At 36.5% G+C, this 69,689-nt stretch overlaps 9 protein-coding genes, 1 non-coding gene and 2 pseudogenes across 34 annotated transcripts; 4 read left to right on the forward strand and 8 right to left on the reverse strand.

The window, feature by feature from the left end:
• The first annotated feature begins 7,948 nt into the window (after positions 1-7,948).
• LOC125222778 (transcription factor bHLH143-like) lies at positions 7,949-11,192 on the forward strand. 2 transcript variants are annotated; one of them, XM_048125580.2, is made up of 4 exons: positions 7,949-8,083; positions 8,713-9,315; positions 9,432-9,594; positions 9,680-11,192. In XM_048125580.2, exon 4 carries the CDS (start codon positions 9,701-9,703, stop codon positions 10,649-10,651), a length of 951 nt encoding a protein of 316 aa, XP_047981537.1. In that variant the 5' UTR covers positions 7,949-8,083; positions 8,713-9,315; positions 9,432-9,594; positions 9,680-9,700; the 3' UTR covers positions 10,652-11,192. The 2 variants fall into 2 exon arrangements, with proteins under 2 accessions (XP_047981537.1, XP_047981539.1); XM_048125582.2 differs by having other exon boundaries at positions 9,688-11,192.
• Positions 11,193-13,511: 2,319 nt separating this feature from the next.
• TRNAM-CAU (transfer RNA methionine (anticodon CAU)) lies at positions 13,512-13,595 on the forward strand. Its single transcript is given in 2 exon segments — positions 13,512-13,549; positions 13,560-13,595. It is a non-coding gene; the product is annotated as a tRNA-Met (tRNA).
• Positions 13,596-14,562: 967 nt separating this feature from the next.
• Positions 14,563-17,233, reverse strand: LOC125185644 (root phototropism protein 3-like). Its single transcript, XM_048082207.2, has 4 exons — positions 16,799-17,233; positions 16,659-16,728; positions 15,337-16,584; positions 14,563-15,271 (listed from the first exon to the last, which is right to left on the reverse strand). Exons 1-4 carry the CDS (start codon positions 16,882-16,884, stop codon positions 14,741-14,743), a joined length of 1,935 nt encoding a protein of 644 aa, XP_047938164.1. The 5' UTR covers positions 16,885-17,233; the 3' UTR covers positions 14,563-14,740.
• A 2,042-nt stretch (positions 17,234-19,275) lies between these two features.
• LOC125219134 (uncharacterized) lies at positions 19,276-21,572 on the reverse strand. Of its 2 annotated transcripts, none has more exons than XM_089063210.1 (3): positions 21,441-21,572; positions 19,867-20,896; positions 19,276-19,744 (listed from the first exon to the last, which is right to left on the reverse strand). In XM_089063210.1, the coding sequence occupies exons 2-3, from the start codon at positions 20,668-20,670 to the stop codon at positions 19,352-19,354; spliced, it is 1,197 nt and encodes a 398-aa protein (XP_088919336.1). In that variant the 5' UTR covers positions 20,671-20,896; positions 21,441-21,572; the 3' UTR covers positions 19,276-19,351. The 2 variants fall into 2 exon arrangements, with proteins under 2 accessions (XP_088919336.1, XP_088919335.1); XM_089063209.1 differs by having other exon boundaries at positions 19,867-20,954; positions 21,441-21,561.
• On the reverse strand, positions 21,231-25,227 carry LOC125221239 (serine/threonine-protein kinase PEPKR2-like; annotated as a pseudogene). Its single transcript, XR_016134687.1, has 4 exons — positions 25,012-25,227; positions 23,970-24,902; positions 23,048-23,344; positions 21,231-22,770 (listed from the first exon to the last, which is right to left on the reverse strand). The product of XR_016134687.1 is annotated as a serine/threonine-protein kinase PEPKR2-like (transcript).
• A 3,652-nt stretch (positions 25,228-28,879) lies between these two features.
• LOC125217714 (non-specific lipid-transfer protein 1-like) lies at positions 28,880-29,527 on the reverse strand. Its single transcript, XM_048119235.2, has 2 exons — positions 29,123-29,527; positions 28,880-29,046 (listed from the first exon to the last, which is right to left on the reverse strand). The coding sequence occupies exons 1-2, from the start codon at positions 29,473-29,475 to the stop codon at positions 29,037-29,039; spliced, it is 363 nt and encodes a 120-aa protein (XP_047975192.1). The 5' UTR covers positions 29,476-29,527; the 3' UTR covers positions 28,880-29,036.
• Positions 29,528-29,670: 143 nt separating this feature from the next.
• LOC148933256 (uncharacterized) lies at positions 29,671-30,667 on the forward strand (annotated as a pseudogene).
• A 4,070-nt stretch (positions 30,668-34,737) lies between these two features.
• On the reverse strand, positions 34,738-38,550 carry LOC125217712 (bifunctional riboflavin biosynthesis protein RIBA 1, chloroplastic-like). Of its 2 annotated transcripts, XM_089058544.1 has the most exons (8): positions 38,410-38,550; positions 37,528-37,668; positions 36,778-37,141; positions 36,479-36,700; positions 35,959-36,281; positions 35,614-35,743; positions 35,235-35,531; positions 34,738-35,079 (listed from the first exon to the last, which is right to left on the reverse strand). In XM_089058544.1, the coding sequence occupies exons 2-8, from the start codon at positions 37,584-37,586 to the stop codon at positions 34,903-34,905; spliced, it is 1,572 nt and encodes a 523-aa protein (XP_088914670.1). In that variant the 5' UTR covers positions 37,587-37,668; positions 38,410-38,550; the 3' UTR covers positions 34,738-34,902. The 2 variants fall into 2 exon arrangements, with proteins under 2 accessions (XP_088914670.1, XP_047975190.1); XM_048119233.2 differs by lacking the exon at positions 38,410-38,550 and having other exon boundaries at positions 37,528-37,876.
• Positions 38,312-38,841, reverse strand: LOC125217713 (histone H3.2). Its single transcript, XM_048119234.2, has one exon. The coding sequence runs from the start codon at positions 38,804-38,806 to the stop codon at positions 38,396-38,398; it is 411 nt and encodes a 136-aa protein (XP_047975191.1). The 5' UTR covers positions 38,807-38,841; the 3' UTR covers positions 38,312-38,395.
• Positions 38,842-42,376: 3,535 nt separating this feature from the next.
• Positions 42,377-45,005, forward strand: LOC125223243 (polyadenylate-binding protein 2-like). 3 transcript variants are annotated; one of them, XM_048126294.1, is made up of 6 exons: positions 42,377-42,506; positions 42,607-42,709; positions 43,196-43,269; positions 44,257-44,448; positions 44,544-44,674; positions 44,754-45,005. In XM_048126294.1, exons 1-6 carry the CDS (start codon positions 42,459-42,461, stop codon positions 44,800-44,802), a joined length of 597 nt encoding a protein of 198 aa, XP_047982251.1. In that variant the 5' UTR covers positions 42,377-42,458; the 3' UTR covers positions 44,803-45,005. The 3 variants fall into 3 exon arrangements, with proteins under 3 accessions (XP_047982251.1, XP_047982253.1, XP_047982252.1); XM_048126296.1 differs by having other exon boundaries at positions 44,544-44,653; XM_048126295.1 differs by having other exon boundaries at positions 43,199-43,269.
• Positions 45,006-47,955: 2,950 nt separating this feature from the next.
• On the reverse strand, positions 47,956-56,879 carry EMB3103 (Pentatricopeptide repeat (PPR) superfamily protein). Of its 19 annotated transcripts, XM_089062759.1 has the most exons (13): positions 56,659-56,877; positions 56,322-56,405; positions 55,986-56,076; positions 55,577-55,743; positions 54,957-55,041; positions 52,720-52,983; positions 51,905-52,207; positions 51,240-51,344; positions 50,493-50,592; positions 49,765-50,084; positions 48,774-48,950; positions 48,566-48,694; positions 47,956-48,378 (listed from the first exon to the last, which is right to left on the reverse strand). In XM_089062759.1, the coding sequence occupies exons 3-13, from the start codon at positions 55,989-55,991 to the stop codon at positions 48,136-48,138; spliced, it is 1,899 nt and encodes a 632-aa protein (XP_088918885.1). In that variant the 5' UTR covers positions 55,992-56,076; positions 56,322-56,405; positions 56,659-56,877; the 3' UTR covers positions 47,956-48,135. The 19 variants fall into 19 exon arrangements, with proteins under 19 accessions (XP_088918885.1, XP_088918884.1, XP_088918888.1 ...); XM_089062758.1 differs by lacking the exon at positions 56,322-56,405; XM_089062762.1 differs by lacking the exon at positions 56,322-56,405 and having other exon boundaries at positions 55,986-56,083.
• Positions 52,993-54,950, reverse strand: LOC148933257 (zinc finger protein CO3-like). The gene has a single exon (XM_089062764.1). It carries the CDS (start codon positions 54,676-54,678, stop codon positions 54,283-54,285), a length of 396 nt encoding a protein of 131 aa, XP_088918890.1. The 5' UTR covers positions 54,679-54,950; the 3' UTR covers positions 52,993-54,282.
• Positions 56,880-69,689: the final 12,810 nt, after the last annotated feature.

Raw genomic sequence — 69,689 nt, forward strand, 5'->3', positions numbered from 1 at the left:
TAGCTATACTATATATACTATGTATATTTGCAGGTTTATTTAGTGCTAATAAAAAGTGCATCATGTTTTGGCGCCGTTTCCGGGGAAGACAATTCACTTTGGAGTGATATCTTCTAACGGATGATTTTGCTACTTTGGACTTTAATTTCTTTCAGTTTTTAATTTCAGTTTTTAATTTCAGTTTTTAATTCGTTTTTGTTTTTGGTTCTTGCAGGTTTTGTATGCGAACGCGCTCTGCGAAGGACAGCCTTGAACCGCTCGATTTAGAACTTGAGAGAACTCGTAGGAAAATAAGAAGTGAAAAAGGATCAGGAACAATGGGTGACCGAACGGACATCGAGAAACTGCAGGAAATGGTGAAGCTACTGATGGATGAGAGAGATGCGGAAAGCGCGGCCCGAGAGGCTCTGGAAAAGAAGAATCGGGAGATACAACCCGTGATGAACATGTTCAATCATGGGAATATGATTACCTTTCCCGAAGGACCTCGTATAGACGCTAATAATTTTGAGTTACGCATGCCCCTTATTCAAGGGGTCGAGCAAACTCCTTTTGCAGGTAGGGCTACAGAGGACCGCCACACACTACGCGGCGGGCCACCACAGAGAAGGCAGCTCATGCGGCACAATGGGATTGTGCTACCTTTCCAGCCAAAGAGGAAGTTTAAGCTCGAAGAGCAGTTCAAACATTTTTAGGACATGTTTTGCAAAGTTCATACTAACATTCCTTTAGTTGAATCGTTGCAGGAAATACCCAGGTACGCAAAGCTACTAAGGGAGGCGGTGATGAGGAAGAGAAAGCCAACAAAAGCCGACCTTAAGCTACCACATCATTCCAGCGAGATCATCCGAAAGGATAAGGCAGTAAAGCAGAGAGATCCAGATCAATTCATTATCCGATGCCAGATTGGAGAGGGAAAGGTTGACAAGGCCCTATGCGATCTAGGATCTTCCATCAATCTCATGCCGCTGAAGTACTACGAAAATCTCAACATTGGGCCACTCAAAACTTCAGACGTAACACTCAGGTTGGCCAATAAATCGACCATAAAAACTTTTGGTATGATTGAGGATGTCTTAGTGAAAATAGATGATTTCATTTTCCCCGCCGATTTTATTGTGCTTGACATGAAAGTAGACAAGAACGTCCCTCTAATCTTAGGGAGAGATTTTCTTGCCACTTGCAAAGCTTTGACTGATGTAGGTCGTGGCGAGATCACAATTAACGACAACCATAGCCAATCCACCTATAAGATCGAAAGCGAGATGCTCAAGTTTGAGGAAGCAAAGCAGACAAAGATGGAACAGCAGTGTAGGGCAATCATGATCACGGATTTGACCAAACCACAAGACCCCTTTGAAGTGGAGGATCCTACTACCTCCACTATTTACATTGTCAACGAGGTAAGACGTTCTCCCAAAAAGGACAATACTAATCCCTCCACATCTATCCCGCAAAAAAAGAAGCAAAAGAGGAAGAAGGCAACCAAGGAGGACCCCGAGATTTATGTTATCAAAACAAATAAGGGGAAATACAAGTGGTGGAAGAAGCTAGGGACCAAGTTGCTCCCTATGCCAATTTTCAACACTCGGGTCGCTGATCCGCCCAATTAGTGGGCCACTTCAAGTCGAGCTAAAGACTAAAAACAAAAGCGCTTGTTGGGAGGCAACCCAATTTTTCGTTGATTTATTTTCTTTATTTTTGTTTTTTTTGTTGTTTTTGTTTAAAAAAAAATTAATTACACGTGGCGATCGCCGCACTTAACACGGCGGTCGCCACACGTGTTTTCACATATGCAGGATAGGTCGGGCTTAGGGCAGGCTTAGGGCGGGCCGGATAAACCGCTGAACGGGCTGCGGTGGCCCGCCACGAACCGCTATTTTAAACGCCCATGCAGCGGCCCGCCGCGCAGCATGCGGCAACCACCGCGCACAGTCCAGAGACGGGAATGCAGTTATAAAAGGTATGTTTTCCATTCCTTCTCCCATTCCTTCTCAAATTCCTTCCTTGCACACAACCCCCTTTATAACTCACCAATTTCACACACCCACACCATAATTCTCTCAATTGTCTTCAAGTTTAGAGTTCTTCATCTCCAATTCTCAATCAACACAAGGTATGCATCCTAACTAAATTTCTGAGTTTTGTTCTACTTCTTCCATGGATTTAAGCATGTTTTGGATGAATTGTTCGGTGAAAACTCTTATTTTATGATGGGGGATGATTGTGTATGCTTATTTGTGGATTTCCATGGTGATATTGTGTTTTGGTGATAGTTTTGAAGCTTTGTGAATAGTGATTCCTTCTTTTTTCTAGTTATTTTTTATGTTGCAATCATGTTCATAGCATTGTGAGGCTATTATTATCTCCATGAATTGCAATACTTGAGTATCCTATAGAGATTGTTGATATGTATTGATTTATTGTTGATACGTCTCTGCATATGGGGGATGAATTCACATTGGGGGATGGATTTGTTTTTTCCTAGTTTGGATGTTTATGTTCTACATGTTTCCATGCTACCATCTAGGAAGTTTTGTACACCTAAGCTTGCACTTACATGTTGATTCTTTGGTATTGCTTATAGGAGTGCAAGTTTGGGGTAACCTTTGATTTCCCATTATTGGTACACAGTCTAATTGTTGTATTTCTCGTTTGTAGGAACATGGGATCAAAAGGAAAGCCCGAGAATGCGAAGAACTACGGTGTTAGCAACACCTTGCCTCGGACGAGCATAAGGCTATGTGGAAGAAGTTGTCGGTGCGAGATACGGCACCCTCAAGGCTCTGACCTCTCTGCGGCGACCGCCGCATGTGCTGCGGCAGTCCACCACCTGCTCGCTAGAACATTCTGTTGTCGCGCGGCGACCGCCGGACATGCTGCGGCGGGCCGCCGCCTGGGCGTATTTTTCCAGCGCGATTTTTCCAAAGTTTCTAAACTTTCACCCGGTCAAGCCTCGACGCAAGAATTTTCAAGGTACGTTTTTTTCAGTAGTTCACTCACGTCCCTACCGACTCTGCAAACTTATTTTACACTTTGTTGTAAATAAGTTTGGGGGGATGAAGTGGTGGACCGTGAATTTAGCATTTTTCCTTTTGTTGTAAGTTTTTTGTTTTTGTTTTTCAAAACCTCGTAGGTGAATTTTGTGTTCTAAAAATGTTTTCTTGAATCCATGTCGTGAACTTAACATGAAGAACTTAGAAACACGCATGCATATGGACACACTTTAGATCGAGTTGCCAATGATATTACATTCCATCTATGTTTAAGTGTGGCTTAACGTTTTGATTTGATGGTTTGGTGAAAAGGTGCATAATTAGTGAATTGCTTGTTCGCCTTGAATCATGCTTTATACCTTGTGAGGATTTGAGCCTATATTTCATTCTTGTGTGATTTATCTGCATTCATGTATTTGTTTCTAGAACTTGCTCCTAGTCTTGCCTAAGTCTACATAGTGTTTAAGTTGATTTAGGAGGATGATTGGTCATCTTTTCTTAGCCTACTTTTGTCCAAAATATTGACCTTCTCAAAATTTCAAAATTTTTCCATTTGGAGCCAATTTTGAGCCTTTAAGCCTATCCTTTGGAAGCCAAAGTAATGGGGACAATTCCTTGGGTTAGTTAGTTTTTGCTATCTTATTTTGTAAAGGAATTGGAGAGATAAGGAGAAAGTATAAAAAGTGGTGTGCTTAATGTAAAGAAAAGTACAAGTTGTGAAATTGAGAAAAAATCCAAATATGTGCTTGATCTTAGAAAAAAAAAAGGATGTGTAAGAAAGAAAAAGAAAAAGAGAAAAAAAAAAGAGAAAGAAATGTGTGAAAGGTTGTGAAAAGAAAAGAAAATCAAAGGATTGGAAAGTGAGTTGAAGGAGAAATAAATAAAGTGTTAATAGTGTCTTGGGTTTAGAAAAGTTGAGTTATCTTTACTCTACTTGGGATATTTTTATTTTTAAGTCACTTTTTAGCCAAATATTCCTCACCTACCAAAGAGCCTACATTACAACCAAAGATAAAGACCTTTCGGACTTTTGAAGCTTAATCACATTTAGTAGAGGAGGGATTAGACTTTGAGCAAGCCTATGGTAAACTTTGCATGATGCATGATTTGAGTGCTTATATACACATTATCCTTATACACTTTAAGAGTGAGAGAACACTTCCCATCTTTGGAAGTTTGTCACATGCGAGGGCTTGAATTCAAGTTGTTCCACGAGTTAGTAATGAAAGTGCACAATAAGCCTTGCTTGATTTGATTGCGTTAATACATGTTTAAACTGTTCTTCCATCTTTTGAGGCAATTATGACATCTAGTCCTTGTGCATTCCGTGCGTCTATTCTTGTGTCTTTATTGTTTTGTTCGAGAACAAACAAAAATATAAGTTTGGGAAAGTTGATACACTCGGATTTTGCACAGTTTTAAGGCCATTATTTGGTTCGTTTTTAATGTCAAAGTCACTCTACACGTCCATTATTTGCATATTTTGTCTATTTTGGTACTTAGACGTGTTTTTTGAGAAATGTGCATAATTGATCCGAAAAAGGGAGTCAAAACGCCAAGTTTGGAAATCTGGAGTCAGACGGCGACCGGCGACCGCCGCGGATGTGTGCGGCGACCGCCGGCGCCCGGCGGGCAGATCAATGCAGCGGTCCACCTCGGAAAAATGTGCTTGGAAGAGAAGTCTCGTCCGGCGACCGCCGGAAGACGTGCGGCGGTCCGCCGCCGAGGGAACAGACTCTCTGGACTCCAACGCGGCGACCGTCGGCCAAGGTGCGGCGGCCCGCCGGAGAAAGGCGGCGAATCCGAGAAGCCCTAGATTTGCGCCCAGATTTACCATATTTTGGAGATTTTTTCCTTCTACAACAAGGAATGGCTTTCCCCTATAAATAAGACTTCAAGCTTCATCAAAAAGAGAGAACTTCTACTTGCAAAATACTTCATAGAGATCAAGACCTAGAGTATTTCATTGGTGCAAGGAGTTGGAAAAGGATTTCAAGAACATCAAGAACGACAAGGATTCAACCTACGGGTTTTATTTGTTTTAGTTTTATGTTCAAATTGTCTTCCCTTCAATCTATGTTTTTAGAGCCTTTGTCCTAGTGGCAAGGAGCTTAGACATCAATGTATGAGGTGCCGAGTTCGAGCTCTCTTGACATCAGTTGTAATTTTCTCCTTTTTTAGGAGTTTATTTGTAATTTCCTCCTTTATATAGGAGTTTTTTTTTTTTAAAATAAAAATTATGTGTAACTAAACTCATAGGATTCTAGGGATGTGTTAGTAACGACTTTGGTTATACAAATTCTTTTTTCTATTTAATATCCGTTTTGTTTTTACTTTGTTTCTTCCCTAAGTAGTTTTGATGCTGCATGATTGAGTGACACAATTGTGTATGATTTAATATAACTTGCTTCATAACTGTGACAGAGTTCTAGCGAGTTAGATTCACTTAGTAGACGCTACAGTTAGCTTCCCTTAAAACGGCACTGTTAATTGAGAGTGAGAACTTTTCAAGGGTCTTAGGAGCTTTTTGGAGTTACGTGTTAGGTTTGACAACCCTAATCTTGTAATCAACGTTTGTATCCCATGAGCATAAGCTAGGTGACTCGTTCTATCAAAGTAACAATTGTGCTAGGGTATTGTAGTTGGAATTTTGTATAACCATAACTGTGAACACACATCCCTGGGATTCCCTTATCTCTATCGTCTTTCTCCGTGTTTTATTCGCTTTTAGTTGGTCTATGCTTTCTATTGTTTTTAGTTTTCCAAAAGTTTTCAAAACCCACTTGTTTTCCCAGATAGTATTTGAGTCTTATTAGAGGATAGACACTTTGTGTTCGTCTTCCCCATGTTCGATATCCGGTACTAACCTTTAGCTATACTATATATACTATGTATACTTGCAGGTTTATTTAGTGTTAATAAAAAGTGCATCACATACATGTATAATGATATCAGTCATCATAGCTAAACAATACTCCCTGCGTCCCATGTTACTCGCACTTTTCATTTTAGGCCGTAAATTTGGGATTGATTTTTTAGTGCAATTAAATTAGAATTTTAAGTGTTATGAGACATCACTTAATAAAAGAGCTCTTAACTTAAACTAATATATTAATTAAATACATTAATTCTAACTTAAACTATAAATAGTGTAAGGAGTTTGTGACGAGCCGAAAAGTAAAAGTGAAAGTAACATGGGACGGAGGAGTATAAGATAATATATTGGTCCAATACTTATGCTAAACATATCAGCTTAGTCATAAACATTTACAGACAAGAAAAATGGTCCCCTGTCGCCTGGTTCCCCAACACCAAGTCCACATAACACCCTTTACCACTCACAGTTGAATGGTCCTTCGAAGAATCGTTCTTTTCAGAACTACCAGTAGCCGACGAACCATCTTCGGTGTTAGGCGGATGCCCATGTGCAGACTTCCTCTTCCTCGCATATATTTTTTCACATCGACAAGACCGTCGCTGGAGCGGGAGTTAGGGTAGGGCGACTTCTAACTCATGGCAACCAACAATAATCAGTCGGAATAGGCCTGTTCTTGTTGGAATCGGAACTAGGGTTCTTGTTCTTAGGAGAGTGACAAGAGAGAAGATAGACAAGAGAGACTGTGACGGTTCATTGTTCCTCAAATGAACACAGTGATATTTTAGGTGAATTTGGAAGATTTATTTTTCAAATTCAAAATATTAAAAATTGAATTATTTAGCAAAATATTTAGCATATATTAACTTACTAATAATCTCATATTAAGTCTAATCCAGTCAAAATTGGGATAATTAATGGTTGACCGTCAAGAATTGACGGAACCGTAAAAAAGGATGTAAACGATAGCGTTTTCGTACGTTTTGGATTCGATTTTCAAAAAGTGAATATTTTGGATCAAAATCGTAAATCAGCCATATGTTTAGGACCAAAATAGTACTATACCCTTTGAATTATTCCGTCCCTCACAAATAAAAATGGGACATTTAGTCCAAATTGGACGGCACTGTTTAAAATTAACAGTCAACAACTGTTAATTTGATTTTGATCGGATTAAGAGTTTATATTTGAATTTTATTCTTTTTTAAAAAAAATACTAATTTTATTCGATTTTTTTTTAAAAAAGAATTGCTTGTCTTTTATAAACGCGCCGCAACCCTAGTTCTAATTTTACATTCTTTTTCTCATTCATCTTCTTCCTTAGTTCATAGTGGAGAGGAGCCCTAGTTCTTGCAAGAACCAACCCAATGTCGCCAACCATGAACCGATCGAACTACAGTAGAGAGACCGGTGAGAGTGGCGGTGGACGTGATCTGCGATTCCGGTATGAATTTTGTCATTGCAAGAATCGGGCTTCACTTTGAATCGTCGAACACTCTTGGAAAACCAATAAGGAGAAAGCTATACTTTGTTTGTGAGAGAAAAGATTGTCGTTTTTCAAGTGGTGTGAGCCAATCAACGAAGACGACACCGTGACTTCTTCAATATCACTGCCTGAGACCGAATGTGAGAGTTTTAGTTTTCCAATTGTGAAGAGGGAGAGGGCCAGCGATTCAATTTAGGAATTGTGAAGAGAGAGGAAGGAGAGGCGACAATTCATTTTTTATTTTTATTTTTTTTTAAAATCATTCTTGGAAAAATGATTAACTTAAAAATTTAGTTTCGGGTTAATTAGACATTAGACATTAATAAAATATAATTATTAACTTAATCCGGTCAAAATCAAATTAACGGTTATTGAATGTAACTCATTTTTATCTGTGAGGAATGAAATAATTCAAAACCATTTTTATTTGTGAGAGCATGAATAATTTAAAAGATAATATTCTGGATCTAAAATCTGCATATGTTTAAGATTAAAAAAAAAAAATCGACTTTAGTCAAATTTTAACCAAATTAACAATCAGGTTATATTCCATCCCCCCCTATAAAAAGAGCCCTAAATGTTTAGTGGCTACTTTGAGCAGATATCCATCCAACTACTGTTTACCACATCCAATTCCTCACTACCCATCATTTGTCACAACCACCATTCCCTCTTCCTTCCTCACTTCATCTCTACAACTTTCTTACTTTTTTTGATACGCGATCTGTAAGTTTTCCCAATTCTCTCGCCCCCTTTTCAGCTCTGTCAACAGATTTTGTTCTGTTTTTTCCACTTGTTGATTTCTCCTTTCTCTGTTTTACCTAGTTTTGATTGCTTCAAATTATCGACACACAACTGAATTGTACGTAGATTTGGGCGCTGTATCAATCTTTAGCTCTCATATACACACTTTCGTTTGTGTGCAAATTGATTCTGAAGATTTAGCAATAAATATACGGGTATTTAAGTTAGAAAATAAATTTCATCGATTTTAGAAAATATTTTTTTTTCAGGTACCGTTCTTTGTTGCTAAACAATTGGTATTTCTCACGTTTGTTGTGACTATTTTTTTATTATAGGCTTGGAGTTAAAGAAATTTTCAAAATATATGTTTTAGTAGTTGCACGCTCGACAGCCGAATCTTTTGAAGATAATATAAAAGATAATGTGCTCGAAGCTTATGATTTGATCTGGATGAGAAAAGTGAAACAGGAATTGTTAGACTACGGATTTAATATTTGCCTCTGCTTTTCATGATTCATATAAACACTAATATGTGCATTGTAAATATGTAATAACAATCCGATTCTTATACTGTCAATTGTTTGTTCTGAAAAGTTTTGCTGGTGTTTCAGGCTTCCATCGTACTACCTGGGGATATAAGTGCACACCAGTATGCATTGGTGGATTCTGTCAATCGACGTTTTTCGATTTGTTATCTCCTTGAATTTGTATTGCAGGGTTATTCTATAACTTGTTATTCATTCACTTGAGCTAAAAAACAATCCCACACACTAATTGTTAGCTTATCTATCCATGATGGGATCAAATCACTTCCCTTTGTCTTCTTGTTTTTTCTACATTCTATAAGATTTGCTCTGGAAAACTACTTGTGGTTTATTTCAATCTTCATCCGTAGTGTTAGCTGTTTAAGTACTTCATCTTCCTGTTTCTGTTAGATTCTGTTTGAGTTTGGGTAGTTGATCAATTAGAATTTCTAGCCCACCTTCAACTTTGTTTCCATTTTAGTCGCCTCCTTTCGTGTTGTTAGCTGTTTGTTCGTTCATCTGCGTTTATAATCTCTTTGTGAAATACATCAAGAGTCGAAAGTAGTTATGGTGTGCCAAGCAGCGAGCCAGACGAGATTCAGGGCACTTAAACATGAGAGTGGAATTTCTGGGAGAACAACCATTATAGTTAGAGTAATAGCATGCTTTCAACCTTTGCAGAATTGCCAGGTTTGTTATCTGATTCTTTCTAAGTTTTGTTGTTGATTTTTCTCTGGTGTTGCAAATTCTACTTTCTTTGCATAAAAGAAGAGCTTCTGATTTTCCGCCCTTAATGTCTTCTCCAGGCTGAATATTTTCGTCACTTGCTGAAACCTGTCACGTAGACCTGTTCCCGTTTTCCATTTGTCAAAAATCGATCTAGCAAATACTCCATAGTTTTGTTTTTATTCTTTTGTTTTGCATATTGGATAGCCACTTGCCGGACTAGAGTACAAGTACGTTTTTCTGGTATGTTTTCTTTCTTGATTTGTATTCATGCTTAGTTTTCTTGATTTGTTTCATCTTTCTAATTACCGGTATCATGCACTGCTAGGGGAGTAGCTTATTTGGCCAGATGGCCACAGCCAAAGAGTCTCAGGCGCATCAAAAGTTCACTGCTCGGAATTCATCATATACGGATTATATGGGAATGTACTACTGCCAGAGAACTACTGCCAATGATGCCTTTATAGAACAGTATGCTTCTGATTCACCTAGCTTGAACGCAGGCCAACAAGGTGCAGTCGTCGGGTTCCGGCCACCTCACTGCAATATACGCTATGCTACTGGTGACCCTTATCGGAAAGGCTCACATTGTACCATGCCCTGTTGCCCTGGGGTCGTAGATAGGAAGCCAGTTGGTGCTCCTCAGAGGAGGTTCCTTATCTTTGATCAGTCTAAAAATCACACCAGACTGTTCTTCAGTCCTTCATTTTCTACCCTCAACCGGATGTTTTTGTCCAAGACTCCCGCCAGCGCTAATGGCTCGTTTGCAAAAGTAGACGCTCATGTCAACCACTGCATCTCAAAAAAACCCGTGGTCGAAGAAAAATGGGATGAAAACCATCCCTCCTACGGGAAGGGTGAGATGGATGAAGATACTGATGAGATCAACGCTCTGCTCTACTCTGACAGTGATGAGGACGATGAAGTGACTAGCACGGGGCACTCCCTGCCACTCAGCCTCGACGAACTAACAGAAGAAGTAGCGCGAGCTGATCACAAGTCTTCGAAAAGGAAAAGGCTGCTCGATATAAGGGACGAGAAATCATCATTTGAGACTAGCAGGAGGCGGCTGCCACACAGTTACGAGGGAGATGAAATGGGGTCGAGGTACTCCGGGGATGATGACCGCCGCAAGAAGGTTAAAATCCGCGAGGCGCTGAAGTTGCTCGAGAGCATCATCCCAGGATTGGACGAGAGCGATCCGCTGTCCATAATCGACGGGGCAGTGGCGTACCTGAAAGCTATGAAATCGGAGGCCGAGTCCCTCCGGAGACGGAAGGGGGCCACGTGGACCCCCTGAGTTGCATCATTAGGGGAGCGTGTTTGGTTAATGAGGTGGGTTTTGCTTTTGGATGTTGCTTTTAGGTGTAATAGTGCAGCCAGTATGAAGATTGTGGGGCAATAAAGAAGGGGTTAAGTCGATAAAAGCAACCATCTTTACTTGATTAGTCTTGAGGTGGAGGGAAGAATTGTTGACTTTGAAATGATTAAAATTTGATTATAAAGTAAAAAGCAGATAGAAGAAAGCATGGTGGTGTGAAGGAGGCCCCCCTTTTTAAGTCCGAAAAACGCCATGGATGGTGAGCATGCGTGTTTGGTGATAGAGGGACCCGCCCACCATTTCGCCTCTTTCTTGGTTTTTATTATGCTCATCTTGAAAATCTGTGCGGAGGGACCCTCGCAGGGCTTCATCGATTTCGATCCATCATCATCAAATCTCATTGTTTGTTTCCAGTTGTCTTTTTTTATTGGTTTTAAATATTTGTGTCTCTGTTCGTGAGGCTGTAATAAATATCTACTGTTGTAGTATAATATGGTCATGTGTCTGGGATTTGCTGTTATTTTGAGTTTGGTTCATTTATACTTTCAATTTCATAGTACATATTAGATCATCTTCAGTGGAGATGTAAATGGTTGAGTTTGGTTCATTTATACTTTCATAGTACATATTAGATCATCTCCCAATGGAGATGTAAATGGAAGGTAAATTCATCTGACTATCATATTTATTTATTTTTTTTATGAAAAATTATTTTTTATAAAGGAGATATTTGAGAAGGTATTATACATTTTTTCATTTTGAAGATATTTTTGTCTTTTCATCAATGGAGAGATAAAGACGATTTACTATTATTTTATTTTTAAAAAAATGATTTACTATTATTTCATTTTTTAAGAAGGTAAATAGACGATATACCTTACTCATTTATCTTTCCTTGTTGAAGATGCTCTTAGAGTGAATTAAAAATATAGTCCTTGTTTCATATTCCTGGTTTGTGAAAAACAAATATAGTAGAAATCGTATAGTTGTGGTTTACGGAGAAAATATTAATAGAAGTCTATAAATTTTGCGCTATTATTTACATTCGAAGTATTTTTTGTACTTTAAAAAAAATTTAGTTTAATGCCTTTAGTCCGTTGAGAATATTTTTGCTTATATCCACGTTCCTATTATGTCAAATATCATATAAAGTACATATAAAGAGACTTGATTAATTTTTAACTATTTGCTAATTGTCGAACTACTACCAATTCCTAGTCATTAGATCTAAAGGATCTAGTAGTATCCGGTGGTGTAATGCGGAAATTTGTTTTGGGGAAATTAACATTTTAATCATTTCTAAAATATTACAGTTTTTGTGATCATCGTGATTTCAACACGATGTTTGTAAAAATGTTAAATCAATGATTATACATGTATTAAGATGACATTATATGTAGCATGAGTTGATTTTAATCTTATTATCAAAAATATTGAAACATTATCAAATTTTATCATCCGAAACATGTGTCATTAGGATCTCGCTGGAATCCTTATAAAAATTATTTAAATCAAAATAGTCATTGAGTTCAAAGTTTTCAGGTATTTTTTAAAATTTAGTTATAACTAATAAAATTTAAATTTTATTAATATCTCTGATTAGCATTATTTAAAATTGAGTTGACATCACGATACCCTGATTGGCATCGTTACAACTTACAACATCTAGTTGAATGACAATTCATCTTTAAGTGTTTGTTTGGTAATACTAGTTATCACTTTAAGATGTAGTTGGCTGCATAGTAAGATCCTATATAGATTCGTAAATAATATTACATTTTCGTCATTTTGTGTAGTATATTTATGCATTTTTGGTAAATGTATTTTGCATTGATTTTATTTGTACATTTTGCTCTTTAATTTTTTGCTTTATCTTCTTGTTACAAAGCTATTTTTTCCATATAAACGACGATGAGTGATTAAATCAATAATACCCATTTAAAATTAATGAAAAAACATCTGATTGAGTTAATATCAATTAAATAAAGTTATTTATGAAATAAGGAATGTTATTTCATGTGTATGCTGCATTTTTCAATGTTTTGTGACATTGAGTTTAGCTAACATTTAATTCCCCAAAGTGCCCAAATTTGATCGACATTCTGGTTTTGTACATTTTGCTCTTTAATTTTTTCTGCTTCATCTCCCTTGGGATGGCTGGAGGATTTTATATATATCACCAATATTAACGTAACAAAACACTAATGGATAAATTTTTTAATGTATTCGAACTTAACTAAAATTTCATTCAATCTACACGAGTACTTAGTTTTTTTAAGTATTTTTTTACCATGATTTTGTCATATACTAACACAGGATTCACGCAAACACGCAACTACACACACATAGAGTCCAGAGGAAGATCCCTTATGATCCAAATTAAATATACTATGTGCAAGCAGTTAAATCTTCTTCTTTTTTTTTGGTTTTAACCACAGGTATACCGAACGAATCCGACTAATCCTGCTCGACCGGGCTTGCGGATTAAGGCCGAAAGTCTCCCAGCGGATCCGTGACCTCATGGTCACCACAGCTCCGCGCTGCCAACTGCGCTGCGACCCGTTGGTCAAGCAGTTAAATCTTTTATGACCATCATTTCTTACTAATGCAAACACAGTCACATAGGCCCAGACACAAACATATCTATATACTACAATTATAGAATAAACGATTTTAGTTATTTTGTCAAAAAGTGCCATATAGTCCAAATTACATGTGAAATCTTCTTCAGTTTAGTCCCTGTTTTCCAATACAAAACAATCTGATATGAAGTCCCCTACTTACAGCTGGATACACAATTACAACTCACAGAAATTATTTTAGAGGTTAACAAAATAAAGGGGTGGTGGCGCAGTTGGCTAGCGCGTAGGTCTCATAGCTAAGAGTGATCCTGAGGTCGAGAGTTCGAGCCTCTCTCACCCCATGTTTTTTGTGTGTGTATTTATTTTATTTTATTTCCATCCTTTATTTTTGTGCATCTTAAATCTATTTTTACCATCTTTTGTGTGTATGTACTTATTTTATTTCCACCCTTTATTTTTGTGCATCTTAAATCTACTTTTGTGTATGTTAAATCCAGTAGTAGCATATTTTTGTTTCTTAAATCTAGAGTTGTTGAATAAAAAGCGTCACAAACCCCAGTTGAAGCAAAAATGATGCTAGTGGATTGTATCATAAAAAGTTGGACGACATAAGCACATAAATTTCATGAATTTACACAGAATAAGTTGAAGGAGTACTTATTGAACAATTCAATCTCTTACCATTTCCTTTTTCAGAAAAAAAATCTAACTGCACGTGATCATGAACAAGGATTCATGAATGTAGTTACTTTGTCAAATCTAGTGAAAAGGTATAGTCACTGTATGATATGATATTTATATATATGTGGTGCATGAATTTCGGTGTATGATTAATGTTTAAAGCGGCTATACTTTGTACTAATTTTATTTATAAATATTTTGCAACTTGTTACATCGATTAGTTGTGTTCCCACTTTCTGTCTCATATTATATAAGAAGTCTTGTCAGAGTCTGTTAAGTGTCTATTTATTCCTGGATGTGTCTATATATTTGTGTTTCTGGACATGATTTGAGTGGGGTGACTCATCATGCTTGTGATGTGAATTGAGCTGAGAACTGATATTGCAACCACCATTGAATATCCACTTTCTTACCAAATGGAGTATGTAATTTGGGCAATTTTTCACATCTACATCTTCAACTCTATAGGATTTTGTGCACTATGCAGTTGTGTTACTGTTAAGGAATATTATTGTTTCCATATTTAGGCAGGAGGGTAGTTATTCATTAGCATGCGTGGATTGAAAAAATGTGTACTACTTTGTGAGCATGGTTTTCAAGAATCAGTTTGCAGCACACAACTATATATACAGGAGGACTAGTGTTTGATCTATTTGACGTAGTTGAATTGCTAACTAGCCACTTTCTTCTTAACTGAGAGTTTTGAATAACAATGAAAATAATGCCAATATTGCATCTCTAAAAACACAACACATACAGAAACAACAATAGCAGCAGAAGCAGCAACGACGACGACAATAGCAATTCAAGAAATAGAGTTTCTCCATCTCCTAGGAGTCTTTCTAGTGTGCTCTGCAGTTGGCAGCTGGGTTCCATTGTCATTGGCGTCCGTCATCTTAGTGAGCTTGCTGAGTCTCTTCCATCCGGATGTCCATGCCGACGTCTGCTTAGGCTTGGCCAGCTTGTTGAAGTCGCGCTGCAACGTGTCCATATCGTTCTGAAGCTCCAAATACTTGGTCTTAACAGTCTCCAGCTCGAACTTGAGAGTGTTGATATCCTTCTTTGCCGCTGTCCATCCTTCTTGAAATGATTGAGGAGTTCCCTCCAGCAACGTCTTCCGGTTTGGCACCATGGGCTGGTACTGTGACTGCCCGCCTTCTTTCAAGGCAACTGCGTTGCTTATCTTAACCTGCTCAGAGAAGAGGACCTGCACCACCACTCTCAGAGGTAGACGCTCATTCTGTGCAGCGTGCATACATGCATCAACGGACAGCTTCTGGCACTCCATCACACGGCACAGCCTCTTCCTCTCGTGCTCTGTCAGCGTCGGATGCGCCTACACATCAAGTTGACAGATATAAAACGAGAGTAACAAGCGGGACTATTACCGAATAATGTTACCTTAAGATAAGAATCAACAGCTCTGTAGAGCCCATCATCACAGGTTCTTGCTGATTCAGGCAAGGCCTCGGCAAGAACCTGGAACTTGGTGAGGGACAGGTTCCTGTCCCTCGCCACCTCAGTGAGGTAGCTGTCAACGAGCCTCGCCACCCTCATCTTGGCATTGAGATTGCTCCCTCTCTGAGCAGAGGCATACATCTTGGTGTCCTGTCTCGTGGGGCTCGACTGCTCCTGCACAAGAAAATGCTCGAGAAGCCTCTGAACCAGATCAACATCGTATATAGTCTCCTTGGTGTTGTAGCAAGGGATGAGGAGATCGGACAATGTTGCTTGTTCCAACTGCATCCCAACGCGCTTCTCCAGCTCCGTCACCAGAGCCGGGGCCACATTCAGCATGTTAGCCATCCTCAGCAGCCTCAGCAGGAAACTGCACGAAACGCAGTCTCTCTGCTGAGGGATGATGCTAACTAAGCTCTCCACGATCATTCTCTGATCCTTAGCCTGAACCGTGGCCGGGATCTCCTGATTCCCAGCCACGATCACGTGCAGGCCGCCTTTCCAGCCGCCGTTGCTGATGCTATTAGCCTCGTTTTCAGGCGAATTCACGGAGGCCCCGCCCTCCTTCACCAGACTAGGCAGCCATTTGGTAGCGTAGTGGAGTATGGCAGCTCCGATGAGCTCAGCAACCATCCCCTTCACCCTGATCGCCGTCACGACGCGGACGAAGTGATCGATGCGGAGAATGGAGACGTCCTCGAACCACCAATCCGGCGGCACAGGGGCGCTGGAGTCGTTCCATTTGGGGCTGGACGACGATCTCGGCTTCCCGGTGTATTGCCAGCGGATTCCCTTGGGATTGGCACAGGCTTTCCAGGCGATGGACTCACTGCACCTCCTCACAATTTGGAGATTCTCAGCCCAGGGAGACAGATTCTCGCAGCTTTTTAGTACTACTATGGAATCTCTCCAAGAGGATAGGACTACGTAGCTTAGAAAAGCTTCGGTTTTGAACACAAGGTTTCCTTCCTCCAAATCCTCCGTCATTTCAAGATACTCCGCCGCGCATCTCAGGCCGGAGATGTTGGTGGCCGCTAAATCGACGGCGATGCCGTAGCAGAACTTGGCCGCAAGCTCGAAGGCGTCGGGGCCGCCGGGGAGATCGTCGAAGGATATGTTGTTGATCTCGGCGGCGTCGCGGGACTCGTAGATGAGTCTGTTCAATTTGGCACATCGCGAGAGAAGAGGATACTAGAAAGTTGCAAACGATGAATTAAAAATGATTTCAAATTCAAAGGAGAAAGAAAACTAATTTAATGAACTACCTTGTGTAAATGGAAGCTGATATCGCCTATCTGAACTGAGAAGTCGCTTGGGATATCAGTGGAAACATACCTACATATGAAATAAAGATTCCATTTTATATCATAAAAAGGTGAGAGATGATTGAAAAATGATTAGTTACCATGAGTGGCCTCTTCGCTCGAAGCCATCAGTGTGAAGGGCATTTTTGGTGGTTGAGAGAGGATAATCTGATTCGGACTCCCACATGATTGGATTTAGAGTAGACACAGAAGAGAAAGTAGCTAGGTTTAATGGTAGAGGAGGTGATGATGATTAAGAGTAAGAGTAAGTGAGGAATAATCCCACATGGGGAAGATATGTGTTATCGGATAATTGTCGGCTTTGTCGCGTATTTTCAAGGATTATGGGCAGCTGTTTTTGGATTTTTCACTAATTGTGTGATAATCAGTGCAGAGGCTAACTTTCATAGACTTTCTTCCTTTCGCCTCTGTGTGAAGACGAACATTCAATTGAATTTTGTGGATAGAGTTGATCAGTGTGCAGAACATTCTTCAGTAGTAATAACTAATAAGAGATGATGATGGCGAAGAGAGTTAAAGCAGTAGGTGCATTATATTAATGAAGGTTGACGTCTTTATTTTTATGTTTATTTTCAGAATTTTATTTGTTATTTTGTTTTTGTTTTTGTTTTTATTTTTTTGGTTTTTGGGTTTCATACGTCTTGGTAAAACATCAGCATGTGTTCCAATTTCGGGGGAACAAACGTTGTTGCCCTGTTATAATCTTGAGGGACCCGTAATGTTTTTTACTAGGTACTTGTAGAATGATCTTGCTAGGTTTCGTTTTATATATTCTAAAATGAGGTGAAATTCGAAATGATCAAATAGATAGTAAAAAATAATACTTAGTCATCAATTTATTTTTAATGTAAACTAATTTCGTCTTTGGAAAAATTGAAATTTTTTAACTGATTTTAGTATACAATTGATACAAAGAGAGAGAAAGAAAAAAAAATGGTACAATAAGAAAGATAAGAAAAAAGGTTATGGAAATGTTAGCGGATTATGTGATCCACATTATTAGAGGTGTTTAAATTGTATAAATTATAAATAAATTAGTGTGTATGTAATATTAGGATTGAGAAAAAATACCGAAATACCAAAATACTGGTCCTATCGTACCGAAAAAATATCAAAAATATCGAATTTTCGGTATGATTTCTCAAATACTGCGGTATGATTTCTCAAATACTGCGGTATGATACCTTACCAAAAGATTCTGGTCAGGTAACGGTATGATTTCTCAAATACTGCGGTATACCGTTGCATACCGATATTCGGTATATACCATAAATTAAGGTATATACCGTAAACTAAGGTATATACCACAAAAATATAAACACAATTACACATAAAATATATGTTATATATTTTTAAATTATAAAATCTATTGTGAAATATAAATATAATTATGAATAAATTATATTTAATTTCTTTTTAAAATTATAAAATATAAATAATATTCTAAAAACTCTAATTTTCTATTTTAATTGATGTTGAAAGTCAGGTATACCGCAAAAGTAAGGTATACACTTCGGTATGGTATACCGAAAATGAGATACGGTATCGGTATGGAAATTCATTATACCGAAAATAAGGTATACCGAAAACTTTGGTACGGTAAAGGTATGACTTTTTCGCATACCGTATTTGCGGTAATGTATATGGTATGGTGGTTTCGGTAAGGTATACCGTACCTACCCACCCCTAAGTAATATGCACTATGTTTCCAAATTTTGATATTTTTTGAACACGTTCAAATTTTTTATATTTTTGAGAAGCTACAAACAAAATCATCCATAAGTTGGTGTATTTATTGACCACAATCAAAATTCTGTGTAATTTTTACAACATTATTAGTTCATCCTATAAACTACGTGGAAATGACGGACAAATGACGTAGACATCCTGATCGCCACACAAGATTAATTTCGTCATAAAATTTAATTATGATAAATTTATTACAAGTTCAAAGTGAGTGTATTTTTTTTTATCATATTTAAAGTTTGTGATAAAAACATCCATTGACCAATACCAATAATTGATGTACTCCTAGTATTTTTTTCCTATTAACAGGTAAAATAGTAAGACAATGGATTCTCAATGGGTGAGTTAACCTGGGTCAGGGCCCGGCTGTGATAGGCCCATTTCTACATAAGATTCATTCCATAATTACGATTATTAATTTGGAATGTTGTCTGTTTCACTTAATAACATTATGAACAAGGAAAGTATAATCATATCATTGTACAGAGATTGCATTTATAAAGGTTATAAAAGGATGAGATCAGGGATGAAAGGCCCATCATTTATGTTGACGGTGAAATGATTTCTCTACATTAATGGTACATTCTACTTATTAATATTTTTCCTTTTTTTTGTAATTACGGATTATTTCTTGCACTTACTTGTAGTCCACATTTTGGAGTCCAGTCAAATTCAAAAAAATCGTCCAAAGTTAGCTCTAGATTTCACATCAACTAAAACTAAAAGATTCGAAGGGTGCAAATTCGTTTACACCCATCAATCAAAAATTGGCAATTAGAAGAAACTATAATATCCGTGATAGTATACCAGATTGAAAGAAGAAAACTTGTTATTATCATCTGAATTTAAAACTCAATAAAATTATTAAACAAAAAGATTTGGGAAAATCAGTGGCAACCACATAGGCCAGCTGCAGGATTAAAAGAAGAAGGATCCTGAAGTGCCTTCCTAGTGATGACATCCTTGATGACATTGCTTCCCCATTGTGAAAAATATGTGTGGTTATGTCCGATCTTGGCGTCCTTGAAAAGGGACATGCAGCGGGCTTCGTCGTTGGGGAAGGGGCAGGGATCTCCGACGGGGTCCCGCCACGCCCCCTCATGCTTCATGCCGGACCAGCTGGCCAGCCAGTGGTACACGTACTGCCCCACCCCGGCCATCTCCTTCCATCCCTTTGGAAACAACTCCATCACGCTGCTGTTTCGATCCATCAGGAGCATGTTCGACAGCTGCGCCCCGTGCGCCGATATCACCACGTCTGTCCCACTCATCAACTTCACCTGCAGTGCACACGTTACGCATATTGGTCTCTAAAACCACGACTTTTAGCCAAATTCTGGTATTTTCCACTTAACTTTAAAAGTAGTCTAAAATATTACAAAACTTTACATTTTGTACGCACCTGTTCACAGAAGGTGAGATTGTGTGGATAAGCTACCATCAGACGGCATCCTGGAACCCGACGGCACTCCTCCTCGAAGATCCCGATGACTGCCGATGCATTCCGGAAAGACCTCGTCCCATCCCTCATTAGCATGGTGACTCCCACCTTGATCCCCTCATCACGCCCTCCAACTTGACAATACATCCTCGCCCTGCACCTCATCAGATCATACACCTGCATCCTCTTCTCCGTCAACATCCCGCCTTCATTATGCCGCATCACCACCGCCTTCTCGAAGCAAACCGGAGCATCATCATCATCATCACCACCACTGCCAAAATCCTCGATCTTGACCGCACCCCCGAACGTGGCCTCCAGGAGCGTGGACACCCACGGCGCCATGGTCGTGCGTAGCTCGCCCCAGTGGAACAAGATCCAGCGCTCAGGTGCCTCGCACTGGCTCTTGACGTGCCACGCCACAAACGACATCATGGCGGACAGGCCGTGCCAGATGTTGTGGTAGTCGTAGTGGTTGTATGACACGAACGTGATGCCTGCCTTCAGTGTGGCGTTCTGAGGCAGGGCGTCGGGCCAGGCTAGAGCGTATGAGTTCCAGGAGCCGTCGTGCCTGTCACGGCCGCGGAGGCAGAGGAGTCTGCCTCCGGTGGCCTCAACGGGGTGCTCCTGGTACTGGACCTCGCCTTGCTCCTGCATGTCGTATAAGGAACTCATGAACCACGTGTGGCCTTTCATGGGCTCGCCTGCGTATCTGAGGTCCTTGAGAGGGAGGAAAGTGACCGCCTGTCGAAGTCTGTCAGCCATCGCCTCCCGCGCATCGTGGGAAGGGGTGAGGCATGAGTTGTTGAGAATTTTGTCCCAGTGAGACCATGGGGAAGCAGAGGAGGTCTGCTGAATTTGCCAGACGACGAGAAAGAGGACGAACACGGCGAGGGCATAGATTAGGAGCTTTGATGAAGAGAGGGAGCATGATGATACAAACTGATTATTCCATTTCTGAGGAGAGCCTCGAGTCGCCTTCTTCTCGGGCCTGTTCATGGCTCAAATTCAAAATTATTGACATTGAAGCCTGTGATTTTCAATATAGGCTGCAGATTTCAAGAAGGGAGTGTTACTTAAGGATCTGAAAATCCCACATTTCTTTAATTTACGGTTTACTTTATGTACAAAGTGGAGTATGTAAGTCGCGTGACCTACTTATTTTCTGCCTTAAATTTGTAATTTGTCATAACCGATTACACTAAATGCTGCCGCTACTAACTATTTTATGAGATACAGCATATGCAATAGAAGCAACCCCACATGCAACTTTTCGCTTACTAGAAGCAATCACGAAATACAATTCTTACTAGTCTTCGGTCACCTTTACTGAAAAAACACGATAAGTTTACATTTCAGAGATCCTATTTTTTAAGAACCGAAAGGGCTCCAGGTTTCTGCAAAATGAAGTTGAGATTAGCTTTTCAAATTCCAGATTTGGCCTCAGCCAACCTCAACGATTGGTATATATGTATAATATATTCAATGTAAGGCTCACCAGAACACAATATATCACCAGGTTGATAAGAACTTACAGAATTCTAGCTACCCGAATACCCGATAATCATTCCTTGTTATCCGTAGTGTATGTACATGAGAAATTATGTCACCATTCTTCAACCATGACGGATATCCATCTTGTCAGGTAGTGTCACCATAAGTTATTTCCATCCCAGCAACATTTAAAACTCCGACTGTCAGCAGGGAAGGGAGATGATCAGAACATTCTTGTTGGATTGGCCTAGAGGGGCTACAGATCCTGCTTCGTTTTGGCTCAGATATACGAACACGTGAAATAGCTACAGCTAGTATGTCGACCAGCCCACCATATTCTTCCTCACGCCGACAACTAGATGCTAAAGTTGGGGTAGAGCCATCACTGCGGCTGTCGTCATATACATTCCTTTACCTCTCGGACTCTGGCCCATGAGTAACAGGTAGATGCCTTGATGTCAATCTTACTAAGTTCTTCTTTGGATCAAGAGCTGGTTTCTTTAACAATGGTTTAGTACAGAAAGAAATCCATGGAGAAGCAAATATCAAGAAATTAAGGTAGGGTTGGCTAGAATAATATCATATGTTGAAATAAATCGTCTAAGGCCAAAACTTGCAATCCATTCTGATGCAATTTGTTTCAAGTAAAATCAATCACATTCAGCTCCAAACTACAAGCAACACATGGGTCATTCTAAAAGAGGTTTTGCATTCGATGCATGAATACTACTTAGTACATAAAAAGAATGGTGGATTTAAAAGGAATAAAAGGATGCAGATACTATTGGTTTTCAATATGAGGTACTATAAAATTATACTATCCTGACTTTCACCAGCTGAAAGGAGGTGAACATAAACAAATTTGGAGAATGTTATGAAAACAATAGATGACCCATATTCTCCAAATGTCACTAAAATGCAATATTGTAATATGATGTCTTTCACTAGAATACACACAAAATACATAGGAAAAGAATACTTTTATAGAGGCTCAGTAGTAGTCTAGTGCCTGACAACACAAATGATATAGATAAATAACCCTTCTTATCTGGAATAGAGACATGAATTATCAAAAGCAACTTGTTGTGGACATATCAATATCTCGCAATTAAGATGTTCTAACCTCTCATCTGATCCTAAAAATGTAGCCTAGGAAACTGGATTGTTCTCGTCAAACCCAAGCTATGTTGTTGAGCCACAATAAAAAGAGCTCATACCCCCTCTGCGGCAAGATGAGAAAGTCCAGCAAAATAAGCCAAACTGGTGAAAAAGGGGAGATGAAATCAAATAAACCCAAAAAATGAGAAGGTGGTTGACAACCTTTGAGCTAAAAAGTATGAGATTTAAGCCTCTTGGGTCAAATCTGCTTTACTGAATCAAATTTAAGACATCAGTAGATCACAACTCAATATTTTCAAAATTAGCTCCATAAATATGTTCTAAAGATAGCTGCTTTGCCAGAGCTGGCAAAGTCCATAGAACTGGCATAAGTACCATGCATATATGCTGCACATGCACAGAAGTTTCATGTGCATGAGATGCACACACAGCTAACAATATCATATCTTTTAATAACAAAATTATTATTTTTAATAAAAACATCAACAGAGGACATTAAATCATCTCTAAGTAATAGCATAGAACTTACTTAAAACCCCATCAGCTGTAAGCCTTGTTGAGGTATTCCTTGTCAGCATTATCGATAGCAGATAACAAGCAGGCTGTGATACAGATTCCCAAGCACCACCCACAAAATCTAATTTATCTTTCTTGATAGCCTGAAACACAGTGTCCAAAGAATCCCTTGAAATGGAAGCACACCAGATAAAAAGTGCATGGAGAAGGACGCCGGCACTCCTAATGTCCACTTTCTCAGAATAATTGCCAACCAAAACTTCAGGAGCAACATAACCAGGAGTTCAACAATATTCAGTTAGGCGTTGACCTGCAGCATAAGGAAACTAGGGCGTAAGCATCAGTACATTCATTTCAATATTAAAGTATGTATCCAGGCATCCCCAACATGAACTGTTACACTTAACTATCATGTTGTAGCATTTCTCCTGCTGAGTATCACCCCACTCCAAACACAGGTAAATAGTTTTCAGTTTACCTTTAAGAAAACACCGTAGGTCATTCAACATATGATTAAGTTGCAATCACAAGGTAAATACAAATTTTCCATGACATTATACTCATGAACTCCTACAGTCCTGTGATCCTGTCATCGTCACCCTGTTAAGAACCCACATAAAACAAGCAACATAACAAATATAATTGCACCATCTGATTGTCCTGGGAGAATCCCACAGAAAAACAGAATCAACTTTAAATTTGATGATTACAATTCTGAGACCATCACAGAAGGGATTATAAGTCAATAAAGTACATAGCAAAGCAAAAGATGTATAATGCTTAATGAATGACGAGCAGTTTTTAAACAAAAGTGAGTTTGAAATGTGATGAGGATTAAAAGACATATTAAGATTCATAACCATATGCACATAATTGATATGAAAGCAGCACCCAGTAACAGAGGAAATACATGTTAGCAGGCTATGTTGTATTACCATCTAAAATCCTCACAGCTAATCCAAAGTCCGCAAGCTTCATCTGTCTACAGGTGGTGAGCAGGATATTCTCGGGCTTTATATTCCGATGAACTACACCCATCTCATGACAGTACCGAACAGCTAACATCAATTCCTTAATAATATTAGCTGCCTTCTTCTCTGAGTGGTAACCTTCTCTAGGCATCTGATCAAGCAACCGTCCCTCAGAGAAAAGTTCCATCACTAAATAAAAAGATTCAGCATCTACATATACTGCCTTCAGTGTCACGACGCCAGGATGCCCAGACAGATGCTGCAGTATCTCCACCTCCCGGTGCACAATCTCCTCCCCTTTCTTCAAAGTCTTGCACGCAAACTCCGCCCCAGTTGCCTTGCTCCGACACAACACCACTGACCCAAACTTCCCCTTCCCTAAAGTTTTATCCATCTCATAAACTTGATCGATCTTCTTCTTTCTACCCAACCTGTGTTGCTGTATCAATACAGCCAATTTTTGTCTCAAGACCTCTACCTGAAAATTCCAAATGAGCAATTCCACATGCTGGGGCAGTTGCAACACCATTGACAACTTTACTTGTTGAATCAAGAATTTTTGAAATAACTACCTCCTTGCACTTCTTCTTCCTTGTCGAACAACGACAAATGTGACCAAAGAACTGTCAATCGAGTCTGATCATCGAAATCCTGTTCCCAAGCCCTTGAAATCTAGACTCCCTTCCTCTTCTTACCCAAGCACTCCATTAAACAAACAATCCAAAATTATGGTCTTCCCCGAGCTTCAGAAACCATAGACGACCTGATTAAACTAGTGGTTGCCTTCATTCTTCACTCAATAAAAACCTAATCCAAGTACCAATTAGTTCAAGATGAATTCCTTCTCCCCTATTTTTTTCCAACAGCATTCGCAGAAAGTCCAACTTCGACTAAATCCTGCATATTTGGTAGGTCGGTGTATCAAAACCAAGTAAACGGAAATAATCAATAGCACCACAACAATTTCATAAAAATGAAAAACAGAAGAAGCCTCAGCATTCCGCACCTTCAAACATACAAGACCTTCTCGCATTCTCCCTTCCGGCAGGTCGTACAAAAAAGACGGGAAAAATTCCTACACCTCTACGCGAATTATTACCCTAGAAAAATCTGAAATAAACCCAAACCCGGGAGCTATTCGCATTTATTGGGAGATTCAAAGAGAAATTGCGCTTTTACGCGCGAATCTAGTTAGGTTGATAATTGATTGCCAACGGTCTGGATTTTATTTCCCCTCCCCATTTACTTATCCTTATTTTTTGAGAAATTTAATGGTCCAAATTTGGTATGCACACGGTACAAAAATCGCCTGTTCCGGTTCGAAACCAGCAGTCCACGGTTTAGAAAATCGTTGAACCTGAACCGGGCTGGCAAGAGTTTAGGCGGTTCCGGTTCAAAACTGCAGGTTCCGACGGCGGTTCAGAACAATCGGTTTTTAGCTAAAACAGGCAGTTCAGGGCCGATTCGGCGGTTCAATTTTTTTTCCTTTTTTTTGCATTTTACTCTTTATTTTATCTATGAAATATGCGTAAATAAAATTCAAACAATAACTATGAAAATTGCAATTTTATTGATATAAATTTAAACGAGACTAACATTTACAAAAGACTTGAAGTCTTAAACAATATATTTAAATATGCTTGTAAATTTCAATAAGAAGACATATTGAAATTGAAGTATGAGAATGAGAGTAGAAAATAGAGATTGAGAAGAAAAATCATTATCAACATTGTCAACACAAGAATGAGGTGAGTAGAAATGATGGGAATGGGGTATTTATATGAGAAAACTGGGAAAAATTAGATTTAAAAAAAAATTATTTGGTGTTGGGCTCTAAAAAAAATTAAATTGAAATTTGAAATTTCAGCCGGTTAACCACCGAAACATGCGGTTTAAGGCTGAACTGGCGGTTCAGTCCACGGTTTATGACCAAAACCGCCGGTTTCTAACAAAAAACCAACAGTTTCTGAACACTTTTAATGCAACAGTACACCTAAAAAGCTTAGGATCTAGCCGAAAAACCTACTTGAACCGTTGAACCGCCAGTTTGATCTGCCCGTTCCAGTTTCTCAAATTCTTGAACCTGAACAGACGAACCTTCCCCCATTTTGAACCGCCACTTCCGGTTTAGGTTATAAACCGGCGGTTCGATTCGGTTTGTGCATGCTTAGTCCAACTCCTTCTAATCATAATTGTACAAATATTTGCTTTATTAACTTATTATTTCTATACATATATCTATAACAACAATATGCACAATGCAAGCCAAATAATCAATCTCATTATATTGTAGTCACATTTCTATTTTATTAGTTTTTGGATTAGTGAAATTGGCTTCACTGTGTAGAACTCATCCAATAAATTGTCTTGATCTTGCTTAGCCTTCACCATAGCCTTAGCCTTTGTTAGCTCAACACAATACACATAAACTTCTTTTGTATACTTGATGTGATATTTATAAATTGTCTGCATACTTATTTTGAAATTATGTTCAAAAAATTAAAAAAGTATTACTTGACTTTTTTTTTTGGTTAAATAAACATAAATTTAAAGGTCGTGTCATGGAGGACTCGAACCTAAGACCTCCTCAGGCATTATTAACCTCTCAACCTCTTGCTTGGCCTACTCACACGTACAAAAGTACTACTTGACTGAACTGCTGTCTAAGGGCATGAGGGTATTTTGACAGAAAAAATGTCGAGAAGGTGAAAATATATATTAGAAGATAATAAATCAATGTTGAAGGATCTCTAATGCTATTTTTAAAGTTATTGATTTGATATCAATCCATGGACAAAAAAGATATTCACTCTTAACTAAAATATATACATAATCTGAATGAAAGATATAAAGTCATGCGAGTATGCAGGAGTAATAAATTAGAGATTTATTAAACATTGCAAACTAGTATATGATGTATACTTCTTTATTTTCTTCATACTTCATATTGTTTGAGATCATGTTGAACAATATATACACAAATTAATGAATATAAATGAAATAATCACAGTAAAATAAGTACAGTATTCTTATAAACCATAGTATTTTTTTAATAGGAGGATTTGGGTTTGCATACGGCCAAATATCTTTAAAATTAATCAACTAGAATCTTTTACAATCATAAACTCACAGTTTAAATATACCAAGAAATCTTTATAAATCATCAACTGACAACTCACGGCTTGGATATGCAAAATACTCCCTTTTAAAACCATCAATAATAGTACTCCCAATGAAAAATGGAGGTATTTCTTTTCGGCACGGAAATTAAAAAAAATTAAAAAAAATTGTGTTAGGTGAGTTAATAAAGGGAAAATAAAGTTGAAATTAAAAAGGTAGAGAGATAAAGAGAGAAAAAAGTAAGAGAGAGTAAAGCAGGTGTGGAAAAATGTGTTGACTTTTACTAAAAAAGGGAAATGACTTCATTAATTTTCCCCGTCTCGTACAACAACGAAAATATCACGAAGAAAATGCTGAAAATAATCAGAAAAAAGGTGGCCTATTCATGACATCAATTCGTTTGTTTTATAATCTGAGTTGTATGCCTAACGCAAGAAAAATAGACTAATCAAACTGAATTTCGAACTTAATTAGTCAGTGTAGAGAGACAACATGTAACAATGAAAATGTTAAATGTGAATATAAATCATAATATTCTCATCCATCCAAAAATTAAATCGGAATAGACACTGTCAATTAGTAACTGATAACGAAAATTTAAAAGAGTGAACTATAAATAATTAAGAAGATTAAAACACCTATGCCATAATAGCAACGGCTAAGAAACCGGTGGCTGCGGCTGCGAACCCTAATCTGCTAACGGCGGCGCCATTTTGAGACGGCTGTGGAGCCAAACTCGGCGACGGCGGCAAGGCAACGGACGGAGATGGTGAGACTTCTGCGTGGCGCGGTGGAGGAGGTGCTTTGACGACTGCGGGAGGCGGAGGGGTGACCTTCTTAGGAGCGTGAGTCGGCGACGGTGACGGTGCGGCAGTTGGAGAGCGGGCCGCCGCGGACGCTAGGATGCAGGCCACCATGAGGAGTGCAATTATTCTAGAAACTGCCATTACAACTTCTCAACGGTAGTTAGAGAGAGATGCGATCAAGGAACTGAGTTTTAGGGTTTGGGACGTGTGATATTTATAGGGGATTCTTTGTTTTCAAATTCATAGAGACCGTTGGATGGAAATCTCCTCCGTGTGAGATAAGTTAAGTGGACGGCTGAGACGTGTGATGACAGTTATATTTTCCTTTTTTTAATTAGGTGTATATCTCTACAAACAAATGTATGATATGCCAAGAAATAGGCTCAATTAAGGGTTTATTCTGGTGAGCCCTAGTAATTAACCATGCCTGCACTGTTCATTTGAGAGATGCATAGAATTAACCATGCCCCCGATCTAGCTGCCTCATCGGAAAACCATACCCGTTAAGGGAGATTGCCTTTAATAGGGGCTCTAAGTTTAGAATGGCCACAAAAAAGAAAAGTTGCAGGATCATTGCGATTATGAATTGCAATTGAGTGAAACTTTCTCTTCCTTCCAGTAGTGATATACTACATCCGTCCAAGATTTGAAAATCTATTTTGCCATTTTGAGACATCCTCAATTTAAAATTTTATTTATTTACTTTTGGTATATTTCACTAATTTTTTCTGCTCATATTCAAAAAAAAATTATTACTAACTTTTTCTACATTCCATTAACTATTTTCATTTACTTTTCTTTAAAAAAAACAAAGAATTTCTTCAAATTTGTAACAAATTAAAATGACCCTTTGTTTCGTAGATGGAGGGAGTATATTTTACCATAATCGGATTCGATATCGGTATGAATCCAAAACTTTTTTGCTTGATTAAGAAATGACAAGTTCGCTTTATTAAATGTTACTATTTCACAAAGTATTAGTACAATACTAATCGGACTCCAGATGGAGGTCCTAAGATTGATACAACCACAAATTATTACAACCCCATTTGCATCTTATTCTTATCGTATATATAGGTGTAACGTTTCCGTTGCAGAAGTTCCATCACTGAATCCTGCAGCGACATAAAAATACAAATCACAAAATTGAAATAAAAAATAAAAGTATTAGAGAGGGAGAGTTGTATTTACTTGGAGCAGTCCATGGATGGGGAGTAGCGGTAGGGAAGGGCGACGCCACATTTTGCAGGGAGGCTATTAATCAAATCTGTCTTCGCCCCGATGCTTGGCGCAAGAGATTTTACGCAGCCGCAGACGGCCTGCCGGTCAGCCGTCGTGGCCGCCGCCTTGTTCAAGTTTCTCACGCCGTCGCAGCAAGGCGCCGCCACCACTCCGCTTCCTCGGAGGTAGGGCAGGCAGGGGGACACACTGCTCATTACCTGCCCGCATGAGATGGCGGCTTCGGCATGAGGAGCTGTGGCCGCCACCGCCACCACTGCAATCACCACCAAACAGACTACCTTAACTTCTCCAAAACCACCCATTTTTTGCCTTAAATATTTACTCCACTTGTTTTTGTTGGGATTGGAATTTGCTGCGAGTGAATATAAGTGCTCTTGCATTTAGGCTATATATAGACTGAAGCATGAGATGCTTGCGTTAATAACATTAGTTACAAAACTTTATAAGCAACCACTTGTCGGCAGAGATTAATCCAAATAAGGGTGTTTTTACTATAAATGAGAGTAATATGGATGTATAAAAAAGACTAAAGGTCGTCCTTTACATATGGAGATTTTTTTATTTTGGTCCAAAACATTATCTTTTGAATTATTCGGTCTCTCACAAATAAAAATGGGTCACATTAACAGTCAACGAAAATTAATCGAATTTTGACCGGATTAAGTTAATAATTAAGTTAAGAATTAAGTTAATATTAAGTTAAAAATTACACTACCGGAACCGGTCCTCTCCCCTCCGCCGCCGGAGCCGGTACTCTCCGCCGAAGTTGGTCTCCTCGCCTCCGCCACCATCTCAAAATCCCAAAATCCCATCAAAATCCTAACCGCAACTTTATCATAGCCGCAGGAATCGCTACTCCGAGGTGCAACTCGCGCCGATTCGTGCCATGGAAAGTGGAAACCGACGATTCCGGTGCGATCTCGCCGCCTCTGTGGAGGAACAGGAGCCCTAGTCCGTCGCTCCCCCTTCTCTCGCCGGATTCGCGAGCTCAGGCGATCGCGAGAGGGCGGTCGGAGCTCATGGAGATGGTGAGGCACATGCCGGAATCGTCGTACGAGCTCTCGCTCAAGGATATAGTCGAGCATCATCACAGAGCGGAGAATCAAATCGAAGGCGGTTCGGATCGAGGAGGAGCGGCGACGGGATTGAAGAAGGAAGAGAGCAGAAAAATTGAGCGGCGATTGAGCTTCGAGGATAACTGTTGTATAAGGGGTTCTTTTTGAATATGGCGTTTCCGTTTGCGTTTGTCTAAGAGAAGGAAGAAAACTGTTGTTGTTGGTGGTGGTGGTGGTGGCAGTGGGAGAGTTTCGTCGAAGCCGGGGGTGGAAGGGCGGTGGTGAGAGGGATTGGTGGAAGAAGAAATTTATGGGATCAAGCAGCAGAACTAGTAATACCAGCGGCGGCGGCAGCACCGGCTCTGGCGGTGGAAGAGAGGGGACCGGCTCCGGCGGCGGAGGAGAGGGGACTAGTTCCGGCAGGCAGTGTAATTTTTAACTTATTCTTAACTTAATTATTAACTTAATCCGGTCAAAATTCGATTAATTTTCGTTGACTATTAAAGTTAACCATTTCCAACCAATTCGGACCAAATGTAACCCGTTTTTATTTGTGAAGGACCAAATAATTCAAAAGATAATGTTATGGACCAAAATCAAAAAATCTTTATATGTTAAGGACCAAAAAGGACCTTTACTCTATAAAAAATAATCTAAACTCTTCTTGTGGGACTTGTGGGACGTGCCGAAATGGCAAAACAAACTTTTATTGTGGAACGGATGGAGTATTTGAAAATTGAAATAGTAAAGCGATATTAGCTCCTAATATCATGGAATTTTAAAACGTTGAATTTTTCCCATGAACTTTAAAATTGGTAGGGATGTCAATAGGGCCGGCCCCTCGGGTTTCGGTCCAACCCTACTCGGGTTGCGGGTCAATCGGGTGCGGGCTTGTCGGGTTGTGATTTCTTTTGGGTTGTAAAAGTTCGGCCCTAATCCTAAAAGCTCGGGTTTCGGGCTAGCTCGACGGGTTAATCGGGTTGCTACCGATAAGGTTAAGGCTCGGACAATCCAATAAATCATGATGAAAATTAGTTATATTTATAAAATATAAAATATTTAATTATGATAAATTTGATATATGTGCTTAAACTCAATCATAAAATACTAATATTTGTGATATTTCGTGAAATTTTAGTTCATGTTAAAAATTTAAATATTCTTTTAGTGAGATTAATTTATTTAACAATTATTATATTAATAAAAATTCAATATATAATTTATATATTTACCATAAAATTGAAAGTTATCTTTTTTTAGTTATCTATGTCATAAAATTAGTCAACGAAGTGTCGAATTAGGAGTAAAAAAATTGAAAAATATAAATTTTACCGGGTTATCGGGCCAGCCCATCGGGTTTTCGGGTCTGGTCCTAACGGGTTGCGGGTTAATCGGGTGCGGGCTTATCGGGTTTTATTTTTATTGGGCTAGAAATTTTCGACCCTGACCCTATAAATTTAGCGGGCTATTCGGGCCAGCCCACGGGTTGCGGGCTCCATTGACATCCCTAAAAATTGGCAAATAATATCACGAACTTTACCTGAGTTTCTTATTTTTCACCAACGAAAAAATTCTAGCTATATTAATGGATTGAAAAACAATTTTGGAGGGTGTATTTCAAGAAAAACTATCCTCAAATATTGAAAAGCTTGAAGCTCTCGAAGTTGTTGTCGAGAAAAAATCTGTATCATGATATTACTTGCCATAACATTTTTGCCGGTGGGAAATAACAAAATCAGGTAAAGTTCGTGATATTATTTATCAATTTTAAAGCTCATGGAAAATAATCCAACTTTTTGAAAGTTCCATTATATTAACTGCCAATATCGCATGAATAATTAATGATAAAGAAAAAGATAATAAATGTGAATAGTGTCATTGCCAAGTGATTAATACTCCCTCCGTCTCAGTTTAAGAGTCACATTGTGCCATAAAAGTCTGTCTCAGTTTAGAAGTCACATTTAGAATCTTCCATATTTGAATATAAAATTTTACCCTATTATTCATCAAAATTACATCCAAATGTCATTATCTACATAAAAATAAACTCAAAAAAATGAAAAATCAAAAAGTCAAACCATCTCACTTTTCCATCAACTCACTTCATTTATTACACACTCTACCAATTTCCTAAAATCCATGCCATAACTAATTCTTACTCCTAAACTGAGATGGAGGAAGTATTTAAATACTTTTTGCATATATGTCTTTTTGAATGAGATGAACAAAGTATATGTGTCAAAATTATAAATGTACTACTAGTGGATCTGATGAGAAATATAACTAGAAGTATTCCCATAATAATAGTGTTCTTGAAATTACTGAATAATACTCCGTCGGTAGAGATTAATTCTAAAGTACCAAACTGATACATGCATGAAACGATGAACCAAAAATCAAACACGTCACGTAGAAATGGTTTTGTTTGGCAAATTAGGAAATCGACATAGACTGTCACATGGGACTAATTGGCCCAATTATTGATCTAATTTTCGGCTACCCATTACAATACTAGCCGTCATGGAAAACTATTTATATCTGTGGCATTAAATTCACATATAACTGATTTTTGAAATAAAATACTCCTATTACTCAATTTATTTTTCAAATAATAAATATATGGATATTATGCAAAACATATCAAAATAAAGGTAATTTATAAGGATTTTAAAGGGATTTCAATTGTATACGTTTGGATGGAGTCCCGTTATATGCAAATCCATTTCTTATTATAGAACCGTAAAACTAGACCAAATTAGAGTTTTTAGATCTAATTTTTTATGGATGAGATAAGTAAATATATAAATAATTACGCCTTCATCATGAGCTTATTTACAGGGCAAATAAGTCATAACATATTAGGAGGATTTAAATTCATTCCAGAATATATTACTTCATTCTAATACATATTGACGGTTTCACCATCACGTACCTTTTTTTCTCTGCAATGCCTATCACCGCCGCCACGACGCTGACAACAAATGGAATAATAGCCTAATTGAATGGTGAAATAAGCACATGGAATGATGTAATAAACTATTTGAATGAAGTTTGTGTAGAAGCATTTGAAGTACTACTAGAATGAAGTAAAAACCTTGTCCAATTAAGTAATAACGTTTTTGAATAATGAAGTAATAAATCTAATGGAATGAATTGTATTTTTAAAAGTGAATATAGTAAAAACTCAGTTCGATAAATTCGAATGAAGCATGTGTTGAATCATTTCAAAACCTACTTGAAGTAAGTAAAAACATATTGTAGTTTCATATTATGTACCGGAATGAAGTAATAAACCTAGTACAATGAAGTAAAATGAGGTTGTAATGAAGAGCAAATAATTTATACATCAGCGAATCTTATCAAAAGACTAGATCTAATTACCCTAATTTGGTCTATAGTTCGATCTGTAAAATTAGTTCTACATTGATCACAACTCTGTTTGGATGATAGCATTTGATAAAACTTTAATTGGATATTTTTTTTGTAAAAATAATTTAAATCGAGATAGTTATATGAAATTTAAAAGTTAGGCGTGACTAATAAAATTCAGTTTCCAATAATATCCTTGGTTGACATTGTTTGAGTTGACATTGCACGATGGATTGATCTTGGCCGCATATCTAAAGATCTGACATATGAGATTTAGTTGTAGTTAGCACACTAATGAAGGGTTATTATCTCAATGACTAGAGATTAAATAAGAAAAAATGAGATTAAAATCACGGAGGTCATTTTAAGATCATTTTACGAACAAAAAAATCTAAAAATATCATTATATGTAATGAACTAAATTGATTTAAAAATAACCTTAATTATTTGGTTATGCATTAGGATTTGGTTGTTTATATAACACTACCTTAAATATGGAGTAATACATCATCCATCCACTATTAGGAAATTATAAGAAATATGTTAAAAAAAATTGAGTTGAAAAAGTTAATAAAATGTGTGTGATGAATTAGTACTCCCTCCGTTTTATAGTAATGGATGCGTTTCTTTTCGGCGCGGAGATTAAGAAAAATTGTGTTAGGTGGGTTAAGTAAAGGGAGAATAATGAAAAATGTAGAGATATGAAGAGAGAAAAAAGTAAGAGAGAGTAAAGTACGTAGGTGTAGAAATATGTGTTGACTTTTACTAAAAAATGAAATGACTCTATTACTATGGAACGTACCAAAATTGGCAAAAATGACTCTATTACTATGGAACGGAGAGAGTAATATATAATCTACTTACCATTTATAATAAAAATATAGTAAAACTTCTATCGACAGAATGGACAAACATAGCATGATTGCAAGATGAGATTCCTATTATCAGCCGGATGGAGCATATCATTTATACCGATCATTTCATTCCAAAAATACATAGTAAAAGATGACCAAAAATATAACTAACTAACTAGGGCAATCCTTTGTTATTATAGAGATTTTGATATTCATAATATTTGGTGTGCAGCACCTAGAGTTGAATGTTATGCATGTAAGGGTCATATATACACTACTACTAGCATGAAAACAAAACCATGGAGAATTTGATTAATAACACTTGAATGTAATTAATCACCAATTGCGATGGTTAAACAGCAGGTGACAAATAAATGTGATGGGGTCAACAGTTTTGCTCTTCCACCTTCTATGTTAACGATGCAACTCTGCTCACTACTCTAGTGTTGAATCATGCGTCCGGTTCGACCGGACTGTCACCAGTGGCCGTCTGGCCAACGTCCAGGTTGTTTTTAGCTACAAGGGGAACTCTGCCAGCAACGGCCAAACCATATCCTTTGAGCCCACTGTAGTTGGCTGGATTGTTTGTCATCAGCTTCATAGTTCGAACTCCAAGATCTCTCAGTATCTGCAAACCGATTAAACAGCAGTCTTCATAATACAACCATGTCAATTAAAATCCATAGACAGATTTACAGCACAAAAAGTCATAACACAGAAATGACTGTTGAATAATAGCATCAATGGGGAACAGCCTGAGTACTTAGCTATCTTGATCAATACCTGAGCACCAATCCCATACTCCCTTGAGTCAATAGGCAAACCCAGCTCCTCGTTTGCCTCAATAGTGTCATGTCCCTCGTCTTGCAAACTGTAAGCTCGAAGCTTGTGGCCCAACCCAATGCCCCTCCCCTCATGACCGCGAAGGTAAACCAGAACGCCCCTTCCAGCAGCTTCAATCTGTTGCATTGCAAACTCCAATTGTTTTCCGCAGTCACATCTGGCGGATCCAAATATGTCTCCAGTCAGACATTCCGAGTGTACTCTCACTAGAATATCTAGTCCATCCCCAATCTCACCCTGTAAAGTCCACAACCACGAGCAGTCTGTAATTTTTTATTTTCTGAAAATCACCTCGAGTCATAAAGAGGCGTATGCATACCTTAACCATAGCAATATGTTCAATCCCATCCAAAATTGACCTATAACAATAGGCAGTGAAGGGTCCCCACATTGTTGGTATACGAGCAGCAGATGCATGTTCCACTAATCTATTCCTCTTTCTTCTATATCTGCAAATCAATGCTTGTTTAAGCAAATGCTAAGAAACCTCCACTGTCCAAAGCCATATTTAAGATTAAACTCTACAGATTAACCTCTCCTAGAGAAGTTACTATAAGCCAAATAAGAAGGGGGTCTACTATAAGCCAAATTAAGCAGATGCTTTTGCCAAGCAACCAAAGAAAAATCCAAATGAATGGGAAACAATGAAGCTTTGGCTATCTACCTTATCAGATCAGCGATAGAAACAATCTTTAAGTTTTCTTTCTGGGCAAACTGTAGAAGCTTTGGCAATCTAGCCATAGAACCATCATCATCAACAATCTCACATAAAACACCAGCAGGTTCTGATCCAGCTAGCATGGCAAGATCTACAGCAGCTTCTGTATGCCCGGCCCTTTTCAAAACACCACCCTCCCTGTACTTCAATGGAAATATGTGTCCTGGACGGTTGAAGTCCTCAGGTTTCGAATCATTTGATGCCAGAGCCTTTATAGTTATTGCCCTGTCACGTGCTGAAACGCCTGTACTTGTACCATGTTTTGCGTCCTACAACAATGCCATCAATACATGCTTGGATAAAAATAATCCTTGATCGTTCCTTTAGTTACAAAAACAAATTTATCCTAAAGATTATATAGCACTATTAAAAGAGACGGGCACCAAGAATTAGACAAAAAAAAAAAGAACAATCATAGGAGACAGAAGAATGTATTGGATAGTTTGATTGCAGAGAAACAACTTACAACAGAAATAGTAAATGCAGTGCAGAGTTTCTCCTCGTTTTCTCTTTGGTTCACCATGAGAGGGAGCTGCAACCTATCCAAATCTTCTGATTTCATGCTCACACAAACTATTCCAGTTCCATGCTTCACAAAGAAAGTCATGGCCTCTGGAGTAACTTTTGATGCAGCCATTATTAAATCGCCTTCATTCTCCCTATCCTCATCATCTACAACGACAACCATCTGCGAGTTGGTGAAAACAATGATTAAGTGAAAGCTTTAGATATCATAAACATCACGACATCAACATGAAGAACAACCTTTCCTTTACGGATGTCTTCAATTGCTTCAGGAATTGATGAGAAGCCTTCTGACGGTAGGTCCAAATCAAACTCATCACTCTCAACAGGGAATGTACTGGTAGTTGGAGCAGTATCAGCAGAAAGTGCTCCCAGTGCTATGGCATCAGGCTGTACATGAACTCCACCTGATATACCATTGATAAGAGCGTTGCATGCTACACTTGAACTAGCAAAACGAGGAAGATGGTTGGCTTCCCCAGAGAATAGTGTTGATGCTGATTTACTATTCAAACCACCATCCTTGCTCATCTGCTTGAGGGACTCCAGTCCATTAGAGCAGAGCATATGTCCACAATGGAGCCCATCAAAAAGTCCAAATGCTCTACAAAGCAGGAGGCTTGTGAATTGAATATATCACTTTGAGCACGTTACAAACATCATTGCAAAATACAAACAAATCTCATACAACAGTGAGTCTTTTGGAGGTATGAATATCCTAATCACTCAAAAAAATATTTACAGTACTTTCAAACAAACATTTAAAAGGCTCTGGAAAAAAAAAATCGTTCCTGAGCGTAAAAATACCCCATGTTTTTTAATCTAAACAAAAAGGGTACCCCTCAACCTCGAAATCTCACAAACATGGCAAAAAAATGGAAATCGACTAAATCCCACATAAAAACATGAATTAAAACCCCAGAATTGAACTTCTATCTTATATAAAACCATAAAAAAAATCTTTAAATTTAAGGAGCAAAGAGGGCTAACCGGGGGCGAGAAATAGTGGCCGGCGACGGCGAGCAAGAAAAGTTAATGGCAAACATCATGTCGAACGTTGGAGAGGCCAATTACTAGCCGATATGACCAAATTCAGAAGTGATTTTTCGGCGTTTGGATTTGGGAAGCAGACTGCACAATGTCTAACTGGTTATTACACCGCCCAAATAATGGATACTAACCGCCATATTAGGATTATGAACCCTGTTAATATTTGTTACACATCACCTCTGCATTATTCTATAGTACTATAAACTTAAAGGTTCCAGATATAGCAAAATTAGGTGGGGCCACTCCAATCCAATATAACACGTTGTTTACTGTAGTTTCTCATTAATCAAATTAATATTTATTTTACAAGAGAGAAATATTGCGAGGTTAAATTAGTTTCGACCTAAAAAATGGATGAGCAGAGAATGTTGCTGGATTTATATTGGCCAAGCATTGCATTGGACCACTCAAGATACGGCTAAAAATTCGTTATCCGCTTCAAAGTTTGTAAATGTTAAACATTCCCCTACAAAAATTCTTTCGAATAAAAGTAAATTCCCACAAAAATTGAAACCAGAACAGATCTTAAAGCATATAAATACGTATGATTCGAGTGGCGAATTACCGTATTTCAGTAATTTGCGGCAAAGCTTTCTTTTGTTTTAATCTTATGCAACCACAGTAGTCGCAGTTTCACCTGATGAAATGTACTGTATTTTCCAATTTAAATAAAATTGAAATGGATGAACACAAGCATAGGATACAGTTTCAAATTTACCTGAACTTAAAAATGATTGCACCATTCTCATTAAAATGAAAAATCAGAAAAACAAAAATACTATGCATTACTAATCTATTTCCCAGACAATTAGGCCCTCTCACCCCTAATTCTCCTCGCAAGCTGGATGTCCTTGGGCATAATCGTGACTCTCTTGGCATGAATAGCACAGAGATTGGTATCCTCAAACAATCCAACGAGGTAAGCCTCTGCTGCCTCTTGAAGCGCAGCCACAGCGGAACTCTGAAATCTCAGATCGGTCTTGAAATCCTGAGCTATCTCACGAACAAGTCTCTGGAAAGGAAGCTTTCTGATCAAAAGCTCTGTGGATTTCTGATACTTGCGGATCTCACGGAGAGCGACGGTACCAGGACGGAAGCGGTGGGGCTTCTTCACTCCGCCGGTGGCCGGAGCAGATTTCCTGGCAGCTTTGGTGGCCAGCTGCTTACGCGGAGCCTTGCCTCCTGTGGATTTGCGCGCAGTTTGCTTAGTGCGAGCCATTTCTATTTTCAATGTGAAAATGGAGATTTGAGTTTGGGATGAAATTACAAGGGTTAAGAGGGAGTATTTATTTGAAATTAAGGCGGGATACCGTATGATCGTCACCGTTGTATCTGTTTTTCTAATGGACCGTTCTGATTTCATTTCGGGAGTGCTCGGATTGCTGACGTGGCCGTGCATTTGTTCGTTGATCAAGTATCGAGATCGACGGTGGTGATTAAGGAGGTCCGGATTGCTTACGTTGACTATGCAGTGAAGATTTCTTTTGAGGAGGAAATAGAAATAGAAATAGTTAAATAGTTTCATTAATTTCAAATATTTAAGGATAATTGATACCCTTCTTCGTCTCACAACAAGAGTCACTCTTATTATGGGCACAGATTTTAATTAATATAAATAATAATGGATTGGAAAAGTTAATGGAATATGAGACCCACTTTTTTATATTGGTTTTATAATAAAATCTGAGTAAAATGAATTAGTGGAATGTGATACCTACTTATCTTTTATGACACAAATATAATGTGACTCTTATTACAGAACGTACCAAAATGGTAAAATATGACTCTTATTATTGGACGGATGGAATAATTGGTTTCACACACGGGAGTTTTATAACTTTAATAGTATCTTTGATTCCAGCATAAAATCAAAACTTAAGTCTAGTGGCAAATATATTTTGATGAATCTTGTAAGTTTGTGGGTTCAATCTCCAAATCCGACATCCTTTTTTTAATTTTAATTTTTATTATATTTTTCTTATCTTGTTATATTTTTTTTATGCTTTTCATTTTAACTGGGCGTGCTTATATTTTTTATTTAATTAAAATTAATTTGCATGTATATATATTATCATTAATGAATCTTGTATTAATTTTTAGAAATTTATAATGTGATTTTTGAATTTTTTTTTAGGATTATATATTTTATCGCTTATAAAAAATTGTAATTTTAGAATTTTTGTCATGTAATTTCAATTATATCATTTTTTATTTTAGATAATATTTTTAATTTAAATTAAATTAGTTGAGAAGAAAGAAAATCATAAAAAAATGAAATAGTGAGACCTCAGAATGGTTAAGGTGAGAGATGGACAATGGTTGCAGGTATTGTCTCTTAAATGATGGATAAAGTAAAAAAAAATTAGTTCAAAGTGATGCAATGTCTATGAATAGTTAAAATATAATGAACGTGTGATACTGGTGCGTTTAACCTAACTACATTTTTTAATAATAATAATAATAATAATAATAATAATAATAATATTCAAAAAAAAAATTAATAATTAAATCATTTGTGTAGTGAAGAATTGATGAAATATTCTACTCACGCAGTACATAGTAAATTGTCTCAGGTTTCATTTCTCACCTATCTACAATTAAGTATTTCTCACCTATCTACAATTAAGTGTTTCATTTATTTTTGTTAATAAACCTCACACTAACTCATCTTACTCACCTTATATTTAAGAGTGAACTACAAAAATGCACCATGGACTATGGGGTTATCTTATAAATGGTCCCTGGACTTTAAAAATATTACCAGCAGTCCATGGAACTAAGGGTTAATATAAAAAACGTGATCGGGTTTGGAGCCCCTTGCACAGCGGAAGACTTGTACAAAATAAATAAATCAAACGAGGATCTATTTGACCGATTATGCGATTAATCAATTCACATGTTACACAGATAATTGCATGCTATAACGCAAATAATTCATGCTCATAGAAAGTAAATCCTAAAACATGAATACTACGGTTTAGAGTTACCGATTTGATTCTCCAAAGAATCGACGATTGCTCGCGCCATCTCCACGTGATGATCTTCAATACTAGACCACAGATCTTCTCTCTGGTTCCCGAACTGTATCTCGATATCAGGGTGGGCTGATCTCATTAAAATACTAGGACTCGAATAAAGAAGACAGAAGAAATTCTTCTCCAATTAGGAGAGAAATTCGAACTCCTCTAGGTAGAAGGGGCCGAAAATTATGAGTAATAATAATAATGATTTCTGTCTCCTTTATTCTCCTATTTATATTAAGTTCCTTTTGGGCCCAGACAGGGATCTATGGAAGGTTTTGGATATGGGCTCGCCCAATTAGCTTTTTTACTAATTGAATTGAACCCACAATTTAATACAAGCTTATATTGGAATATTACGAGCAGCCACTACAGAAGTAATATTGAACTCTCCCCATCCAAATCCGAAATTACAAGTGATCCGGGTTTCCACTTTGTTTATTATTTATTTCCCGCACTTAAGATATAAATGTCCATTAATTAATTAATGTCTGCTATGGACTTAATTAATTAATATCTTATTAATTCCAAGAGTGGACTTAGCAAGAAACATTTATTTATTATTCATAGAGTAATAAAACTCCAACTGGTCAGTTTTCCAAATAATAAAATCTTGTTCGAGCTCCTCTTGAGGACATTATCAAACGAGACTCACCTCATGCACGATTCAACATAATAGCAATCCTAGCACCGCTAGATATTAATCACCACTACCCAATGTATCAGGATTATTGGGTTGCGAAAAACCCGCACCATTTGATAAGTCAAAGTAGTGCATAATCAATACCGTATGCTCAATGCTAACATATGTAGATTAAGAAATAGTATTTTATCAAGACCTAGTATTTCAGTAGATAGCATAAAGACACGTCTTGTTGTTAGATCCGTTCAGTGCTATACCACACTAATGTCATCTTATTTCAGTAAGGCTTAGAAATATGCGGACTGACATTACAACCTTTCACGATAGGTAGCCAAAGCCTATCTAGGTTGTGAAATTCTTCTTTTTCTTTTGCAAAGCATTGCATAGATCTGACCGTGTTACATTAAAGTGGACGACGCCCACAACCGGTCTACTAAGCAAAAGACTTAGACTTTGTTTACTTCTTATGCATTTAAATGTTTGTAAAACATCTTATAAATGCACAAGCAAACACAATATAATAATAATAGTGATTCTATTCGTGCGAGACTGCTCGAATAATACTGAATCGGGTTAAAAGTGGATTGTAGAGTTTTACGTATACAAGCAAGATTCTATTCGAGCGAAACTTGCTCAAAACATGCTTTTCAGTATACCAAACCTAACAAAACTGTTCTTTTGCACGGTTTCAAGACAAAAATGCCATTTTGAGGGGTTTGAGCAATCTGGTCTTTTTGAACTTTTAATATTTTAAATATGATATTATTTTAGTTACGTACTAAATTTGATATTATTTTAAAATTATCATTCTTATTTCCTTATGTCATCTTTCACTTTATTTCTTTATTTTAAAATTAGATTTAATTTTACAAAATTAAATTTTAATTTTTAATTTATAAATATCAATAATTTTTTTCAATATATACACACTTCATTAATTTATCTTAGTATGGACGGAGGGGAGGGAGTAATAAGTTAAAATAATTTCTATAGGATAAAATATTTAATATCCACTACTAACAATTTCACGAAAAGAATTGATAAATTGTTTTACTTAAGCTAATGTACACCGTATTTGCTGTCTAAATACCAATCAGGGACAAAACTGTAACTTCATATACTTTATTTATCGTGCACAAAGAATTTCTATTCTCGCAAGGGAGTGTGTGTATGTGTGTGAGTGAGGGGAAGAGAGAAAGAGAGATCGGATGGAAGGCGATGTCGAGATGGCGGCGGCGGAAGAGGGAGCTGTCGTCGTATGTCCCATCTCCATTTTCTGGCGTTATCTAATTTTCATTAGATTTCCTTCTCTCTATCATCGAAACTGGTATGACATGTGATTTCGCGTGTTTGAAGGAGCTGGATGATATGAAAAAGAGGCTGAAGGAGATGGAGGATGAGGCTGCCACTCTTCGGGAAATGCAGGCGAAAGTTGAACAAGAAATGGGCGCCGTTCAAGGTTGCCCCTTTCCCTCCTACAGCGTCACACACACATTCTCCTAATGTTGGTATTTCTGTTATCAAATTTGCAATTAGCGTATGAGTCGTGATATGTTCTTCTTGTGTATGGATGTTCTTTTTCTTATCTTATCTTATCATCAGTTTCGCTAATCTCATGTAAATTGATGGAAGATTTTTTCTGTCAACTGACATTTAAAGATTTTAGCTTTTATCACTGAAGTTGTTGTCTCTGATTATCTAAGAGGGATCACATTTTGTATAAGACATATGATCCCAGCGGGTAATGTTATCTTTATTGTGGTATTAATGATAATGGATGAAGATTGTCAGGTAACAACGCTTCTCTTGGAATATAGCTAATTATTTTCGTAGGGGTTTGCTTAAGTGATGTTTTTTGTATAATAACATTGATGACAGTAATCCTTTATCCAATTCTGCATAAATAAGTTTATTTACATTGGTATGCATATTTTTTTTATTACAGCAGATCCCGCTGCAGCTGCAGCTAATCAGACAAATAGGGAAGAAGTGGATGCTCGATCAATCTTTGTTGGCAATGTGAGACTGCTTCTGTATTTATGAATTGTACTTGTGGGATACCACCACTGTCTTAACTCTTAAGTAGTTTGTCTATGGGATATTGAGACGTCTTTTGATGTCTGCATGGTTTCTTACACTCCATCTGTCCCGTAATAGGAGTCCTATTTGGTTATGGCACAGTTTTAAGAAATGTAAAGAAAAGTGAGTGGAGTAAGTTACTGGAATATGAGTCTCACTTATATATATTAGTTTTATAATAAAATGTGAATGGAATAAGTTGGTGGAATGTGGGCCCTACTTACCATTTATGGTAAAAGTGAAATAGAACTCTTATTGTAGGACGGACGGAAATGGCAAAAGAGGACTCTTTTTGTGGGACGGGAGGAGTATCATGTTTCGAGATATTGACTTGTTTTCTTATTTACTGGAGTTTATTAATTTGTTGGGCTTATCACAGGTTACATGTTAGTATCTGTAAATTCCATTATATTATCGGTCTTCAATCTATTGACTACTATCTTTTATGATGTGTCCTTCATCCACGAAATAAACAGCTATGGTTGTATATGTGATGTTTGCCTTCTTAATGTGCTTGCTTATGGGAATTACTAGCAGAAGATAATTGTATATGGAACCATGAATCTTATGCTCTAAATCTAATTTTCTCTTGTCATATTATTATGTGTTCTGCATGTATCGGATTGCTGTTATACTGACCGTTACCCAGTCTATGGTTTGTAATCCTAGATTACTTTCCTACATATGCAGTATTCTTTTTATATTTGTTTGTTTTGGTCGTGTCCTTATGTTCTTGAATATTACCTTCACTGATCGTGCTATTAAACATGTAGGTCAATACTTTTCTTGGTTGCTACTAACATATGACCTAATTTATTGTTGTTCTATTCAATTGAGTTTGTTCCAATAGAAGGAATGTACATATGCTGGTCTCTACTGGCTTTGTTTCTAAGACAATTGAATCTGACAGCGGTTTTTGCTTTATAGGTGGATTATTCATGTACCCCAGAGGAAGTGCAGCAGCATTTCCAGTCTTGTGGGACTGTGAATAGAGTAACTATCAGGACTAACAAGTATGGGCAGCCAAAGGGGTATGCCTATGTTGAGTTCCTTGAAACCGAAGCTGTTGAGCAAGCTCTTCTTCTGACTGAATCTGAGCTTCATGGTCGCCAGTTGAAGGTCAAGCACATCCTGCTTTTCCGTTCATTTCGAGAATTCACATGTGTCAGCATATTCTGTGAGTTGCTGAAGAATCATGTCGACATTGTATCCAGGTATCAGCCAAGAGGACCAACGTTCCGGGCATGAAACAGTTCCGACCTCGGCGTTCCAATCCCCAAATGGGCTATCGATCTAGGACGCCTTTCATGGCTGCTCCATACATGTATTCTCCTTACGGATATGGGTATGATTGTCTGAGGGAACAGCCCTATATAATGTTAGATTACTCGCAACTCAGTCGTGTCGGATGTTCGATTTTGCAGGAAAATCCCCAGGTTTCGAGTACCAATGAGATACAGCCCTTACTTCTGATCCTCAGTTTCTCAAAACCTCATGCTCCTGGAGTAATTAATCGCCTTTGCGTGCACATGATGTTATAGGCGGCGGTGATATGCAAGGAAAGTGAAGCTTTTAGTGTAATCACTTTGCTCTTATGTTTGTATGCATAAATTATACTCCTATTAAGGGAGAAACACTTGCCAACACAAATAAGATATTCCAAAACAATTACTATATATTGCATAGTACTAGATAATTGGTTCCAAGGTTTTCTTGAAAAAAAATACAGTAGAAGAAAATACCGGTGATGCTGAAAATTAATTTTAATGAGTAGAACATAATAAACTAAATGGAAAGGTCTATAATTGCTACAATGAATTCCAAGAGACATTGGTTCCTAAAGTCAGCATATTTTAAGCTACATTTATATGGAAGATCATATGTGTAACATCCTTGAGCATATGGAAAATCATATGTGTAACATCCTTGACCAAAGTATGTGTATCATTTTATATTTTTGTATACGACTATTATTTTGTCTATTAATATTATGGACATGAATTTATTAAGCAATGGTATTAAATAAATTTTCATAATTAAGTAATAGTTAAACTACGTATATGTAATATATAAATGTATACACTATTTTAGAAATATAATTAATGAAAGTAATTAAAATATATACATGCTTTTGTGTATGTGAAAGGACTTCCAATATTTTAGTACTAGTAATGTATTTCTACATATGCGAGCTTGATTTTCTTATGTAATAATATTATTTAAGTTGGTTAAGTGGTTTGAAATGAGGACACGTATAAGAGAAAACGAGGAGGAGATGGCAATTTCATCTCATGCAATTGACGTGTGTAGTATGAAAGGATGAATCATTTTATTACATGGATAGTAATAGAAAATGAGGAGGATAATAAATAAAAATAATAACATTAGAAGCAAAAAAATCATTGATAAATGAGGGAGAGAAATGAGAAAAAAAAAAGAAACTTAGAAGAAGACTGGACGAGCATGCAAAAGAAAAATAAAATTTGGATGTAGAGGCACAGAACGGAAAGAGGAATCTAGAGTTCGGTTAAATTACTTGCTATGAGTTCGGTTAAATTACTTGTTATAATCAGGTGTGTATATGTGTATTGACTTAGAGTGAATATTTAAATTATATGACGTCAACTTGATATAGTTATATGTCATTGATATTGATTGTGGAATATAGCATAGATGGAATATAGCATAGATAGGTATAATTTCGTATAGTATTGGAATTATGTACTTCAATTGATTAAAAATACTTCAATTGATTAAAAAGGATCTGTGACGGTCTTGCCCTTGATCTGAAATCACAATGGAAATATTAGAAATCTTCGGGTCAAATCATATTGGGACCTACGGGTCGAATCATAGGACCTCCGGGTCAAATTATATTGGTACCTACGGGTTAAATCACAGTGCAACCTTTGGATCAATCATATTGGCATATTGGAAATTCCGGACACATACCAGACCTGATTTGTCACAGAATAATAATTTGAACAAAGTGGCATATGTATACATATGGATATGTAGTTACTTTATTTCAAGTGGTATTCATTTATTATAAATTATCAGATACATATGGATATGTAGTTACTTTATTTCAAGTGGTATTCATTTATTATAAATTATCAGAGAGTGGTTGGGGTGTGACAATATGCCACTGAATACAACTTGTATATGAGCCTGACGTTAGATCAGGTATCTTAGATAAAATAGGCCATGGAGCCTTAAGATCTGATGATTCAACTAAGATATTAAAACTAGAGAGTTCTGCAAAATATTTATTTTAAGAATAAGAAACGATCTCCTTATTTATTTTAAAATAGTTGCAAACTGAGGTGTTTCTGTTAACATTCTCAATGATATGGTTTCTTATGCTTGGGCCTTAGTAGTTACATTAGTTATTTATTACAAGGGAAATTCCAATTATCTTCTCGATATAAAGCCAAGGGTCAACGTGTCTTCTTTTAGCTATATATTTTTAGTTCAATAAACCTACTTACGGTTTAATCAAACCCTCTAACAGAAGTAGCAACATTTAATATCATACAAAGTTTAAAATTCAATGATACATGAAGATTTAATGTCATATTAAGTTTGATACTCCATGAAACATGACATTAAACAGTTTATATTTGTATCTCAATATATAGTGTTATGTTTAGTGATAAATACAATGAAAAATAATGGTTTTAACTAACACACAACAACATATTGATCATAACATTTTGACCTCCACAAAATAACATTAAACCAGTCTTACTTGTCCTTCACAACCTTGTCCTGTCCAGTTTTATTCACGATCAATTTCCGCTACCAGTTTTTATCAAATAAAGCAATGACAATCATAGCACCAATTTCTTGTAACCTTACAGGTACTTCGTTCATACACTTTACAAATACTTTTAGTGTATGATCTTCCAGAGCTCATAAATCAAACAATTTCTTACACATTTCTCTATGTCAATGTCATACTTGGATGGTTGAATAAATCTTATATAGTGAGACACTGATGTAAAGAAAAAAAATTATAGGGGGAAAATAAATACGAAGTAAAATTATTGAAGCCAATAACAGAATCTACATCTATAATAAGTTAATAACTATCATCGTGAAAATACCAAAATGTGAATCTAACTTGCCAACTGAGTGAGAGGAAGTACCCATCAAAATTTAACATCACTAGAGTAGTTTTAATTTGAAACTCTATCAAGAAGTTGCGAATATAAAACTGGTAAATAGTTTCAAGCTATTACTAGTGTTATCCTACTTGAGTCATGCCATGCAGTAACTTTTCTATAAGCATTCCTTAAACTTCTAGAACATGAAAATTGTACCTTGTGCAGATTCAGCAAGAAAACGAGTTACATCAGAGACCAAGGACAAAAAATCCAGAAAAGGGCAGATTTCATTTTCCAACTGCAAGAAAATTCACTGAGGAGAACACTTTGCACAATTTCCAGTAAGGAATTATTAGTAAATTCAAGTACAAGATATATAGTCATCAAAATGCAAAAGGTTACAAAGCTAAACTGAAGGTTTTGCCTTTAAGTACCTCTTCATTAAGTCAACTTTTGCATTCATCTAACACAGGGCATATTAAATTTAAGCTGATATGCATTCGAAAAGATAGCTGCATACGAAACATATTGAACCATAGATAAAGAAATCTGGAATAAAATACAGAAAACTGAAATTGATAGAGAAAAGATTGGGACGAACCCCAGCCAAGAAAGGAACAAATTCCTAGGATAAAGGTAACGCCTAAATATCATGCATATCTTTATTCTCGATCATATCAAAAGCACACCTTAAACGCTAAGAACTCATGTTCGTCCGTTGCTCCTCTCTACGTAATTTATTTGTCTTCAACACGGTATGATGCTTATACATTAATTCTGCAATTGACTGGTCAAAGAAGTGTGAATTCTTGAGTATCATATCACTTGTAGTTGAATCAACAGCATAACCTTGACCAGGCATCCACTGTAGCAAATGAAGAAGCAGGTCTTTCTTTTCGGGTTGCTCAATGTAACGGGAAATGGCCAAGTGAAATATATCCTGTAACATATGAGGCAATAAATGACTAAATTCGAAATACAAAAATTCAATGAGGTTTAAAGCAAGATAGAAATAAGACCTGTACTACACTTGAGTACAATGGGATATTCGTACATGCTTAAGAGAAGCAAGAACGGGTAAAGGAGCAGACATAGAAGCACATTTTGCCATGGTGATATATGACTACCTGATCAATCTTGTAGTTTGAGTTGTGAATAGATTTGATCACATCATTTACTAAGTTTATGTTGCCGTTCCTCATAAAGGAGATAGCAAACTTCTTAATGGCTGGCTTAGGGATTAACTCTGCATTATCCTGATGAAATGGAAGAGCAATAAATACGTAGGCCACAGAGAACGATAATCTATTTAGATACTCAAAACAGAACTCGTACCTTGACAACTAGATATGCTTCTTTAAGAAGTCCACCTGAAAGTAAAATGTGTAAAATTTTTCCATGAAGGGCCTTATTCATCGTTCTCTTGCTATATTTCAGCATAGTATATACTGAAAATGCTTCTGAATATGCACCCATTGAACCCAGAGATTTCATCAAAGAGACACAGAGATCCTGCAAAGATAAAAACTTTAAATAAATGTGGAGCTAATTCAATGAGTTCTACTATTCTTAGCATGTCCTATCATAGTAACTGGAGTCATTTCCATCATCTTTACATTGTTTGATCTTTTAGCAGTTACTGCTTCACCACATGTAGGATTATATTCATTAAATCATGAGATGACAATTATCGGTAAGTAAATGGTGAGGAAAGACTAAAGTAAAATTTGAATATTACAAATGATATTATTCTGTAGATCAAACCTCTCAAAGTAATAAAACAATTACAAAATCAACCAAATATAATAGTTTCTCATCCTTCAAATAATTGCATAACTCAACCTCAACTAATAGTCTCCCAAGCCTTTTTCTGAATCACTGGGGCAACAAAAAAATCAAGGAAACAAATTTCATTCATATAGCAAATGGATTTGGAGATTTGGATTTGATGGGATGATTTAGAGGACCTTTTTATAAAATCCAGAAAAAAAATCCCCCCTCGAAAAAATTCAGAAAAATCACTCAAAAATGATTTAAAATATTTATCAAACTCATTGCAAACAAGTTCTCTGAATTTGCTGTTGCGAATATAAGTCCTCAAATCTAAATCTGTTATTTGTAATTTTACAGAATGCTCAGGACAAATGCAAACATTTCACCAATTTTCTCAAAAAAACCAGCCTCTTAGCGTGGTTCCTAAATGAGAAGAGAACATGCACAACAGGTGAGCATATTGATTATGCCTCAGGTAAAAGCTACAAGAACAAATAAAATCATTTGGGGCTCAGAAAACAGTACTTCTGTTCTGCGGCATACAATATATTACCTCCAGAGGCTGGTGACCTTTGCTGTGCATATCCTCCATTGTACGATAGGCAAGTAAATACAGCTGCTCCTTGCAGAAATATTTTATTAAAATTTTGAAGGTACTCCAATCAGGACTAATTGCTGAATCATCCATTTTCTTCATCATCTTCATTACATTCTCCATGTCACCTGATCTACAATAGGCACATAGCATTGAATTCAAAATAACCACATCGTATTTGTCATACTTCATCTCAAATTCACTAGCCAGCTGTTTTGCTTCATCAATCAGTTTGCCACGGCAGAGGGCTGAAATCATTATGCTGTAGGAGTAACCATCTACATGTGTTTTGAGCCAAGATTGTAATTAGTATGGTAATGTAGGTAACTCCAAAAGGAGATTCAGAAATGTAAGATAAAAAAAAAACTAAAATACATGTCCACATCGTGAAATTATTCTGCATTTCAAACTACATAGAAACAAACAGAGAATTTGCAACATTTTAAAATTGTCTCCACTCCTTCAGACCATTACTAGAGAATTTGCTACTGACGGCTATTCTCATATGTGCATTAAATCTTGTGAATTGTGATCATAAAGATTTTAAATTTCTGGTTCTTATATCTGTTCCAAACAAAGTTCAAGAAAAACTTATTTGGTTTCAGGCTGTGAGGTTAGTGGGTGTTACAAATATAATTTGTTTCCTATTATTAGAGACAAAGTTTCCACTGTTTCCATGCACTTACCATTTTTCACTTCCTTTCTCCTCATTTCATCAAAAACTATTTTAGCCTCTACAAGTTTCCCAGACTTAGCAAGGCCATCCATCAGCAAACAGTATGGCATCTGCAAAGTTAGTGACAGATAAGTTAGCAGCGGCTCTAGAAACTCCCCAATTTGATTGCGAAATCTAAAGTTGCCCCAATTGCAGCATGATGCAATTGTAGTTATAAAAAAAAGTACAATTTTTAAAGATATTACAAACTAAAACATAATGTTGTAAAGCAAAACCACTCTTACAATTTTACCCTTATCATAATAATGCACAACCACGAAGCTCCTTAGTCTTGACTTGACCCAATTTTGCCTACAATTCACAACCATGAAGCTTCTTAGTCGTGAATTGATCATATTGATCCTACAATTCATGGCCAAAATGCTTTATAGTCGTGAATGTACCCTATTTTGCTACAATCTACCACCACAAAGCTTCTTAGTCATGAATTGACTCATTTTGCCACAATTCACATGCATGAAGCTTCTTAGGCGTGAATTAATGCTAATGCACACAAATTAAGGGCAAAACAGCAGTTTAAGCCAAAATGGCCATTTTTATCTTTGTTGCTATTTTTTATCTATATAAAAGCAAAATGGTATCATTATATATTAGCTCATTTACTAATCACTACATCACAGGCACGCACCATACATGCAGATCATTTTGAACTTCAATAGAAACACAAAATGGATGCAAAATGTAGATTCATTGTCACCTCATCTTCAGCATAGCCTAAAGCTTGCAGTTCATCTAGCAGTTCTCTTGATTTCTCAAATAGCCCTGCTCTAACATATACTTTCAGCAGAGTTGTGAGAATGACCTGAAAAAATACCACACAATCAGCAAGATGTAAAATATTTGCTAGCAGAAATCATTCCCCAACTTCAAGCAGTCATCATTGGGCACAAGGAGCTATATTTCACAAAGCATTGGCACTCAGTAGAATTACACATCTATAACTGATAAGTATGCCTAGACCTAACTGATCTTTTCTAAATAAGAAAAGATGGAGTTTCAGAGCACAAATAATATGCTCGGGTTACCTACAAAGGCTGATAATAATTATAGTTTGCTATATCAATGATATCATCATTACAATAAACACTAAGTTGGGCCCTCAACTTTAGCGAGAAAGGGAGCAATAAAATAAGTTAATGCTTTCTGCCTTGCTTGCTGATACCAATTATTTCCCTTTCTTCCCCATATCTCCAATTCTAAGGTTAATATGTGCAAAAAGATACTCGATGAAATTTTTCTACATCATTTACTTTTAATCGACATGAACATAGATTAATTCTCTGCGATAAACAATATTACCAGCACATAGCCATATAATTGGATAAGGTCTGCACAATAAAGGCTGGGAATTCAGAAATACACCTTGTTCAAAGTTAATCCTGCAGATCTCATGTCTTGAATTACTTTATCAGCCTTCCTATAATTCCCATCAATAGCATATGCATTTAACAAAGAGCTGTAGTGAAAGACATTAGGTAAATTTCCTTCTGACTTCATCTCATCAAAGTATTTTTCCGCTTCTTCGCATTGATTATTTGAAGCACAAACTGATATTAGTGTTCCGTACAGTACATCATCCATACTCAATCCCCTGGATTTCATTTCATGGACCAGTTCCATTGCCTTAGAGTAACCACCTTTGACCTTGGCACAACCCGAAAGTAGCTAAAATGACGAAAATAAAAATTGTGAGGTCATATGAAAACTGAAGAACTCCGCAAACAGCCATTTGATGACAACAAGAAATTGTTAATTTTCTTACCTATCTGAATATATTTTACAAGCAGCTATGGTATCAACTCTTGTGCATGTGAGTTCACAATTTAAGATTGTTATTAATATACTGGGTACTCTTGCACTATGTGAATAACAACATGAAAAAGAGTGTTTGTTGCATATGATTATTCAATCCACATCGGCTTCTATTTGTAATACTACCTCCGCCCCTTAAAAATAGAAACTATTTCCATTTTGGTCCGTCCCTTAAAATTAGAAACTTTCTATTTTTAAAAAAAATTCTCTCTAATGAGGTGAGACCTATTCTCCACTAACAATATTTCAACCACTTTTTCTTTCTATCTCTCTCTTACTTTACCAATTGCGCATTAAAACCCGTGGCGTTTCAAAAGTTTTTGTTTTTAAAAGACGAAGGTGGTGTTAAACATAGAGTAACATACCGTACTATAAGTTACAATATCAGGTATGAGACCAGCTTGCTTCATTTGATTAAATAGCTTGAGGCTGCTGTTGAACTTGCCACATTTAATTAGACAACTTAGTGTGGAGTTACAAACAGATACATTGCTCCTTGTAGAGTCATCTTTGATGCTATTGTATATCTCTAAGGCCTTCGCAGCATTAGAATCCCTCCCCACAAACTTTATGTAACTGCTGTAGGAAGCAATATTAGTTTTTCCATGACGCCGCATCCAATCAAAAAGCTGCAAAAATTCCAAGTGGCATATTATAACAACAAGATGATGAGTTTTTCCTTTATTGTAAACCGTTTTTATCAGAAAGAGTGTCAGTAGGAGAAAACCCTCATAAAAGCACATATAAACTGATATGACATAGCATTGGATCATATGATTCATATCTATCAAGTAGAAAATAATACCAGATAGCCATAAATCGGGAAAGAAAAATATCTACAGCAACAGCCTCAAATTTTTGCTCAAGGAAACCAAAACTTAAGGGTAAAATGAAAATCTGAATGACAAGGTATAACAACAAGATTCTAATCATTTTATAACAAAATGGGAACATCTCAAAATGCCAAAGCTGTAAACAGGTATTAAATGGCGCATGCTATTTTGCATATGATTTGTTAGTTGTTCAACCATATATACATGGATTTGACTACTAGAAAATATTTATGATTTCAATGGCTGTCTGGTTTACACCAAAAGACTCCTTGTTTCCTAGTCTGCATTAACAGTATCTATATGCTACACACAAAGTGAACTTAGACATTTTATGCACGGGTTATATAACAAAGACACCATTGTAATGTTGGGGATCTGCCTTTGCAAAGATCTCTTTCAGGCCTATAAATATCAGCATAAGTCTGTGCTCAAAGTTTGTGTTATTAAGAAAAAGTTAAAAGGAATATTTTATTTCACTACGACACACTAGCTAATCAAGAAAATGACAAATTGCTTTATTGACATCAGTAATCACTAATCACTAATCAGAACAAACAATACAGTCAGCGAGTTCATTATTAAAGAGTTAAGGCCAAAAATGGTCCCTCACATATGGTTGTTTTACCAATTTGGTCCCCAACATTATCTTTTTGGTTATTTGGTCCCTCACAAATTAACTCTAACCCGAATTGGTCCCAACTTGACGGAACCGTCAAGAATAGACGGTAACCCCTCCCCCGCCTCAACCCGCCGCAACCCATGCCGCCTCAAAACCCTCATGTAATATACATTACCGTCTATTATTCAGAGCTTGTTCTGCACCAGCACGACTCCGTCAACGATGGAGTAATGCTTGTGCTCGCTATCGACGATTTGGTGCGGCTTGCAGTAGACCGTCAGCAGGATGAACAGACCAGCGAATGCTCCGGCGGGCGTCATGGCCGGCGATTGCTGAAGAAAATTGGGCGTTGGGGTTTTTATGGAAACGGTTTGCGAGCTAGCAGTTGATAAAAAGATGGAGGGTTGGTTGGGGAGGAGAAATTAAGGAAATTAAATTGGATTTATCCTGCTATCGACGATTTGGTGAGGAGATCCTCATCCAGATACGGATCCACATCGGAGAACAGCAACATGTACTCCAGCAACCCGGATTCCTCTCGGGTCGGGCAGGAGCCACGACGCTGCCTCGGCCTCCTCCTCAGAGCCGGCAGCGGCGGCATCAGCGTCGTAGAAGGGCGAGACGGGGAGGTGGTCGTGGCAGCGGGCGAGCGGGTTGGCGGAGTGGAGGGCGGCGGCGGCGGCCTTGCAGGTGAAGGAGGCAGGGGCCTGCTCGCAGACCTCGCAGATCCAGACGCGGCCGTGGCGCGAAGCCAGCTCGTTTGCCGCGTGGACGTCGGCGTCGCACGCGCGGCAGAGGAAGGCAGAGTCGGCGCGGCAGAAGACGGTGGCGGAAGCCGACTTGCACGAGTCGCAGAGCTTCGCCGTTATCATTACCGTCTATTCTTGACGGTTCCGTCAAGTTGGGACCGATTCGGGTTAGAGTTAATTTGTGAGGGACCAAATAATTAAAAAGATAATGTTGGGGACCAAATTGGTAAAACAGCCATATGTGTGGGACCATTTTTGGCCTTAACTCATTATTAAATCCCAATGTCTACATGCTATGGTAAGAGAAACAATTGACAAGCATGTGCATCAAAATACTGTGAACAAGATGTGCTACAAGGATAAAAGAAAGAAATAACAGCACATCTGCAATTAATTAGAACCTGGCAGACATCCTTCCGTCTGTTAAACTTCCCAAAATAACGCAATATGATATTCAGATGTTGCACTCTCAACGCCTCTCCTGACCTGCAAGCAGAATGATATGTTATACTTGTGCTTTTGTTTGGTTTAAGGTGAGGTGAACATTCACTTAATGAGCATAGCCGAGGGAATGCTTCCCATCATGACACCCCAATTTGGTCGAACTTAGTGCTCAAAATACATAAAGAGGTAAACCAAATATTCATGATAAACATGGAGAAAAATTCACATTCCCCGCAGTATCTTAGCGTATCAGATGAAAAAAGATTTATGTGAATATTGTAAATCACCGGCACAGTAATTAGCTAAGGATATTCTCATAAACATGTTAACACTGACAAATCAGTCTATAGTTCAAATTGAGCATAGAAAATCGTTTGGGAGTAAATACCTAGTTCTAAAAATACAAGACTAACTCTTAATTTTTCGAATTTCAGCTTCATAATACCAACAAACAATAATAAATATTGGCAGATATCAAGGAAAGAAACAATTCTGCGGCTATGGACAGCTGCTATACATTTAGTTGCCCAAAAAAGGTTTTTTTAAGAAGAAAACAGAAACGATAAGAAACAAACACCTTAAGAGAGCAGACTCCAAATCAGAAGAATCTTGAATATCGCGAATTGCAGATTCTGTTGTTTCCTTGGATACTTTTCTGAGTGATTTGGTCCGAACTTGAGGATGTACTGAAGCATCATTAGAACAAATTGGATTGGCAATACGCACCGGCGTAGTGGCTGCAATCTGGCTGGAATTATTGATGGTTGAATTGAAACGAAATACAGGTTGAAAGCCGTGTCCCAACACCGAGGACAACTCCATCGCAATGAGATGATGTGATGGAGTATGGACAATCTATATCTATATTATATCTATATCTATATCTATACTAATTTAAAGTGCCAATTGGGTGAAAGAAATGTATATTTTTTTATTTCGTTAAAAATTGAGCCAAAAAACCTTATAGTTTTTCAATAAATACCAACCACCATTTCTTGGTTTCCAAGTTCATTTCAGTCTCATCTCCACCAATTTTTCTACTGTGTCTTCGTCACTCCCATCTTACTAAGAAGGCATCTGTTAGCTTGCAAAAAGATAAACAATGAGGAAATATTAATTTGATAAACATGACATTAGCAATTGTTTTATTTCGCAAGGAAAACAGTGCGCATACTGCAGTCAACCAGTTGAAGAATTGCACATTCAAGAAGCCTATAGTATTTCGCGACATTGAAGACAACAAAAACTATAAGCATTAAGCAAAGAGGAAGCTGATGAAGAAGTCATTCTTGATATGTGAAAGCCGAAAAGAATATACTTACAACATCTTCAGACTTGAACATTTGCATAAAGGCAGACAATAGACGATAAAGAAGTTGATTTTGTTACAATGCCAATCCCTATATCTTGAGTAAGGAAATTGCCAAATTCAGCTTGAACCCATAAAATAAAGAAGGAATTGAAAAAGGATAAAATTTACATTTTGGCAGAAATTTGTAGCCTAACTAATTTTATTAAAGTTCAAATTCTAGGTCAACTGGATTAGGCATTGTCATTTACCAGAAATCGAACTGAATATACAATAAAACCAACAACTAATAATAGGCATGCCAAAATCGAACTGAATATACAATAAAAGTTTACATTTTGAAACGGCACCTGGTAAGCGGAGAACGGAAGGAGAAGCTAAGAGGGTTTGCTGGTTAAGGTCGGTGGAATCGGAGAAGTCTCAGCAATGGTCGGAGACTCGGAGCAGTGATGTAGGCGAATTAGTGAGAGATGAGGAGAGGGAGTGGATACTCTGCTGTGGATTAAACACAGAGGGTGCTGTGGAGTGAAACACTGTCGTTAACGCAAATATGAGATTCCTACTTTTACTTCTTTCTATCCTTAAATATTTTATTCATTTCCAATGGTGCTACAGTGTTTTATTCCTATATCTCTTACTATTAATTTTTTCTTTCGCCTTTTTTGTTTTTCTTTCTTTCGTTGATTAAAAATTTAGTTAGTGATTTTCTTTATAGATAACATTGCTACTATTTTATTTTTCTATTTGTAAAATATAGCGTAACTCATTATTTTTGTATTCGCTCATAACTTATTTAATACGGTACATAAGTTCAAAATTTATCAAATCTTGCAAAAAAATTTAAATAGTTCTATCACATTGATATGAATAATGACGAGAAATCGCCGGATAAAAGAGGTCCGTTCGCGGAAGGAATTCCGTTGAGCAACCGATGAACAAAGATTGAAAAAAGTAAATTGCAGAAAAGTAAAATACCATAAAAGATAATTGTATTTTTTCAATAATTAATTCAAAAGATAGCAAAGACTCCTATTTATAATACTCCCTAATACCCTAACTAGATCAAGAAATATTATGTAGATATAGTCGTCGTATTAAACTGTGTGATTGATCTTGCAAAATTTATAAATTATTTAATATAATTATTAATAGAACTATACTTTAAAAGACATAAAATTATCATGGTCTACACGTAAGTTATCAAAACTATCAATTGAACTTTATATAGTACAATCTTGAAAAATATGGTATTCCTTCCATCCTATAATAAATGTCACGCTTTCTTTTTTAATTTGTTCCATAAAAGATGTTACATTCTTAGTTTGGAAAATTGTTTCCAACCACCAAAAACTGAGCAGCACGGGTGTGCTTGCAAATTTCTAACAACATTGCAAGCACATTTGTTAGCAAAAACTAAAATAACTGAGCATTTTCTGAGCACATCTACGTAGCCACAAAATATGTAAAATGATAAATATAACAAAGTGATTCACTTGGATTTTACATGAATTTAGAGGGTAGTTTTACTTGGTTTTGATCATATATTGTGTACTTTGAGACATGGTTATAGCTACTTCTCTATTATGTTGGTATTTTGACCATTTTGTAAAGAATATGTAGAAAAATGTACAAAATATATGGATGTGCAGCTGCTCAATATTTGAGACAGCTTTTCTAGAGATTTTGAAGTCTCGATTCGCATGTAATGCATACCATTCTCTTCGTCTTCGAAAGAGCTTCGCGTGGATATCTTAAACGTCTCAATCGGAGTTCGGTAGAAGAAGTTATGGCCGTTTTACCAAGACTGCGCAGAGCAGTGACATAGCTGGCGACCCGTCAGGTTTGTATGCAAACGAACCTGGCGACCCGCCAGCAAAACACGAAAAAAAACGCCGTAAGCAGCTGACGACTCGCCAGCTTCGACGCACACCCAACCTGGCGACCCGCCAGCTTCGTCGGACAGCTTATTTCGGGCCCAAAGTCAACCCTAGGTATATATATGCCTAGGAAACGCCTCCAAACACAACTTACACGCCTCCTACCCCAAAAATACTACTTTTTCACCTAGGAAGAAGAGAAGAACAAGCAGAGGACGAGTATTCATCGCAAGATTGAAGACGAGGCCTCCAATCCGCCCAATCCAATTCTAGGAGTTTCTACCTTTAGTTTTATTCTTGTTCAAACAATGTTTTTGAATATTTCTTTGACTTTTGTGATGAATATGAGTAGCTAAATCCTTCGAAGAATTCTACGGGGGAGATACAATGATTCTTATGTTTAATTGATTTCCTTTTTCTATGCCTTGGCTCATGTGGTTATTTTGATTTCTTCTGTGCTTATACATTTATTTGACTGATCACCTTATAAATGCATGTGGATTTTACTACAAGAACTGAGAAGTGAGTAGTTTAATTTGAAAGAGAAGAAATTGACGTCTTTGCCAATATAATCGAGAGATTTGAGCCTTTGAATGAAGCTAAGTATCTTAGGAGCTATTAGGAGTTGTTGCCTTAGTTCTAGGAAGGAGACTTCGGTTCTAAGTAGCAATCTACAAATTATATGCTTTGAGAAAAGATATAGTTTACCTTAGTGATAGCTTAATAACCCTTGAGACCCTTTGTTAGCATAGTTTGGAAATTAGTTGAGCATATGATAGTTGTTATCGATCCCGTAGGATTCTACCTTTCTCATCTTTGATCTACATTCGTTTTCTTATTTGCTTTTAGTTCTTTAGTTGTTTTTAATTGTTTTTACCTTGCTTTTAAATAGATTTAGAAAACCCAAACTTTCCGATTCATCTAGATAGTAGTTGAGGTTGGTTCGTGGTAATTAGGTTGACACTCATTGTCTTTGTGGATACGATACTCTTTGCTTACTATTTGCTACATTAGCCCCGTACGCTTGTGGGTATACTTGTGTTAAAAATAAGTTGAGTCACAAAGCAATTCCAAGTACCATCAGTGGTGCTCGGAAGCAAATCCGGCGCGAATAGAGCGATAGAAAGAAGTAAAACAAAGCAACTTTATTTGGAATAAGCACAGTCGTTTTTATATTTTTATGAGCTCTATTAAATAATTACACTCTATTAAATAATTTATGTGCTTACAAAATAATTTTCCATTACTATATATTCCCTACGTCTCTGAAAATTTGTCTCATTTTTCTATTTTTGTCTGTCCTACAAAATTTGTCTCATTTCACTTTTGACCATTTTTTGGAGGGGACCTCATATTCCACTAACTCATTCTTAATCACATTTTATTATAAAACTAATATTAGGACTCTCCTTGCACTAACTTTTTCAACTCACTTTTTCATTACATTTCTTAAAACTCGTGTCGAATCAAATTGAGACAATATTTAAGGGACAGAGGGAGTATTTCTTAGAAAATTAAAATAGCAGCACTCTTGTTGATAAGAAAATTGGTAGGTTATAGTAATATGGGAAAGAAAGAAGAAAAAAAGATGAAAGAAAAAAATAACAAGAAAAAAAAGGAACAAAACAGTACTGTAGCACCTTTGGAAATGATCCACAGCAGAGGATCCACTCCCTTATGGTAAATTCTGAAATGAAGGATTCTTCTCAACATGTTGCAAATATCTTTTTTTCCCATTTCTTTTTTTAATTAAATTCCTCCTATTAAAAATATGACTATAACACAATAAAAAAAATAAGAGTTACATTTTACCATTTCGGTCCGTCCCATAATACGAGTCATCTTCCATTAACTCACTTCACTCACATTTTATTATAATAAAATCAATATAAAAAAGTGAATTTATATTCCATTAACTTTTCTAATAAACTATTTTTTACATTTCTTAAAATGCGTTAACATCAAATATGAGATTCTTATTAGAGAACGGATAAAGTAATTAACAATACATACTAAATTAATTGCATTAACTTTTATTATTAAATAATTTTTTAGGCAATACTCATTTTCACAAGCTATTAGAAACAGTGTGCAATTTTTTTATTTTGTAACATTTCTTTTATTTTTTAATAAAAATATACCTACAAAATTCAATTAAATTTATCGGTTAAATTACAAAGTTTATAATTTAAGGAATATATTAAAAAGGAATAGTTCAATTTTTAACCGACTGGAAATGATTATGTTTAAAATTTTTATTCTTTAGACAGAGTCCATCAATTATTTTAGATAATTCACAAATTGTTTACTATACTGCGGTAAATAGGTAGATGCTACGACTAATGAATTGATTTATTATTCGATCAATTAATGAATATTAGTATTAATTGAACTAAATTAACGTTAGTGTTTGTTTGTTTCATGTTGATGCACCGATGACAAAACTATAAATTTGTGTTTGTGTGTTGGATATTTAACAAATAATTTATCGTATCATAATTGCAAAGGAAAAAAAAAAGTCTTCTATTATACTTTTAATAGCTACTCCATGTAAAAAGTTGCCCTGCCCCACTGAATATTTAATCAAAATAAGAAATAGTAAAAATTAAAAAATAGGAGCATTAGAAGTGGAGCCCGCGTTTAAAATCCTACCGTCCTGCTGCATTTCATAGGATAGTGGTTGCGTTTAACCACAGCGCAGCACCTGCTATGTTATTTAACACAAAAGAGAATCATTCCCCATTTTATACATGTGTTTATAGTGAATATATGTCTTTATTATATATCTCTCGTAAAAAGTCTTCAATCTTTTCTTGCTGCTTGTCGGTTCGAACTTTTTTTATTTATATGAAAAAGTTCTGTTAAAGCTGATGTCTGTGTAGCGTATTTTATCTCTATGTATGTATTTATTTATGCATATGCATTTTATTTTGTGTACTAATATAATAGATGGGTGGAAGATATAGACATACTATGATTTATGGTTCTATGAACTCCCGTTATTATTATATATCTTCCATTATTAACACACGATAAATACATATAAAGCGAATATATAGCTTTATTAGAAAATATATTATAAATTTATAATTAACTCGATTCAAAATCAACTTATGACACCACATTTCTAGTTAACACATTTTTTGAAATGGAAACATAATTATTTCTAATTTATTGAATGTCTTACTTTATTCCTTATGAATTCAACTCACTAAATAAAAACGTACTTGTGCCGAATAGAAAATTTAGGATTTATATTCTTTAAAAGCATAAATTATTTGCGTTGGGGCTAGTTTACTTGCCACAATTCGAACTCAACAATGGGTAGATGGGGAACCATTGACGATCCTCTTAAAAATTTGAAAAAAAAAACATATGTGAATAGATTAATCTCATAATCTATCAATTATATCATACTTCTAATTTATTTGTTTTGTACAAATCCTCTATTGTGCAAAGGTATTCAAATCCCACCAATTGATATCAGAACAAATTTTTGGCTCTAATTATGTGGATTACTTTCATGTTATATGAATTGTTTGATTGCATTGTTCGTTACATGTTTTAATTACTTTAGGTACGAATGAACGAATCCCCTGGGATGAGTTGGAAAATAATTCCTAACACACGTCATCAATATTTGTGATTCCTTTTCTTAACCCATTCGCCGTATTCATGTTTGTATAATATTAAATCGTGAATTGGGTTTTGGGATCAACTCGGGATGTTGTCTTGGCCGTGTGGGAGCGGTGCGACGGAAAAAAAGGGGGAGAGCTAGCGACACGGCAGCGGCGACAGTTCCAGCTGCGTAGAGGTAACAGCGCAGCAGCGCCGGCGGCTGCGGAGACGGCGTGAGAAACACCATGGCAGCAGCTGTCGTTGAAGGCGGCACCATGGGCGACTCCACAGGCAAGCTGTGACGCCGGGCAGGCGATCAGCGAGCAGAGGCAAGCAGCGCCGGCGGAGCGACGTCGACGCAGCAGCGTCGAAGGCGTCAGGCTGGGCGAGCTCGCGAGACGAGTGGGAGCCCAGCGGCAGCTGCGATTGGGAGTACGGCGACGCAAGATTAGGGTTTTCCTATGCGTGACGTCGCTTTGTCTCGTCTCTCTCTCTCGACTTCGCTTTCCAAATTTAAATTATGGTTTCCTAACTCTTGTAATTAATTTGGAAATACTTCAAGATTAATTTAGAAATTAGATTTGAATATATCTTTTGTGGATTTTATATATTATATGAGATTTAGTTATGAATTAAATCATGGATTAATTAGTTTTTTTTTCTTATTTTATGGATTTATATGAATTTAATTTCTAGATGAAACCTAGTTGAATTTGGAAAGTGACCATCTAATTTTTATTAATATCCTATAGATTAATATGGATTTATCACCAGACAAAATCTAATTGGATTTAGATTATGATAATACTAGGTAAGTAACATTTGTTTTTTTTCCCTTTTCTTTGTTAATTAATTTTCCTTGAAAAGATATGTATTGTTGGATCATGTCTATGTTGAGAAATGAGAATCAAGATGTTTCTTGCTCTTTTACTTCCAAACTTGCCCTTATCTGGTATTTTTTGGTTCATGTTGCTATTATGACACCATTCAATATTGTTGCTTTTCTTTTACGTTCTCTTCCAAGTTGGAAAATTAAATTATTGGGCAAATGCAACATAAAATTGGAAGATGGAGTACATCGATTCTGAGGGACATTATGTGGTTAAGGGAAAGTCATTTAATCATAACGTATATCTCGCTTCAACTAGAGTGGAAGAATTCAATCTCAAAGTCGGTATAGGACGCAGCAAATGGATGACAACAAAGGCATGACAGATACCTGTCATATGTGTATAATAGCAATTAGCATAAGACTTTTTAATCAAAATGTACAATTAGCATGAACCAAATCTAGAACCAGCATAGGAATCTAGGAATACCAAATTGTACGTGGTATTTATCATTACATATCATATTTTATTACTAAGCATTAATAACAACATTTTATTAAAAAAAAACAATGTATAAAAGTGAAATTTATATCCTAGTAGTAATTTTGTTTGTTTTACTCCATTTTATAGACAATGAAGAATATTAATCTTTAAAGACTTGAATTATATTATTACTTTTCAATCTTCAAATATAAATGTTGCCTCCATAAACAATTAATATTTCTTTCTTCATTTTAGATTGTTTCCAAAAATTAATTCCCTTGTATTTTTAATAAATTGTGAATTAACATATTTTTTTATGGGATTAACAAAAATAGAAAAGTAGTATAAGAAAAATAAAATGATTTAATTTGGGTATAGAACGAAAATATTTTCATTCAAATGCGTCCATAAAAATTAATCTTTTTATAACACAACCCACATTTTTTCTCATCTACTAGTTTCTCTCCTATTTATCACCCTTAATCACTAATTATATAGTTCTAAAAATTTCAATACATTACACTAATAATCTAGATTCTTTTTTTCTTGTTCTCCAGCATGTATTACCAATTGCTCCTTCAATCCCATAATAAAAGTCACATTTTGTCATTTCAGTTCGTCTTATAATAAGAGTCCTATATCACTTTTACCATAAATAGTACTCCCTCCGTCACCAAAGAATATAGTACATTTTAGATTCGGCACGAGTTTTAATGTAAAATTGATAAAGTAAGAGAGGTAATTAGAAAAAATAATTAAAATATTGTTAGTGGAGAATAAGTCTCACGTCATTAGTGAGAAAAAAAAGTTTCCAAACTTAGAAAGTGCATATTCTTATGGGACAGACTAAAAAGGAAAGAATGCATATTTTTGTAGAACGGAGGAAGTAGTAAATAGGTTTTATATTCCACTAACTCACTTCACTACCATTTTATTATATAATTAATATAAAAAATGAGCTTCATATTACATAAATTTTTTTAACTCACTATTATTTACATTTCTTAAAACTTTTGTCCACACTAAATATGACTTCTATTATAAGATGGTGGGAGTCTACTAAAAGTCCGATGTCCTTGCTAAATCTTAATAGTCCAATAAATCCCAATGTGATTCTTAAACTACTTTCAGAAAATCGGTGAAGCAACAAAAATATATGCCCTACGTTCCACTTTAGAAGTCTCGGTTTATTATTTTTGGGTGTTCCACTTTAGAAATCCCGGTTGGAATATTTCATAAATGATATTAAGCCCCACATTCCACTAACCTTTTTCTACTCACATTTTATTATAAAACTAATATAAAAAAGTAGGACCCACATTCCACTATCTTTTTTCATAACTGAAACTTTTAAAATGGGGAAGGAGTAATTTATACTACTAGTATATAGTATTAAATTTATGTTATTTACAATATAACTATTAATATTGATGGAGTACTAGTAAACAAAGCACTTAATTTATTTCATTAATATTTCCTCCATACTGACCTTTTTCTTAGATGAAATTTATTTCATTAATATTTCCTCCATACTGACCTTTTTCTTAGATGAAATGAGATTTGTAACGTTATTTTATATGTTAAATAAAAAGAATAAAATAAAAACAGAGGATAACATATTTAGAAAATAAAATGATTTTTATTTTTAATACTTCTTCCGTTCTATAGTAATGGAGACGTTTCTTTTCGACACGAAGATTGTGTTAGGTAAATTAAGTAAATGGAAAGTACCGTGGAAAATGGAAAAGGTAAAGAGATTGAAAAAGGTAAAAAGATGAAGAGAAAATAAAGTAAGGGAGAGTAAAGTAAGTGTGGAAAAATGTGTTGACTTTTATTAAAAAAGAAAATAATTCTATTACTATGAAACATACCAACATGACAAAATAACTCTATTACTATGAAACAAAATAACTCTATTACTATGAAATGGAGGAAGTAATAAGTTATTTTTGTCTGGATAAATTTTAAAAGAGGGATCATCTTTTTAGGTCCACGAACTTTACCAAAGTATCATTTTAGACCGTGAACTTTGAAAATATCATTTTAGGTCCACCAACTACAAGTTAATATCATTTGAGGTATTTTGAACTTTTTCCGGACAAAAATGCCCTTAAGACATTCAAATGTTAATTTGGACAATTCTTTCACCACTCATCTTGAGTCGGAGACCTAGAGTTCAACAATTTTTTACGACAAATTTTTATATTTAAATTCAATATGGATGTTAATTCATCTCTATTCAGAAATCCATATAAATAATACTCTGAATGACATTCCAAATTAATAGCTATCTAATTTCAAAACAAATAAACTAAGTATAATTCACAAATTACCTATAGTAAGTTTTTAAAATGCAGTTTAGATTTAAAAAATAAAATAAAGTATCAAGTCCCAATTCACTATCCTAAATAATTAGTCATCTAATAATTGAAAAATTAACGCATTTTCTACGACAAATTTTAATTATAGTATTTAAATTCAATTTGGTGGTAATTGAATTAAATAGTATTAAAAAAAATTATTGGACTCTAGACCTTTGACGCAGGATGAGTGGCAAAAGAATTGTCCAAATTGCCTTTTGAAGGCCTTAAGGGCATTTTCGTCCAAAAAAAAATTTAAAATACCTCAAATGATATTAACTTGTAGTTCACATACCTAAAATGATATTTTCAAAATTTACGGACCTTAAGTGATTCGTAGACCTAAAAAGATGTTCCCTGGAAGTAAGTCATTCAGTAGTATTTTCGGGCGGGACGGAAAGAGAAATAATTTTTTTCATGTAGTAGTTATAGATGCAACACAAGCACCCGCATATTGGCCCGTAGCGGACCCCACCCACCAACATAGCGAAATCAAACCATTGTCGTACAGTGCGACGTCTTGGGGTCCCACATCGCCGGCAGCAGATACTTCCGCCCGTTCACCCCCTTCGCGTTGTAGCGCGCACCTGTGCTCTTATCCACCAATACGCTGCCCGGGTACCCCGGATACGCGCCCGACCCAAACACCCCCGTGCACGCGCTCACCGCCGAGCCCTGGAAGTAACCATTTCTGAACGGAACTGCTTCCCGAGGACGGGAGATGAGGCGCCGCTATTGTACTTCTCCGTGGTCGAGACGGAGGGATTCGCGATCGGCGGCGTAGCGGAGTTGAGAGAGTGGAGGAAATCGACGATTATGGAGCGGTGGACAGGGGTGAACTTGCCGTACCAGATGAGATTGAGGGTGACGTTGCCGTTGTGGTATTTCAGCAGGAGGGGCCGCTGTGGAAGGGGAGGTGGTGAAGATGAAGAGGAATAGGAAGAAGAGTGATACAAGTAGCGTGGGAGAGACATTGGCAAAACTGTAATTGGAGGCCATGTTTTGCTTTTCCTTTGGATTGAGATGGAATTTGCGTGCGAGGGAGACAGCTGTGAGGGAGGAGTGTCAACATTATCTTACCACACGTGTGGAAACGCAACTGCTTATATTTAATTTATAATCTAACCATTCCTTCATTTATATTTCTAAAATTAACATTATTTTTTTGAGTAGTGATAAACGTACGTACATAACCGAACTTTTTTAAACATTTTACATTGAAAATTATTTTATAAACATTAATTGATTTAAAATAAATTTCATACTAATCATTTTGCAACACTTCAAGAAAGATTTAAAATTTATACTTAAATATTTGTATATTTAATAAAATATATATTTTCTACTAAATATTGTATATTAATTCAAATCATAGTCGAAATCATGCTACGATTCGACATAAAATTTCTATATCACTTCTTTGTTATTGCTACATATATTACAATAAATAACAAAATTAATTTTTAATTAAATTCACTTAAACCTAAATTTTTTTAAAATATTATGTACATGTACAATTATGTACGTTTATCTTTTCCCTTAATTATTTATGATGGCCAATATACAAACATTTTTCTACAGCCTGTTTTTCTGTTGCTGTGAAATAATTAAGTAATCTATATCAATGCTAATTAACTTTATTAACTTCGTACTGCTATATTAAATTAAATATTGACGTGTATGAAATCATGAAAGAGGATGGCGATAGGTTTGGCGATGCAGCTGTGTTGACTTGGTCTTATGTTTAGCTTTATTAGACCAAAACACGCTATGTTCTAATCAGTAATCTTACTTAATTGACTATTGTCCTTACTCTTATGAGTTTTAGGTACGTTAGCATAGAAATGTCAAATTTGAAATTTTCCTATCAAATTTTGAAAATATGACACATTATGAGAGGCTCAATATATATTTCCAATTCTTACTGTTAGGGCCTGTTTTGTAGCCTTGATTGGGCTGGATTATATGATTTATCCACAGAAATCACCCTGTTTTGTACACTTGATTAATAATCCGCATGACCCGGGAGAAAAGGCATTGACCCGCTTTTTTTAACTGTTCCTAATGGATATATGCATGTTTAAAATCCACCAAAATTAAATGGATTAAAAACCCATCTTGGAATTCGTAGCACAACTAATGCACAATATTCCATATTTATCCTTCTATTTTGCCCTTACAAAATCAGTTCAAATTTTCAATTGCAAATTGAAAAATAATTTGGGTACCTCTTCCTCCGCCAAAATCTGTCGAAGAAACGTAAGCTTTTACCTTTCATCCGTTCAAATTTTCAATTGCAAATTGAAAAATAATTTGGGTACCTCTTCCGCCGCCAAAATCTGCCGAAGAAACGGAAGGTCAAATAGTAATTGACGAAGCTGTATCATGAGGCTTTATCTGGTGTAATTGACAACAAACTCCGACAAACCCTCGCTGCAAGCCAAACACTCTTTCTGTCTCTCTCAAAGCCAGCCGCCATCTCTGTCTCTCTCAGGTATAGCAACCGGCCATTATATGTGATGCATATTTTGCAATTGGTTATAGGCGTTTGATTGTTTGAGAATAAAAATCTTGTCATAATTACTTGTTTGAGGTTGAATTTACTGCTTCCTAGCTTATACAAGAGGTTAAAATATGTCCTATGAGCATGGTAATTTATTGTTTGAGATTTGAAAATAAATTATGCACGATGCCTCTTTCTGAATTGAGAGCCTTTAACTTTGCAAGTAGGTAGTAGCTTTTAATTTAGAAGCTCATATAGAAACACTTGTTTTGAATGAATGGATATTCATTTGGGATATGAAATATGAATGAGGGCATCCATGTATATATAACATGTCTTAATCGGATGAAATATTTGATAAACCAATGCATATTTACTTATTTATATACTTGTCTGAGGTTGAATTTATTTGTTCCTGGCTTCTCCAGGAGTTTAAATTATGTCGCTCTGAGCATGAAATTCAATATTTGGGCTACCCACTTGAGGTTTAGTTCATTTGTTTATATCTATGTATGTTGTTTTGGTGACTCAAGCATTTTACTCTATTAGCATTTGCATAGTAAGTTGAATTAGTGTGGTTCTCAGATCAGCACATGGCGAGCCGTGTTTCTACGCCTGCAATTCTGCTTCAAATGATGGAGGATGTGCTCCAAAATCATCATCTTGACTTGGTGTCTGTAATTTTGATATATCTATCCAACAAGAGACAAGGTCGACGGATTGGACAGAGAAACATACGGGCGGCATATGGACATCTTATGAGGATCCCTGAGCAGGTCAGACGCAAGAATCGGCTGTTTGGGGTGACTGATGTGTCATGTTTGGATAATCTTCGTATGGATAGAAATGCCTTCGGTAGATTATGCCAAATTATTAAGCAATCAGGGGATTTAGTGGATGGAAGATTTGTGACTGTCGAGGAACAAGTCGCCATGTTCTTGGGGATTCTTGCACACCACAAGAAGAATCGTGTCGTACGGTTCGATTTCTGGAGGTCTTCATACACAGTGTCACGCTATGTACACCGTGTATTACGAGCCATTCTCCGCTTGCAGGGCGTACTAATGGTCCACCCAATACCCATTCCGAATGACTGCGACGACAATAGATGGAAGTGGTTTAAGGTAAAAAAAATACATAAAAAACTGTCCCCTATGTTTGTATTAATATCAATACTTATTTGTGTAATTTACAGTTGAATAATATCATTTGTGGGCATATTATATTGATGGGAGTTACTATCGGATGACCTCTTAGGGCTGTCTAGGGGCACTAGATGGGACCTACATCAATGTTCAAGTAGCAAATGATGCGAAGCCAAGATACCGTTCGAGGAAAGGACAAATTTGCACAAACACATTAGCAGTGTGCGATCACTATCTGAACTTTGTATATGTGCTACCGGGGTGGGAAGGGTTTGCAGGTGATGCTCGAGTGCTACGTGATGCTATGAACAGGGTTAATGGACTAAGGGTCCCTCAAGGTGTCTTTGATTTTAGTTGATTATCTTGTTACAGTTGTTGTATATGTATTATTAATCTGGATTTTTGTAAAAACCATGCAGGGAATTACTATTTATGCGATAACGGTTATGCAAATTCTGAGGGATTTCTTACCCCTTACAAATGTGTGCGTTATCATTTGAAGGAATGGGGACCCGGAACTGAGGCTCCACAAAATCCTCGTGAATTGTTCAATTTGCGTCACACA

This window comes from Salvia hispanica, chromosome 1, assembly GCF_029641045.1.
Source record: "Salvia hispanica isolate PSC_SH4W2 chromosome 1, Shi_PSC_v1, whole genome shotgun sequence".
Lineage (NCBI taxonomy): Eukaryota > Viridiplantae > Streptophyta > Magnoliopsida > Lamiales > Lamiaceae > Salvia > Salvia hispanica.

Coding starts and splice junctions, on each gene's coding strand:
- LOC125222778 (XM_048125580.2), top strand. CDS start 9,701: ATGGCCACAGCCAAAGAGTCTCAGGCGCATCAAAAGTTCACTGCTCGG.
- LOC125185644 (XM_048082207.2), bottom strand. CDS start 16,884: ATGTGGGAGTCCGAATCAGATTATCCTCTCTCAACCACCAAAAATGCC. Junction 16,585..16,658: donor TCAGCTTCCATTTACACAAG/GTAGTTCATTAA, acceptor GCAACTTTCTAG/TATCCTCTTCTCTCGCGATG. Junction 15,272..15,336: donor CTGTTGATTCTTATCTTAAG/GTAACATTATTC, acceptor CTTGATGTGTAG/GCGCATCCGACGCTGACAGA.
- LOC125219134 (XM_089063209.1), bottom strand. CDS start 20,904: ATGAACAGGCCCGAGAAGAAGGCGACTCGAGGCTCTCCTCAGAAATGG. Junction 19,745..19,866: donor ATCTCACCTTCTGTGAACAG/GTGCGTACAAAA, acceptor TGTGCACTGCAG/GTGAAGTTGATGAGTGGGAC.
- LOC125217714 (XM_048119235.2), bottom strand. CDS start 29,475: ATGGGTGGTTTTGGAGAAGTTAAGGTAGTCTGTTTGGTGGTGATTGCA.
- LOC125217712 (XM_089058544.1), bottom strand. CDS start 37,586: ATGATGTTTGCCATTAACTTTTCTTGCTCGCCGTCGCCGGCCACTATT. Junction 35,532..35,613: donor AACATATTGCTATGGTTAAG/GTATGCATACGC, acceptor TGGACTTTACAG/GGTGAGATTGGGGATGGACT. Junction 35,080..35,234: donor AGTATGGGATTGGTGCTCAG/GTATTGATCAAG, acceptor ATCGGTTTGCAG/ATACTGAGAGATCTTGGAGT.
- LOC125217713 (XM_048119234.2), bottom strand. CDS start 38,806: ATGGCTCGCACTAAGCAAACTGCGCGCAAATCCACAGGAGGCAAGGCT.
- LOC125223243 (XM_048126294.1), top strand. CDS start 42,459: ATGGAAGGCGATGTCGAGATGGCGGCGGCGGAAGAGGGAGCTGTCGTC. Junction 42,710..43,195: donor AGAAATGGGCGCCGTTCAAG/GTTGCCCCTTTC, acceptor TTTTTATTACAG/CAGATCCCGCTGCAGCTGCA. Junction 44,449..44,543: donor TTCATGGTCGCCAGTTGAAG/GTCAAGCACATC, acceptor CATTGTATCCAG/GTATCAGCCAAGAGGACCAA.
- LOC148933257 (XM_089062764.1), bottom strand. CDS start 54,678: ATGATAACGGCGAAGCTCTGCGACTCGTGCAAGTCGGCTTCCGCCACC.
- EMB3103 (XM_089062745.1), bottom strand. CDS start 55,821: ATGGAGTTGTCCTCGGTGTTGGGACACGGCTTTCAACCTGTATTTCGT. Junction 52,208..52,719: donor ATATTGTAACTTATAGTACG/GTATGTTACTCT, acceptor TCGTCATTTTAG/CTACTTTCGGGTTGTGCCAA. Junction 51,345..51,904: donor CAGGATTAACTTTGAACAAG/GTGTATTTCTGA, acceptor GTATTTTTTCAG/GTCATTCTCACAACTCTGCT.